General features: G+C 38.6%; 6 protein-coding genes across 6 annotated transcripts in view; 1 reads left to right on the top strand and 5 right to left on the bottom strand.

Moving 5' to 3' along the window:
• mmp25b (matrix metallopeptidase 25b) overlaps positions 1-12,168 on the top strand; it is a 12,234-nt gene extending 66 nt beyond the window's left edge. The window contains exons 2-11 of the mRNA XM_037690878.1: positions 58-143; positions 3,414-3,546; positions 3,665-3,803; positions 4,044-4,348; positions 4,454-4,633; positions 6,103-6,187; positions 6,499-6,590; positions 6,775-6,927; positions 9,023-9,316; positions 11,906-12,168. Coding sequence (XP_037546806.1) covers positions 58-143; positions 3,414-3,546; positions 3,665-3,803; positions 4,044-4,348; positions 4,454-4,633; positions 6,103-6,187; positions 6,499-6,590; positions 6,775-6,927; positions 9,023-9,316; positions 11,906-12,168 — 1,730 coding nt within the window. The remainder of the gene's footprint in view (positions 1-57; positions 144-3,413; positions 3,547-3,664; positions 3,804-4,043; positions 4,349-4,453; positions 4,634-6,102; positions 6,188-6,498; positions 6,591-6,774; positions 6,928-9,022; positions 9,317-11,905) is intronic.
• Positions 12,169-14,195: 2,027 nt separating this feature from the next.
• ca15b (carbonic anhydrase XVb) lies at positions 14,196-16,121 on the bottom strand. Its single transcript, XM_037690992.1, has 9 exons — positions 16,090-16,121; positions 15,863-15,938; positions 15,751-15,777; positions 15,504-15,674; positions 15,270-15,418; positions 15,088-15,183; positions 14,929-15,004; positions 14,688-14,851; positions 14,196-14,612 (listed from the first exon to the last, which is right to left on the bottom strand). Exons 2-9 carry the CDS (start codon positions 15,936-15,938, stop codon positions 14,427-14,429), a joined length of 945 nt encoding a protein of 314 aa, XP_037546920.1. The 5' UTR covers positions 16,090-16,121; the 3' UTR covers positions 14,196-14,426.
• A 2,992-nt stretch (positions 16,122-19,113) lies between these two features.
• Positions 19,114-28,937, bottom strand: LOC119423479 (putative carbonic anhydrase 5). Its single transcript, XM_037690877.1, has 7 exons — positions 28,874-28,937; positions 24,798-24,952; positions 24,592-24,709; positions 23,476-23,559; positions 23,216-23,379; positions 20,115-20,252; positions 19,114-19,302 (listed from the first exon to the last, which is right to left on the bottom strand). Exons 1-7 carry the CDS (start codon positions 28,935-28,937, stop codon positions 19,114-19,116), a joined length of 912 nt encoding a protein of 303 aa, XP_037546805.1.
• Positions 28,938-32,737: 3,800 nt separating this feature from the next.
• Positions 32,738-42,829, bottom strand: LOC119423478 (carbonic anhydrase-like). The gene is made up of 15 exons (XM_037690876.1): positions 42,775-42,829; positions 42,568-42,591; positions 42,293-42,469; positions 42,041-42,192; positions 41,862-41,951; positions 41,633-41,699; positions 40,809-40,978; positions 38,773-38,878; positions 38,363-38,392; positions 38,081-38,257; positions 37,786-37,940; positions 37,606-37,695; positions 37,045-37,168; positions 36,784-36,947; positions 32,738-32,899 (listed from the first exon to the last, which is right to left on the bottom strand). Exons 1-15 carry the CDS (start codon positions 42,827-42,829, stop codon positions 32,738-32,740), a joined length of 1,743 nt encoding a protein of 580 aa, XP_037546804.1.
• Positions 42,830-47,957: 5,128 nt separating this feature from the next.
• On the bottom strand, positions 47,958-52,537 carry LOC119423591 (sarcoplasmic reticulum histidine-rich calcium-binding protein). The gene is made up of 6 exons (XM_037690991.1): positions 51,651-52,537; positions 50,295-50,407; positions 50,139-50,210; positions 48,466-48,520; positions 48,339-48,375; positions 47,958-48,249 (listed from the first exon to the last, which is right to left on the bottom strand). The coding sequence occupies exons 1-6, from the start codon at positions 52,189-52,191 to the stop codon at positions 48,228-48,230; spliced, it is 840 nt and encodes a 279-aa protein (XP_037546919.1). The 5' UTR covers positions 52,192-52,537; the 3' UTR covers positions 47,958-48,227.
• Positions 52,538-57,991: 5,454 nt separating this feature from the next.
• LOC119423477 (transient receptor potential cation channel subfamily M member 5) overlaps positions 57,992-70,520 on the bottom strand; it is a 29,509-nt gene continuing 16,980 nt past the window's right edge. The window contains exons 19-26 of the mRNA XM_037690875.1: positions 66,133-66,265; positions 65,866-66,040; positions 65,273-65,438; positions 63,441-63,622; positions 62,010-62,142; positions 61,851-61,923; positions 59,438-59,531; positions 57,992-58,057 (exon numbers count right to left, since the gene is read on the bottom strand). Coding sequence (XP_037546803.1) covers positions 58,026-58,057; positions 59,438-59,531; positions 61,851-61,923; positions 62,010-62,142; positions 63,441-63,622; positions 65,273-65,438; positions 65,866-66,040; positions 66,133-66,265 — 988 coding nt within the window. The 3' untranslated portion in view covers positions 57,992-58,025. The remainder of the gene's footprint in view (positions 58,058-59,437; positions 59,532-61,850; positions 61,924-62,009; positions 62,143-63,440; positions 63,623-65,272; positions 65,439-65,865; positions 66,041-66,132; positions 66,266-70,520) is intronic.

Genomic DNA, 70,520 nt, shown 5'->3' with positions numbered 1-70,520 from the left:
ATGCTCTCGTTAAACCACAACGAATCCACGAGAAACAACAGGTCACTTTGTTTGCAGAGATGGAGCTGCTTCTTCTGCTGTGTTTGGTTGTGAACTTTATGGGACGAACGTCAGCCTCGGTGGATCAGTACAGCAGAGCCGTGGTGAGTGAGCAGCTGTTTGGGTTCATTTTATGGAGATAAATGCAAAGTTTGTCCCATAATTATTTTTAACATAACCATCTGTGCCAGTAAAACATTTATATCATTACATCAACTTATAATCTAATTACAGGGCAATAGTGGCAAGTTACACTTTGGTTGTTTGTAATTATAGGCACAAGTGTTGGTCTGAACATCACTAAGGCTTATAATGAAAACATATGGTGAAAAGTGGGGCTGCAGTGGGTATTAGACATATAGGAAATCATTAAAAACATGCAATACATCATCAATAAAAACATGCATGAAATGATTGTTGGTGAGCTTATTTTTGACAGGAAATAAAACCAGTATCCTGCACAATGAACAATAAATAAACAAAAAGTTCTGAGTCACTAAAGGAAATAAATCTCAAAGTTTCCTGTTTACATTTCAGTCAAGCGGTTCCTCAAATATGATCTCTATTCCTTCTTTTTGTGTCATCACTTGTACGAGCACTATTGTGTTGTTTGACTGTGGATAGGGGTTCTTCATTTGCTGTCGCCACAAACAAATCATTTTATTCAAACAATTAAAAATGGGCTTACTAAAATGAGAGTTTGTGCGTTGCTGAAAATTAAAAAAGGACCTGTTTTACAGGAGCTTAAGAAAAAAAATTCAACGACTTTGTATAAACGTTGTTGTGGTTAAAAAACCCACAGAAAGACAGTTGTTGGAGGGACCAACACCTTTTTCCTTTCAGCTGCATGGGGAAGTGCTGAAGAAGGGTGGAGGTCATGAAAAGACAGAGCGGGTTTCAGAATCTCTTTCAACAATAGACTTTGATGGTTTTACTGCAACATCAATGTCGTTTTACTGACTGCTCTCAAGCATTTACCCATCTTACACAAGGACAGGATATTGTAAAAACAATATGTGAAAGACTGCGAAGGACACAAAACTCAAAGCTGATCATTTACAGTCAAGAGTGAAGCAGCACCCCATGACATCAGATACAGGACTGCCCAAAAGTCTTAATTCATCCTTCCTCTCTACCGTACTTGCCGCCGTATAAGTTGCATCAGTCCAAATATGTCTAATAAAGTGAAAAAAAAAAAATGTGGCTTTGCCATATAAGTTGCATCTATTATGTGTCACCGCTGACGCGACGTGTTTTTTATGCATCACCGCTGACCACTCAAAAACGTGAGCCGGTGTTGTGCCAAAAATAAATTGGCTGCCAAATGGCGGCCACGGGAGCATGCATGGTAGGACTGTAACAAGAATTTAACTAGATTAACACTTAAAAACAATTATTTGTTTGCTCAAAATTATAGCAAATGTGTGTCTCATTTTAACTTTTCCTTAATAAATGCACTTTGATGGTCAAATCATCTGCATTTCACCTGGGCGGCGCGGCGACATGCAGCTGGTTTGACGTTTGTTCCAAGCGTTCCAAAGCGACACCAAGGTGGTTTGTATGGCAAGCCAAGTGTCACATTAATAGCCACTTTTACATATTAATGAGACACTTGGCTTGCCATAAGACTTGAGCGCCCTCTAGTGACTGAAAATGGTAGTGTTCAATATTTTCCATGTCAGAATGAATGAAATTGTCAGATCTCAGCCAAAAATTGGGTTATAAATATGGGTAAAAAAAACATAAATAAGTTGCTTCACTGCATAAGTTGCAGGGCTTGCTAATTTATGCAGAAAGGTGTGACTTATACAGCTAAAGGTATGGTATATATTTTGCTTCCAAGCAGTCACACTTTCTTTAAAAATTTCAAAATGGTCTTGATCAGCATTTTTCAGGTTTTTGCCTGTTAAATCTCTCAGCTTGATTTGAATCCTATGAATCTTCCAGGCATGAAAGGCTTATAACTCGGTGTTAGAACCAGTGTTGTGTAGAAACATAGGAGACAATTTAACAAAGAACCAATATTGAAACAGATCTTTAGGCTACAAAATCCATGCTCAATAATGCAGGTATAAAATCCAACATTTTTGTTGTGTGTTTCCTTGATTGATGAAGCCTTCCGGATCGAAGGCGAAATGTTTCAGCACAAAAAAAAGAAACTGTCCAGATGACCTGACTGAAATATGTTGGAGATCTTTAGGCTCTTTGTTACCAGAAGCTTGTCACAAAGAAATAATCTGCTCTGTCTTACTACGGCTGACTTTCATTCCTCTTCCTTAAAGTGCATACTTCCACCTCTCCAAGTTCTCTTCCACCTGTTCCCTGTTCTCACCACAGATCACAATGTCATCTGCAAACATTATAGTCCACGGGGATTCTTGCCTGACCTCATTTGTTAGTCGGTCCATCACCAGAGCGAACAAGAAGGGGCTCAGAGCCGATCCTTGATCCATTCCCACCTCCACCTTGAAGCTATATGTCGCTCCTACAGCACATCTCACCACTGTCCTGCTGTCCTCATACATGTCCTGTACCAGTCTAATACTTCTCTGCCACTCCAGACTTCCTCATGCAATACCACACCTCCTCCCTCGGCACCCTGTCATATGTTTTTCTAAATCCACAAAGACAGTGGAGTTCTTTCTTATCTCCATCAGCATTCTCAAAGAAAAGATGGCATCTGTGGTGTTCTTTATTGGCAGGAAACCATACTGCTGCTCATAAATAGTCACTTCTTGTCTAAGTCTTGCTTCCACATCTCTCTCCAAGATCTTCATTGTGTGACTCATCAACTTAATTCCCCTGTAGTTGCTACAACTCTGTACATCACCCTTGTTCTTAAAAATGGGCACCAGCACATTTCTTCTTCATTCCTCAGACATTTTCTCATCCTCAAATATGTCATTGAATATTTGAGTCAAAAACCTCACTTCCATCTCTCCAAGATATTTCCAAATCTCTACTGGTATGTCATCAGGTCCTACTGCCTTCCCCTTCTTCATTCTTTTCAGATTTTTCTGGACTTCACCCTCACCAATCTTTCCCACTTCATGGTCCACAGTTTCTATGACCTCTACTCTTCTTTCTCTTTCATTCTCTTCATTCATTAACTCTTCAAAGTGCTCTTTCCATCTTCTTGTCACACTCTCCTCACTTGTTAGAACATTATCATTCCTATCTTTAACCAGTCTAACCTGCTGCACGTCCTTTCCAGCCTGATCCCTTTGTCTCACCTATTGGTACAGGTCCTTCTTGTCGTCTTTATTGCCCAGCCTCCCATAAAACTTATACATAAAATATATATATATAAACATAAAAATAAAAAAGTTGCATAATTTCTTCTACTTTTTTGTTTGTTTGTTTGTTTCTTGTAGGACTGGCTGAGCAGGTATGGCTACCTTCCACCTCCTGACCCACGCACCAGCAAACTGCAGACCAGAGAGGGGATTGAGAAAGCTATCCGTGTCATGCAAAGATTTGGAGGGCTCCCTGAAACTGGGTTACTCGGTAACAACCAAAATAATTTAAGCCAATATATCGTGTGTATGTGGAGTCAGATGATGTCTGAAACTTCCCTCTTATATGTTTGATTTCATCACACAAATGTGATCAACTTCTCCTCAAGACAATGAAACATTCAAACTCATGTCCACACCACGATGCTCCCTTCCGGATATTGTTGGAGGTGAAGACATGAGGAGGAGGAGGAGGAAAAGATACGCCTTGTCAGGCCTGAAGTGGCAGAAGACAGACCTCACGTGGAGGTGAGTTTCCTGTCACAACACATTGTGGCTTTAACACACATGAATCATGAGCTTTATTTAATCATTGTCAAGGTTTCCTAAAACTTGCACCTCAACCAAACTATTTTAAACTATAATTTAAAAGAAAAAGATCATAGTTGCTAACAAAAATCTATTTTGTTATAGCAAAAGTCAGAAGTGTAGTTTAGAATGGTTAAACCTTAATTTTTCTTATAACAAAAGCTTTTTTCTTTTGTGTAGTGTCCACAGCTACCCTACACCCTCCATCTCCACCAACCTCCCCAAAGATCAAGTGGACACGCTCTTGTTTAATGCCTTCAAAGCCTGGAGTGATGTGACTCCCTTAAACTTCCGTCAGTTGCGTGGAGCCAACACGGGGGCCACAGCTGGAGGGGACATCAAAGTGTCATTTGCCAAATTGCTTCATGATGATGGGTACCCTTTCGACGGACAGGGCGGCACTCTGGCCCACGCCTTCTTCCCTGGTGATCAAGATGTATCTGGTGACACGCACTTTGATGATCACGAGACCTGGAGCTATGGAGGTATTTATTTCTCCAAGATGTTGCATTACAAATACAAAGGCCAGAAACATTTAAAGTGCATGTGTTTGTGTGAGCCAGTAACATTTTAGCTTCACAACTCCACAGGTGACAGCAGCACCACAGACTTGTTCACCGTAGCTGTGCATGAGTTCGGCCACGCTCTTGGCCTTTCTCACTCGTCCTCTGATCCCTCCATCATGAGACCGTACTACCAAGGATCAGTGGGAGATGTGTCCAGGTTCAGGCTGGCCTTGGACGACAGAATGGCCATCCAACAGCTTTACGGTCAGTGATGGTTTAGTTATTACAAATAACACCCCAAGTGTGTTGAGACTTCATGATAAGATCACATCTAAATTTTATTTAAAGGAACTCATTGCAAAGTATGAAATTAAATGTAAAAACGGTTAACTTGAACTATAAAAAATGGTGCAGTTTGAGTTTACTCCAGCAGTTTTCCAGAGATATGCAATTCTGAAATGCGGGTCCACACTCATTGTAAACAACACACTCTGCTGAATCCATTGAAAACCACGTGGAAGCTTCAGTTATGTTATTGACCTACATTAAGCTGGCCATAGTCTGTGTAGATAAATACATACGGCATGATCAGACAAGCAAAGAATTGAAGAGCTGACATTAGGCAGGAACTATAGGAGTTGCAAACAAAAAGAGAGAGAGGATGAAAAGTAACTGGCAAGAATAAATACTGGAGATCAAGCAGAGCAGTGAAGCTCCCTCAGTACATTGGTCAGCTTTCAAACTCACGCTGCTTTTGCTAATATTTCGCTAGACCGGTATGTTTATTTTTCCAACTCAACCTGTCTTTTTATCTGAAGTTTACTCAACAAATCTGAGCTTAAATGTGTGCAAATACAGTTAAAGGATTGAAAGAGACAACCCCATCCTGACATCACCATTGTTGACCAATTTTCAGTCGCTGTCCATTTTTAAATAAATGCACATGATAGTTTACATCTGGTTGAATATTTTGCTTGCATGTTTTATTTGACAGACTATTAATATGAAAAATTGCACATTATATTTTTTTACTTAATGATCATTTTTTTGGACTGGCATTCATGGCAACCATGAGTACCTTAAAACTCCAGAATGGGAGTAACACAGTTTAAATTAATGTTAAAATTAGTTCATATGCTTTCAGCATAGCATCATTGACAAAAAGTGCATCTACTCCTGAGTGATTCTGAAGATATCCCTGAAGAAAGTATTAGTTGCATGGTGGAGGTAAATACTAAAAAGTGTGGAGAGTCACAGACTATGCTGGGAGGACAACCCACCTGTACTTTAATGAGGACTTACATGTCCCAAGTGTGTTGTAGGTAGAATAATGGTGCAATACTGTACCAAAGTACTTCTGTTAACAGTCATTTTATTCTCTATTTGGTTAACATTGTTTGGTTTTAACCTTTCTTAAACAAAATCTTCTGGTCCATGAGAAAAACATCTCACTTGTTTTGTAAGTGATAAATTACACCACGAGCCTGTAAAAAGACAAAAGTGATCCTCTGATGATTTAGTTATAATAATTTAATTTGTTTAAAGATGCACTCATGCTAAAGGACTAATAAAAAAATTCCAATAAGATCATTAAAAACACAGGTTGCATACTGTTTGTCAACGCCCCCACCCCCCAGTTATTGAGAAGAATGGAGGTTCCTCCTACAGTTTTTTCATGCTGTCAGCATCTTTCAGTTCCTTTTTAATACGGTCTGCATGTCATAATGTTTCAGGCGTGAGAATCAATGGAAGGCCAGGTGTTGTTAATCCTCCCCCAACACTCCTGCCTCGTCCGCCTCCCCCAAGACCAACAAAAAGGTGAGTAGGACCAGAAGACCAGTCCAATAAGCCTTTTAATATTTGCTTTAATGTTCATTAAATTAACGTGTGCTCATATAATTTGAGGTTATTCAAAACATGATTGTGCTGAACGTTTCAGCACAAAAAAAGAAACTGTCCAGATGACCTGACTGAAAAATGTTTGATTTTATACCTGGATTATTGAGCATAGACTTTGTTGTTATTCAAAACAGTTTTCTACGTCCTTGTTGTGGTTTTAGCACCCTCTAGTGGCGATTTATCAAATGCAATAAATACAATTGTTCTGACTCGACTTTTTTCTGTCCCAGTTTTGATCCTTCACCTCAAGATCCTCAAGATCGGTGTCAAGGAGGCTTCGATGCAGTAGCAAATATCAGAGGAGAGGTCTTCTTTTTTAAAGGTGAGAAAAGAAAATGCAAAGAGAAAGATATGCAGAAAACAAAAGTGCACATGAACTCATAAAACAACAAGAACAATAAAAAACAAAAACAAGTATTTCTTTTTATCCTTTTCAACACATGAACTTTCTAATTTTATGGTTATATTTTATACCTGAATCTTAAAAATGCTCTTCTCTTTCAAAGGTTCACACTTCTGGAGAACTAAGCAAGACAGGTCTTTAGTGTCCCCACGGCCTGCACGAATCCAAAACTTTTGGATCGGGCTCCCTCCTGGAACAAATAAGATCGATGCTGTTTATGAGAGGAAGAGTGACAACAGGATCGTCTTCTTCATCGGTGGGAAACAAAAGCACTGTGTTGTTTTGGGTTGTGTCGTTTTGACAGCAGAAGGCGTGAAAATGGTTCACAAATTTGATGTTATTTCAATTATTATGGGGGTTATTCTATCCTGTGTAAAAGTCAGACTGAACGAATGGGTTTTTAACCTACGTTTAAAAGCAGAATCTCTTAAAGTTCTTGTTCTGCGATGTGGAACATCTAAACCATGGAACATCTAAACCAGAGGATCGGAGAGGAGATCCTGATTCATAAACCAAAACCCTCTCTCTGACATAGGTGCTTGGCTGTGAAGGGCCTTAAAAAACAATAAAATAAGTTATAAATGAACCCACTAAATTAACAGGCAGCCAGTGTAGGGACTTTAGAACAGGACTAATGTGAGCTCTGCCTCTTTGTCAGCGCGCTCGCTGCTGAATTCAGAATTAATCGGAGTTGATTTCTTGTGCTCTTTGGAAGAGCAGAAAGGAGGGTGTTGCAGTAGTCTACTCTGCCCAACGAGAGAAAAGGCCTCACCTTGAAAATGTTTTTGGACAATAAAAGGCTATTTTTGTTTCTGGCTGCATATGTGGTTTAAATTTAAAATCTGAGTCAAACATGGCACCTAGATTCCTTGCCTCTTACGATGACTGTAATCCATAGTCACTTATTGTAGAAGGTTTTGCAGCATCCACGATTTATTTATTTTTATTTAAGGTCATCTCATTAAGTCACTCGTTTTCAAGAGAGACCTGTTTGGGAGCAGGTGGTGTGGGTTAAGGGCCTTGCTCAAGGGCCCAGAGTGGGGCAAATGAAGGTGGAGGCAGGTGTGGACTCTGACGTCACGTGCACCGCAGAATGGTAGCACTGACGGAAGCTCCGCTTTGACTTGATCTTTTTTTTTTTGTTCCTGTTGTTTGTGCTTGAACTTTTTTTGCGCCTACACTGTACACCCACGAGTCTGACTGCGACACTTGTGGAGTTTTGTGTGTCGCTGTCTTGCCATCGAGCCATCCTGTCATTATAGTTCAGTTCCTGACCCCCCCCCCCCCCCCCAGCCTCGGGCTCGGGCTCAGGCTCCGGCCTGTCATGGCGGCCGTCTCCATGATCCTCCATCTGCCTGAATGGACCCATTTGGTTCCACTGGGAAACCTTGGATGTTCTCCGTCCGCCGGACTCGGTTCTGGAGGCAGTCTGGAAGGGCAGCTGCTGCGGTCATTATTACCATCAAGCTGCTGACGAGAACTGCTAACGCTGCTAAAAAGACCACACCACTAACCGAACCACACCGCTAACGTACCATGGTGCCAACGAGACCATGTTGCTAAAAGAAACCTCACTGCTAACGTAACCACATTGCTAATAATTCAATTCAATTCAGTTAATTTATATAGCGCCAAGTCACAACAGAAATCGTCTCACGACACTGAACAGAAACATTCATATATAAAAATTAATAAGTTAACAATATTTATCTGAGGGGCAGACTGCTTTGAATTAATTAATAGGACCGTGCTGATTTTTCACATTTGGTGCCTTGTTTTTTATATTTTTGCTGCATGCTTTGAAATTTCTTGTTGTTTTTTGACGAGTCGAGACGGTTCTCGTCCTGAGCATTTCATTGTATTGTTGACCTTGTGTTCATTTTACATATGACAAATAAACCAAACTCTGTGTGGGCGTTTCACCACATTCTCCAGCCACATTTTGATGCGGTCGAGCTGAGGAGTCGAATCGGTGACCTTTCGATCACAGGCCCACCTCTGCACCACTACTCCCACTATTTATATGCATGTTGTGGGTGCTTTGGTCTAAGTTAAAATAAACAAGGCCTTCGCGGAAATATGATCAGTGGAAGGGGAATTTATAGACTTTAAACTGTGAGAAAATACGTCATTCAGCAAAATGAGCACAGACTTGGTTGAAATCATGAGGTTGGGAGATGTTAAGAAAAAATGATCTTGATTGTATTTTTTTGGAAACCCTTGCACATCACATTCAGATCAGATGTGTACTGAGTAAATAAAGGAAAATCAAAGCTAAAGTTCCAGATTAACAACTACACTTTCTGTTAAGTTATTGGTTCAGTAATGTTTATCACTCTCCTTCTGTTTAGGTTCTCAGTACTGGGTCTTTGAAGCAACAGTGGCCATGAGTGGGTACCCTCGGCCCCTCTCTGACTGGGGCATACGCAGGAAAAATGGGGCTCTGGTGGACCGGGTGGACGCAGCCTTCAGCTGGGCCCATAATGGCAAGACCTACCTGTTCAGTAATGGGGAGTTCTGGAGGTTTGATGAGAGTCATAGGGGTGATCAGACGATCAAGCAGCCAGATGCAGACTACCCACGAGACAACAGCATCTGGGGAGGAGCACCAACCAACATGGACGACATCATCACCTGGGGAGAAGGTAACGTCCCACTGAGACACACATTATAACATTTTTGCCAGGCAAGATCAACTAAAACCATGAGGGAGGTTGATTTGTGGGCGATGACATTGTTTAGCTGGTATGCAGAAGTTAAGATTAAAAACAACATAATGGTATTAAGAGTCAAGAAAAGAAATTGATTTGTGATTTGATTAGTACTAAAGTAAACAGGGATTTGTAGCTACTTCTGCAAATATTTTAATTACCACTTCACTTAAATCATTTTTTACTGCTCTAAAGAGCCATTTAATAAAAAAATTAAAATAAATCTCTTATCAGCATTATAGATGAATTTGAACCAGTCTCTTCCTTTTTTATTAACAACTATAATATAATGCTCATTACATTTAGTTACAGAGGTGTCAGGTTATTTTCATTTTAAAAGTGCACTAAATTAAATCAAAATCTTGGGAGCGGTTGCTGAGGTGGGTGCATAATAGACACAAGTGAGTGTGATGTGAGTGGAGGTGTACAGTGATGTAATAGTAATTTGCACAAAAATACAGTTTTGTGAGAATAAGTTATGATTTTCAAAACGTGGCTTCATAAAAGGCAGCAGCACGGCTCGGAATTCAGTTTAACTGCAGCTAAAATTATGTTTCCTCACATTAACGAGTCAATACATAATTTATCATTTTCCACAGGAACATTTCCAGAAAATAGCAAATATAGTTTCTCTTTATAAGAATGGTGAGACATGTGTGTTCACTAATTACAGACCAATATCCTCGATGCTGCAATTTACAAAAATATTACAGAAATTATTTGTAACCAGATTAGATTGATTTATAGATAAACAGAATATTTTAAGCAATGGTAAGTATGGGTTTAGAGCAAATATTTCAACATCAATGGCTCTCATGGAACTAATACAAGAGATAACAACTGCTGATGATCAAAAACAATATTGTGTTAGCATTTTTGTTTATTTAAAAAAGGCCTTCAACACTATTGACCACACCATTCTCCTTTAAAAACTGAATAAATATGACATTAGAGAATTAGCACTACAGTTGGTAATAAAGTTATTTGAATAATAGAAGACAAATTGTACAGGTAAAAGATGTAAGATCTGAATTTTGTGTTAATGGATGTGGGATTCCTCAGGGCTGGGGTGTCATTATTGATAAGAAATTGACATGGAAATCTCATGTAAATTACTTAAGAATAAAAATAGCAAAATCAATTTCATTAGTGTAGAAAATAAAAGAGTTTTTGAATGACAAAGCTTTGTATATATTGTATAATGCAATGATTGTTCCATATTTAATCTATTATATTTAAGTTTGGGGAAAAGCATGCAAAACAATTACAAACCCTATTTTTATTTTACAAACAATAGCTATAAGAATCATTAGTAGGAAGTACTATGGTCACCCAACAAATATATTATTTCATCAGTAGAAATGATTAAAATGTTATGATTTGGTTGAATATAGTATTTTATAAGTCATGTATAAAGCTCATAAAAAATATTACCCCCAAATATTCAAAAAAAAAATTTTTAAGAGAGTCATTAAAACCTTAAGGGAATGGAAATGTTTGTAAAACCTCCATTTAGAACAGGGATGCCCAAACTTTTTCCCTGAAAGGACCAAATTTCAAATCTATCAGAGGACTCGGGCCAAATGCAATAGTATAATGCATGAAATGCAAAATACATCTTTAAGTAAAGTCCAATTATTTATTATACAGTTATTTAACCTTCCATTCTGTATAGAGCATTACAGAACCCAAAATTTAACAAGTTGTATATAAGAAATTAAAACAAATTCTGAAAATTTGACATTTCAGTATAATAAAATGTAGTGCAAAATGTCAAAAACTGCATGTCCAACAGCAACACAACTTAACAGCAACAATAATATGAACATAAATAAACAGTCTCATATATAAGGTAGTCAATGGGACGACTTTCCCATCTAATATTAAAGTAAATGGAATGACTGAGTGAAAATGCATTGATTCTTCAAAGGAAACTTTAATATAGTAATGAGGACTGCTTGGCGGGCCAACTTTGGCCGGCAGGCCCCACTTTGGTCACCTCTGAATTAGAACTAGTCTGAAGGAGCTGCGTTGTGATTCAGAGAATAGGATTATGGAATTGCCTTGACATCACCATAAAAATTTCTAAAACTATTTATATGTTTTAAAAGATGATTAAGTTAAAATTGTTGGGAAAGTATGGTGCCATGTGAAGAATGCCTGTTTGTTTTAACCTTGGGGATTGTTCAAGCCTGAGTTGTTGTTTGTTTTGTAATTATTTTATATATTTTTTAAATAAGGGGCAGATATAAGATTTTTTTTTTCTTCTTTCTGCACCCTTTTCATTCAGTGTTTTTTTTTTTTTTTGGATGAATTTGTTTAGTTTCTTTTTTTATTTTAAATGAATGAATAAATAAAAAAATAAATAAAAGCTAAGCCAACCAGTCTCCTAGAATTGTCCTGTGAGGTAAATCTTTAGGATTTATAGTAACAGGATGACAGAAAACCCAAATCAGTTTATCAGACATTTATTTTATATTATTTTTATAGTGTTGTCTCATGACTGCTGCTGTTGTTCTTTAGGAGATACCTATTTCTTCAAGGACAACTTCTACTGGGTATTTACAAAAGGAGGACTAAACCAGGAGTACGTTGCTCCAAAGTCCACTGGGGTGGACTGGCTCAGATGTCCAGCTCCTCCTCCAACGCCCAATCCTCCAGGTCCTCGAAACCCAACGGGATGCATCTGTCACTTTAACGGCTCGTCTCCATCGCTTAGAAGCAGCTTTCTACTCCTGATCTCTCTTTTACTCACGATGAATCAATTTGTTTTGATAATTATTTAACTGAAATTATATTTTTTATAAGAAATTGTTTCTGTACTCCACCCCTGCCTTCACAGGACTGAATTGGAGACTCTTACATCATCACCCAACATTACGAACAACATAAAGTCAGCTTTAAAACAGTTTTTTAACAGCCTTTCCTACTGTAAACACTTTGTCTTAAATAAAGCTTTTGTTGACCAACTAGAAAAGCAGCTTTTTACATCTGATCTCATCCTTCTAGAGTTTCACATGCTTGTGCTTTTAGAACAAGTCGTCTCCAAGGGAGCAAATGTAATTTAACACCTAGATACAGCCGGTGGGAAATTTCTTGAGCATAACAAAATCTAAAACTAACTCCTCATCTTTGGATAGTTGAAACTTATAGTATCAGCTTCATTATTTGAGTTTTTTTTTTAATTTATTCAGAATGTGCTTAAATGGATAAAGTACACACACAAAGATTTGGTTAAAAATTAACACGGTGCATTTTAGATGAAAGGCTGACCAAGAGCCACAGTTTTATTGGTGTGCTATTTTTATATTTTGGACCATGAGAAGTGGATTTTATGTCTTGGACAACAATAAGTTTTATTATTTGTTTTAACCTGCTGCTGTAAATTGCTGTTATGAATTGTAAAGATGTTCTATTTAAACTGAATGGGTTTGTGTGAATATTGACCAGTTAAAAAAAAAGATATGTGTCACTTTGATAGCAAGCTTGTTTCATTTTTCATTTTAAATGTTGAAATGAGTGAATTAAGAATTAAAATGCTTTATTTCCAGAAATCTCTCAGGTGTGTTACAAAATGCATGATTTACTGTAGCTGTTTTTAGTCACGAAATCAACAGAAAGGGTAGTTATTTTACAAGAAAACAGAATTTAAACGCTTTATTGTTCCCTCAAATTAGCTCATTAGTCCTATCAGAAATACTCTGATTCTCCAAACGGAAATTATTCAGAGATATCTACAACAGGTAAGATAATAACTGTTCCAAAGGACCCCACTTCTGAATGGCTAGAGTATGTCATTAAATTAATTTTGTTGTAAAATGTTCTGAGATGACTTTTGTTGTAGAAAAAAAATGTGTTGGCTGTTGCTTGATTGATAAACTGAAGAGAATTTGAAAAGAAGAAGTAATCTTTTAATCTCAGCAGCTGTTATCTGCAGCTGCATTCTACTTATCTGAAGTCTGGTTCATGCATGACCAGCACTGTTTAGAGTAAAAATGCTGATCATTCTCTATGGACAGACGGAATTTTCGCCAAGATTTCTCAGTTATGATTTAAAGAAAACGCCTCTCCCTCAGGGCATGACACATTTATCTTATAGAGACTAGACACAGGTGTTGTGTAGCCTGTAGACGCTACTGTTCTAAGCCCTGCCTATCATTTTTTATCTGATTTTATCAAAATAAAATTACCTAACTTTGGTGACACAGCAAGAAAGCAGGATGTTTTTAACTTTGACGTCGTAGTTTGATTTGAAGGAAATGTGCTATTTGTCCTTCAAAAGCTCTTAGGTGCACTTTAACTCAAATTTAACAAGCGTTTACTCTGTTGCTTAAATAAATTTCAAATACCACCGGTCGTTTGCTACATTGTTTCCACAGTGGAACAAATGAGTCCTCACTCACTTTGTCAAATATGTGAAGGCTTTATGAACCTAAGCTCTTAAAAGATCTAACATCTTTCCGTAAGTGCAATAAAAGGACCGAGTTAGTTGTTTTTGTTTGTTCTTCGCACATAAAATTTTCTTGTAAACTAAAGTCAGATTAAAAATTAACTTCAAACTGGACAAGTCATTGGAAAAACATGTATTTATTAAGACTCAGAGGTACGATTAATGTGCAAGGCATCATTTACAATGTCATAAAGAAAGAGAACAAAATGAAAGAGTGTACAATTAAAAATTGTGCTTATTTGTCCAAGTCACACTTTAAACCTTCATTACACAAACTCAAAGGCAAACCTTCAGTTTCAGTGTTCAGTTAAACAGCAGCAGTGCAAACATTAAAACAAAATAGTGCATATTTTTTCTGAGGCCTTTGGATAAAGTTTTGCTCTTGTCAGTAAATGTTCATGTATTTAATTGAAAAGTGACAAGCAACGTTAAAAGTAGCCTTCAAACTCCACATTTTTCACATCTCATGATGCCTCTATATCAGGAAAATATAGTTTTAGGCCATTAAGTCTCTATTTTTGAGCCATTTGATACAAGCTGGTTTAATAATCATTCGGGGTGACTGTTTAATCTGAACCAGCTCGAATTCTTGGTTTAAATCCATCGCAGAACAAGGCCAAGGACCACCAGAACTAGAGAGAAGCCCATTTTGGTGGAAGACTTGTTGCTGGCTTTGGGCTGAGTTGAGACCAGCTGTGCTGGCTGGATACTTCTAAAAGTGTTAACCATCAGAGATGATGAGCTGTCATTCACATGCAGCGTCGAGCTGAAGAGGTTTATCTGAGAGAGGGGATGGACACAGTTAATATTAGGAGGAAAAAAGGGAATTAAACACTCCACTGCATGCTCACTCACCAGATCTTTGCTGACTTTAACTGTATCCTTGAAGACAGTCCAAACCACCGCCTCATTACAGGAAGGGGTGGTCAAAGAGCCGAGGTAGCGGTAGTAGTTAGAGCGATTCACTCCAACCAGAAGATCGTCAAGAGAAATCCCAGCTTGCAGTGACACAGACTGTCCTGAGGATGGAAACATCAGCTGAAGACATGTATTAACGCTTCAAATGAATCGATTTCACAAGTTGTAGCTGTCTTACCAGCCAGTGAGATGTTGGATAAATAGTTGGTTAAGTTTTTCCAGGAAGCAGGCTGCCCAGTTGTGTTATTTAATTCCTTTGATAAAAAGAAAAAGACAGCATGAGGGTATGCTACAAGAGATACATGGAGTTATGACTGAAAAAGAAATATTTTCTCACCTCAATAAAGAAACCAAGCGCAGCCAGTCCTTTAGAGTCGCCCACAGCTAGAGTTGTGTTCCTGTTAAAAGATGACTTGCTGTTCACAATGTGCAGCTGGGGAGAGAAACAATAAGCTAAAGGATCAATTTTACTATGATAAATGCTAAAATATTACCTCACATGAAGAAAACTGTAAATACCTCCATGGGATAACGCTTCCCATCCACAGTGTGTTCAGAACCAGGGACAGAGGATCCATTTCCCCAGTGCAGGTGGAGCTGTAGGCTGTCATAGGTCTCAGACAGGTCACCCCCCGAAATCCTGACACCAGGGTTCAGGGTCACTTTGACTGAAAAATTAAATAAAATAAAGCAAAACTGCTGCATTATGAAGTAAAAGATGCTGAAGCTGCAGGGAAAGGATTCCTATTGCACCTGTCTTCCCCGTGTTCTGCATTAAAAGCATGGAGGTGGTGCTGCTGAAGCCCTCGAACGTGAACTCAGTCAGGTTGGCGTTAGCTGTGGCGGAGGCCGACACGATGTCGATGGGTGACTGGCGAGTCTTATTGCAGTACAAAGGGGCGATGGCTGCCCATTGGGAGTCATCTGCAGACAGGGGACAGGGGTATGAGTCACTGTGTGTGGGATAAAAGCGCCAAGATGAAAAGATGATTCTACTTACTGCAGCTTGGTTTGTGATAACACCACGCTGAAAGACGAGAGGGAGGAAAGTTAGTACTTCATTCCTCAGAAGCGCAATTTACTTTAATATGATTTAAAGAAGGAAAATGTACCAATAGTGGTTGAGTCACAGTGTGAATAGGGCACAAAGATGCACAGAACCACTGAAACAACTGCAAACAAGATCATCTGAAACAAACAAATGTGTTAATGCAAATATATAAAAATGACAATAAAGGCAATTTCAGACAAATATTTCTGGAACTAAATTATTGGATTACAAACACCATTTTGCCTCCTTTAAGAAGCACATGACTGCTGCAGGTAAAGTTTCTCTCACCTTCGCGTGCAGGTTTCTCCTCCTCTCTGCCAGCTATCAGCTGTCGGGCCTCATCTTCCCCTTTTATACAAGCTCAGCCCTTTCTGCAGGAATTCACATGGGTTGAACATGTTTTTTTTGTTTTTTGTTTTGTTTTTTAACCATTCTGAAGCACCACTCTGTCTGGTTTCATCCACATAAGGAAATATCCATATGGTCTTCACAGGAATAATGTGTTCTTTTTAACAAGAGTATGATATTTTTTACTGAGTATAATGTAACAGGACTTTCTGAATTCCTCAGTCTGACAACTTTCCTGTCAAAATCGTTCACAGGTTCTTGTGTTTATTTTGTTTTGCCTCTTTAAGAACACTTTCTGATTAATTGATTGCTGATATTCAGTTTCACCTATTAATTATTCTTTAGAGCAAATAAAATGAAAGAAATGTTAAGTAATGCTTGATTTTTATGGTTTTATTGTTAATTTGTTTTTGGTATTTCTTATTGTTTTTCTAAAATATGCAACCTGAAGTCTTTTTTTTTTTTCTTTTTGTTCAAGTGATGTCAGAACAGAACATTGGCTTATCTTACATCCAAATTAAAGTTGCTTGCAAAGTTTTGTAGTTCAGTTTTGTTTATTTGAATTTTTGTGTTTTACACATTTCTGAAGTTGACTTTAGAATAGGTGAACAAATTTTTCCACGTTTTGACGTTACTGGGTCAAATTTTTAATTTGTGCCCGGGTTGTATTTTGATAAGAGAGAGAGTTAAAAAAAAAAAAAGAAATAAACCAATTTTGCGTTTAAATTATTGGGAGAAAGGCATTTTAGGTTTTTTTTAATGGTGTGTCCAGGCCCCGAGTGGCTAATCGGGAGGACCTGTACATTTCACAGAAGGCCTAAATGGAGTTTGGAAAAATGTAAAAGATGAATAAAGGCTGGTAGCGGACCTCATGAGTAGCTGATTACAAAAGTTATAAACAGGAAGTAGCCTACCACATATTCATCTGTACGAAGGTAATTTCAGGTAAATACTCCATTTTTTTGCCATAATTACATTTAAATTAAAGGTTAATGCTTAAAGCTAGTTGTGCTTTGTTTTGTCTGTTTTATATGTAGATATATGTTTTGACTTATGGTTGCAAAAGTTTAGTCATTGTTAAAATTAAACTGATATTGTACAAAGTGTTTAATAGGTTGTGTAATGTAAAATGTACATTCTTTTACTGTGAAAACATCCACTGCAGAAGTTATTTTAAGTTATTAGTAGCTTAGATTTTATTATAATTTTTGTTATTATTATTATTAGCCTCACTTCTTTGCCTTATTGTTGAGTGAAGCAGAAATGTCTCACTAAATGCTTCAGGTAACGCTGTGAATCATTACCTCCACCATTACAGCTGTCTTGTTTGTTTGTCCGAGATTAGCTCTCCCAGGGTTACATTTCCTCGTGGGCGGAGCGATCACCGTTCACGTAAAATATTTATAAAGCCCTCGTGGCTCAATGGGACCAACATGTTTAAATAAAGGTTGAATTAATTTGATAATGTTCTTAATCATTCAATTTTTATTTATACAGGTTAATCCCATTGAGCCTTGCGACTCATTTACAAGAGAGGCCTGCTTTTAACAAAAAATGATGAGGACCAGAAAGACAACAATAGACAATCATAAATCATAAATGGATGCATACAAATTGAGAATAACAAGTGAAAATAAAATAGTAATAATAAAAAAAGTTAAAAAAAATAAAATAAAAATCCCAGCTAGGTTGTAAGGCGATTTAGAAAACTAAAAACAAGAACATGTCTGCATTGTTTTTTCCCATGAACTTAGTGAAACAATTCCTGAATGTTGTTCATACTGTTTTATTGCTACGTTTGTCTTTTGACCCTACAACTGGGTAACTGTACAGTAGACCTAGCCCACTAGGAATTTTATTTAGGTATTTTAAGCAACTAATAAACACGACATATAATGATCATATTGCTTTATGCTAGGCCATTAGGAGTTATTATTATTATCGTTTCATATAGGATAGTGATTTATTTTCCTAAAAGTTAACTTAGGCTACACTATGTTTCTTGGACTGTGGCTAGGATGCATGAGAGAAGCAGAGCGGGCTCTATTCACACAAGGAGAGCTGTTGGTCAGGATACTTCTTGTTGAGCCATTAACTAAAATAGTTATTGAATAGTTTAGTAGGTAAAAAATAGATGTTAAACAACCTGTTAAAATACACCAGCATGCAGGAAATGCCATTAAACTTTATTAAAAAATTTGTGGGGGAGGACTCCCCCACATTACAAATGCTTCTGACACCAATGGACACGGTGTTATTTAAGCCAAGAGCCATTGTCAACACTGGGGGCTAAGCACCCCTAAAGGGCATATTCTAGAATTGTCCCTGATGTAAGGTTACAATTACAGTAGCCCCTCGCTACTTCACGGTTCGACTTTTGTGGACTCACTCTTTTGCGTTTTTTTCAATGATTGTTAACTTTAATATGACTCACGTGATTGGGATGGTACGGGATAAAAATAATAATAAATAAAGTGCTATGTGTTGTCATCATTGTATTTTCACATACAAAGACGAAATTGGCTCTCTGCATTTAACCCATTGCGCCTGGGATACACCCAGGTGGAGCAGTGGGCAGCTATTGAAAGTGCCCGTGGAGCAATTTGGGATTGAGTGTCCTGCTCAGAGACACCACGAGATGTGCAATGACTGGGGATTGAACCAAGGACCTTCGGGTCCTGCGTCGGCTGCCCTGCCCCTACGACATCCTGGGCCCAAAAAAGTTAACGGAAAAAAACATCAACTTTGGACAGGCTCAGCCATTCTGTAGTTTTCTTTCGATAAGCCTATACTGTAACACCAGTCAAAAAGAACTGCACTACCCAGAAGCCAACAGTGCTTCTGGCTGCTGCTTTCTGATGAAATGAAGGGAAAGTTTAGCAATGCAAAGTCAGAAATAACTATCTATTAAGCTCACAGAACTGGCAAGAAAGTTGCAAATTATCCTGAAGATGAACTCATCCTTCAAGTTGTAGTAGTATCTTCACTGGTGAGTACATGGGCTGCTGTTGATCCAGACTCAGTGTGACATGGATCCTGGGGGCTGCAGGGAACAGAGGCAGAGGGGTTCAACCTGGTTCTGGTCGTGTGGTGCTGGTCCGGACCTGGGAGGTGGACTACATCCTGGGCAGCCTTGCACGTGGAGTGTCCTTCCTGGAGTGGAAGCACACACACATCAACCTGGACAGGGTGGTGGGCTTCATCATGCTGCAGGGTAGCCAAACCGGACCGGACCCGAGCTTCTGCAGAGCTGGTGAGTACCTACACATTTTTTTTTCTTTGTTGAAACATTTTGTCTTTTATCAAAAGGACTTCTTCAGACAAAATGTTTCAACAAAGAAGAATCCGTCCAGATGACCTGACTTCACCTTGTTAGACCTGGATTATTGAGCATGCATCAGGACAAAGCAAAAGCACAACTTATCACTATAGTATTTTTTCTTTATTTTTTCCCACATTCACCCCACTCTGGGCCCTTGAGCAAGGCCCTTAACCCCCATCATCTGCTCCTCCGTGTGTCCTAGATAGCAGCTCTCTGCTCCACACAGAGGGCTGTGGTAACTCGGTAGTCTGTGGTTGCGTCAGGAAGGACATCCGGTGTAAAAATAACTGCCAAGTCTTCGTGCGACTTAGTTCGCTGTGGCGACCCCCAACGCAGGGAGCAGCAGAAAGAAAAAAAAAAATCCTTTTTACTGGCCATGCAAACAACTCAATAAAACAAGAAAACAGTTTATATTTTAAACATTCATTGCAAGAAAAAAAAATCTATTTAATCTGCTACAGCCCAGAAAAAAAAAAAGTTTTCCAACTTTCAACAGCATTCTTGATTAGCTGAGTCAAAGGTTACAAAAATCAAAAAAGTGATCAACATAAAGGTAAATCTTGCACTGAAACTATGTTAACTTATTAATGACTATGGGATCAAAATATATTTCTTACAGTGTTTCTCCTCAGATACAAACTACTGGACAAATGCAAAGAGACATGCCAACAGAGGATCTTGGGGCCGTGGCTGCAGATGTGGAGTAGATTTTTCTGCCATTAACACTTTGTATGGGTCGATAAAAGTCTTCAAGGGTTGTGAATTTTGGGAACATTACCATCTGTAAAACATGAAAGTGAAGTTGGTTTAGAAATACTTCCTTTTCTTTTAATAAACTTTCATCTTAAGGAAAAAAACAACTGATGATTAAATTATGTCACTATTGGTATAAACCTTCTTGTTTGTTGAAAGTTATAAAGATAACAGGCACATGCAGTGCGTCACAAGTGATTTAAATGTGCGTAATGACGGTTACAGATGGTTAGATTGTGTTTGTCTGTACTGTTCTCTGTCATGTCTTTTTATCATCTTGCTGATAAGAACCCATGATCGGAGTTGATTTCACAGATTACTACATTTTAAATAAAGAAGGAAACGTTGTATAGAGAAATTACATTGAAGGGTTTGACCATGTGATCAAAGTATTTCTTTTTCTTAACAGAAACCTTTATACCACACCGCTTAATAGTACCATGGGGCCAACAGGACCATGTTGCTAAGAGAAGCCTCACTGCTAACCGAACTTCACTGCTAACAGTATCATGCTGCCAACTGGACCATGTTGCTAAGAGAACTTCACTGTCATCAGAACCACTCTGCCAATAGGACCATGCTGCTTTAGATTTATTTCTTTTTCACTTTTGGCACCTTGTTTCTGTATTTTTGTTGCAAGCTTTGTATAAATCCATTTTTATGTTAGTTTTGGGGTCGGCTCCGAGCCCAACTCCGCTCACAGTAAGCATGTAAATTATAGCCGAACCAAACCTTTGAGAATTGTGCTGCTATTGTTGGGTGTGTTGTTTTGCACTATTAGTGACTAGCGTATATCTTAGATCTTTTAGCGTACCGTTGGGCATTTGCTTAGCTTATATCTTAGTTGATATCTTAGATGCTCATTTACTGTTTCTTTTTACACTTTATATTTTTGCTATTGTTGGATGTAACTGGGACCCTGTGTGTACAATTTCGTTCCACCTCATGTACCGCATATGATGCGAATGACAATAAAGAACCTTGATTCCTTGAATCCTACACGTTTGGTTGAATCTTTCCTTCCTTTATCCATTTGCTGTTAAAAAGGCACCACATGATACTGCCACCACCATGCTTTACTGTAAGGCTCATTGAGCAGGCGTCATGCTGCGTGTGGCGCACATTGTTTGGACTTCTGCCTAAATAGTTTTACTTTAACTTATCAGATAAGAAATTTCCTCGTGCGCTCACATTTTAAAAAAATCAGATTAGCAGACTATTCAATTCAATTCAGTTCAGGTTATTTATATAGTGTCAAGACACAAAAGAAGTTGTCTCAGGACACTGAACAGAAACATTCACATGCATAAAAAGCCAATTAGTAAAAGTTCTCTATCTAAGAAAGACTGCAGACACATTGAATCTTCACTTTGACACAGTCTCCCATCCTGAGCAAGCACAAAAACAACAGTGGAAAGGAAAAGCTCCCTTTTAACAGGAAGAAGCCGCCAGCAGAACCAAGCTCAGGACAAGCGGTCATCTGCTTCGACCAGCTTGGGTGTGAGAGGACAGGAAGCAGAAATTGACACAGAATGGCAGGTTTGGGTGTACTTTCTATAGGAGGAACAAGGTGTAAGGACTGCAGTCAAACTCAAGTCTTTGAAAGTTTCTTCTGTGTTGTCCCATTACTGTCATTTGGTTTTTCTTTTCTGTTTGTACGTTTGTAAGTGACCTTTGTTCTTTTGCTCCGTTTAATTGTTTTAAACTTCCTATATTTAATAGTTTTTGTCTTCCTTTGAACAATTAAATTTAAACAAGATATTTAAACCTTATCCTGACAAACTCCTCATCACAGTTTTACGTCTACAAAGAGCTTACTGGACCACATGGTTTGTTTTTTGTAGAATGTGACAGAAGCACACTGTGACCAGTCGCCTCAGTTTCTAAACATCTAAACACATCAGTTGAATCTAGATGAAGATTTTAAATTTGGGTTTGGCATTTTTTCTTTTCTTTGCAAACACTCAGTAGATATAGGCTTGTAACATCTCTTTTCTCTTTATGACAGCTTCCGTCTTTAAGTGACATCACAAGCATGCACCACTACCTTCTGTAGAGAGTTATGGGAGAAGCTTGCTTGCCGAAGAACACCTGGACTGTGAGATGGACTTTAGAGTTTAATTTTCTAAGTCAAAGTTAACATTACGGGTTGTATGAACTCTGTTCTTTTCATGTATGATGAGAGAACAGTCGTTCAAATGGGCCTTGTAAGGTTGGTGAAGAGTGTGGCTAATAAAAGGACAAGAACTGTGGAATTGCCAGTATTGTGGTCATGAGTTTTTGACTGTCCCACCTCCTCTTGGCCACAAATTATAAATTCAGCTCACGTTACAAAATGGTGCCCAAACATCTTCTCTTGGACCTCAGTGTGCAGTAGACAGATGATGATTAAAACATTAACAAAGTAAGTAGCAGTGAAGTGAATGTCTGCCATACTTGGCAGGAGCAGAGCAGGCTGGCCAAGACGCAGGTGTTGAGAGGATCAAAGAGTCGCAGCGGCATTGGATGTTACCATACACAATGACAAAATTAGCTGTATTTAACATTGTTAAATTAACTGCCATCACACATGAAATGCACCCAGCACCTCATAGCGGGGAGCTATGCAAGCGTCCATGGAGAATACTTACGGTATTACATCTGTAACTTGAGCTATCTTAAAGAGACGCCACACAATTGCGAGTGTTAAAGGCTGCAGGGCAAATATTGACATTTTAAACACCAAAATGGGAGAGTTGTGGCCTTCTTGAATTGCTTGTATGTAGTTGACTAATTTAGTTACTTCACCTACATGTACTGTTACAGCTGTTTTATGTCAGTGTAAACACTGAAACAATGCTAAGAGCTTTAAGAAAGGTAATGTCTACAAAATTACAGCTTGAATGACTTTTCTTCTTTCACTCTAGTTCTCAATGTGCAATACTACTGAATAAAGCCATGGCAGATCACCTGCTTGATGCACCTCATGTGAGGACGATGAGTGATACATACCAGGTTCTCATCCACCTTGACCGTCTCTTTAAAGATTGTCCAAACCACAGCTTCGTTGCATGTAGGAGTAGTAAGGGAACCACTGTAGCGGTAATATGAATCACGGTTCACGCTGCCAAGCAAGTCATCGATAGAGATTTTATCTGTGACTTCAACTTTTGTACCTACGTAAGAGCAAAAAATGAAAAAAATGTCTTAACAAATGTTCAGTTGTGTGTCTTTTTTTGCTTTGGCATTCAATCAATCAAGTGTGTACTCACTAATGTTCTGGATAGCTGAGAAGTAATTGGTTAGTTTTTTCCAGGGTGTCATGTCTGTCGTCGTACTTGTGGTGGGCTGCAAATCTACTGAACTGCAGGCACTGCTTTTATTCGTCTGTGAAGCATGGAAACAGATATTTTGGAAATTAGGTTACCAAACTGACTCAAGCTGACTGCAGTTTCAATTTCCAAAATATAAAATACAGCATACAGATCCAAATTTTCATAATCTAACTCCAAATGTGGCTTAAAACTGACCAAGAATCAGATAACTGGTAGAATGGTATGTACTGTGTATACTGCAGGGCAGGGCTTAATTTGTAAACCAACTGATGCCAGAATGCAAATGGCAGACGGACCGGCTGGGGGTGGGTGTCCTGGGGAATGTGCATGCTCACAACACAAGAATCTGACAAATTGTCTGGCATAAAATATATTTTGTTAGCAAAGAATAGAGTCCTAACATTTATTAAACATAACTTCTGTATTTACAAAAAAAAAAAAAAAATTATATATACACATCTCGAAATTGTGCTTTGACAAACTCACCAATAATACTAAAAGATTTTGTCAACACAAAAGAGGTCAAAGGGGGCAGCTATCAATCTCGCTTTGAGTTTATACTCTTTGTTGCATGTGTGTGTTGTTATTTATTTATCATTTCATCAGCAAAGGGGAGCGACATGGTTTAAGCATGGCTCCCAAAACGAAAGGCAGTCATAATTGTTCATAACTTTATTATTAGTAAGACTCAGAGTTGCCGTATTCTAGTAAAGAGTTGCTGGAACGCACCTTGACAAAATTAGAAAGTTCCCAGATGTTGTTCCGGCAAGATCCGGGTTCATTTTAAGCACTGCTGTAGGGTTATTTAACTCTGGGTTTCTTACACACCTTTTCTTGTACAGTCAAATATCTACTGCAGATTATTTGTTGCATTTTGTCCTAATTGAGATTAAATCCTAAAATGTTGCACAACAACACATCAAACAGTTGAGTGACAGCATTGCAGGTACTATAGTCAGTCTGACTTTATCAAGCCATTCCTCCCCCACCATCCATTCTTTTTTATACTCTACATTTTAGCTAGAAGTTTGATTTGGCTCCTTTTTTGTTTACCAGACCAATTTAATGCTCCAGATGTTACCTCAATAAAGAATGCAAGCACTGCCATGCCATCAGAAGTCTGGAACGCCTCTTCCAAAGTCAAATCCTTCCTTTTGCTGACTATGTGCAGCTGGACAAAACAGGACATTGATGGTATTTAGCATAAGTAAGTCAAAGGCACAGTACTTTAAATATAGATGAGCAGTATATTTAACTACCTCCATTGGGTATCTTTGTGAATCCACAGTGTGCTCCGAGCCCAATGAGTTGGATGCTTCGGTGCCCCAGTGGAAGTGGAACTGAAGGGTTGAATAGACATAGTTCAAACCACCTCCAGACACCTCCACCAGGTTGTCTTGTAATACACACTCCACTAAAAGTTTAATGAGAAGACAAATTAAAACACATTACGCTCTAGTTGGTTTAAGGTGAGCTTGTTTAAATATTTTAAATGTGAAAATCTCTTAGAAAATGTGTAATAACCAAGCTCAGGACAAGCGGCCATCTGCTTCAACCGGCTGGGTTTGGTAAGAACAGATACACAATGGCAGGTCAAGAATCGCATGTTAAGATAGAAATAGTATTAAATAAAACTATTCAATTTTAGCAAATCATTTAATGAGGTCAGTTTGCCCTCCAGTAGTCTAAGAGCCTATGGCATAACAAGCCAACCCAAAGAATTTATCAAAAAGGAACGTCTTAGGTCGTTTTCACACTAGATAGTCCGGTAGACTCGGTTCGGTTCGGGACCAATATTCATGAGCTTTTGTTTAAATTTGAGCTGGTGAGTTTGCATTCACACTGCACTGTGCAGTCAGTCAACCTGTTGAACCAACCTGTTCCCCCGCTCGCCTGAGGGGGCGCTGCACCAAGAACTACTGAAAGAAAAGACACAAAAACCTTTGAAGACATGTCTTCTTCTTCTTCTGTAAATAAAAATAAAAACGAAGTGGCATCAAGTTTTAGCAGTTTTAGGAGTTATATTTTGTCATTTTTCAAAAATGGACTTAGCATGAGCAGAAGATGAGACAGAAGACCATGGAGAATATTGTTTTTCACACAAGGCAGCTGACGGCTCCATATAAGGTCAGAGAAATGCGCGTTTGTTTACCCTGCGGAGCGGGACCAGGTCTGTTTACATTCACACTGTACTCGAACCGCGCTGGAGTTTTCTTCTACCGGACCGAGACCTAGGTTTTAGCCCGGGCCAGAGTTCGCCTTTTTGTTCCGTGACAGAGTTCGATGGCGCGTTCACATCTCCATAAACGAGCAGGACTTTCAAGGAAAATGAGCTAGAGTTCAATTAAAGTGGACTAAACAGGGCTGGTGTGAATGCACCCTTAAGTCAAGTCTTAAAACTGGACAATGTGTCAGCCTTACTGTTACGACCCCAGTCGTAGGTTTAATGTGTGTGAGTGTGCAAAGCTCTAATTGTGCCAATTAGTGTCCAGGTGTGCGGCTGGAGAAAGACACTGCTGAACGGAGCTGTGATTGGCTGCCTGCCTGGAGGTGCTGCACACTAAGAGGAGCTGAGTTGGATGACAGCAGGTTTTTTTTCACCGGAAGAAGAAGCACGCAAAGAAGACGAAACGACGAGAGCAGCTGCGTTGAGGCTGGGTTTCAACCATGGGGTATCCTTCATCCCCAAGTCCCTGTTGGTGGGTGGAGAGGAAATCCTCACCTCTACTGAGGGCCCCTCCCTAGATCTAGTACTACTCCCATCCTGTGGGGTACCACTCCATCTAGACATGTCCAACTTAAATATCTCACCTTCTCCCATTCAGTTTTAATTGAATCCTCTTTTCCCGCCGTATCAACTTCTTCTGAAAGCAGAACATTTTAAGATTTCCATTGAAAGCTTTGTAGTTTTTCTCTCACTCGGTATGCCGCGTCTCGTTCCCAATCTTTCCCCCTCGCTCGCTGCCACCCCGCTGTCTCTAGTGGTCTGGTCTTTATAAAATTGACTACACCTACAATGTCAGTCATAACCTCACTTAATTCAGAGGACAGGTGCCTTGATGCCAGGGCTTCTCTGTGTATAACACAGTGTGTCCACTCAGCATTAGGTGAGGCCTTCTTGATGAGTGCCCGAAGTCCTTTTCTCATCCCTGCCATGGTCTGTTCACCATCACTGCAAACACTAATACAGTTCTCCCACTTTAGCCCATTCTCAGTCAGGAAGCAGTCCAGCATTTTGAATAGCTCTTCAGCTGTGGCTCTGTCTCTGACATATTTACAAAAAAAGTAGATCCTCACACAGGGAGTTTGTCATGTCAAAACGTACATAAGCAATAAACAGTCTTTGTTGCAGTCAGTTGCTTCATCGAACTGTAAGGCAAAACGTTTGTCTTTGAGCTGATCTACCAGCTGTTCTTTAAGATCATCAGCAATGTTGTTTATACGTCAGGCGACAGTGTCATTGGACAGAGGGATAGTTTTTATTTTTGCAGCACTTGCCTCATCCAGCATGACAGAGACTATGTCTAATGCTGCAGGCAGCTCCTTTGCTATGGTGTGGGGTTTTTTTTTTTGCACTGAGCAACTTGGTACGCCACCTTATATGATACTAACAGTGCTCGCTGGTTTACTGAAGTAGCATTCACAAAGCAGGACGATTGTTGGCAATATTCAGCACGTTTTCGTTGAAAAAACTCAAGTGGCTTATCAGCGTGATTCGGGTGTAATGTCTTTAAGTGATGCCTTAATTTACTTGGCTTCATGCTGTCCGCTGCCAACATTTTTAGACACAGTAAACATGGTCTTTCCTCATCTCCCACCGTAGTCACAGTGAAGCCAAGCGCTACATATTATTCGTCATATTTCCTCGTCTTGGCTTTCAGGAGACAGGTTTGTTTCTTTATCTACATCTCTTTCCGCCTTTCTTTTCATCCCTGTTAAATATTTTTCCATGGTGTCTCTTAAGGGTTTGTTATTTGCACTTCAGGTCTTACTTGTCAACTGCTTGATGTTGGAACGCAAAGAGCGGGCGAGCCGGCGGGGGGGAGGTCCCGGGGAACATGCTCACAAGAGAAGAACCTGACAAGTTGTTTAATGACATAAAATAAATTTTGTTAGCAAAGAATAGAGTCCTAACATTTATTAAACATTACTTCTGCATTTACAAAAAAAAAAAATTGTGCTTTGACAAACTTGATAAAACTAAAACATTTTGTTAGCATGAAAGAGGAAAGACTGGGCAGGTGTCGCTCTCGCGTTGAGTTTATACTCTTTATTGCATGCACTGTGTACAAGCGTCATAAAAAAAAGCAGCCGAGATGTCATGCGTCCTCTCAGCAGCAGAGGGGAGTGACTCGTTCCAGCAACGCTCCCAAAACGACAAGGTCATATTTGTTCATAACTTTATGATTAGTCATTCTGAGAGTTGCTGGATCCAAGGCAAACAGCTGCAGAATGCACTCTGTCAACATGAAAATGGTGAGGGAAAAAAAAAAAAGTACTCCCTGCTGCAAAAAAAAAAAAAGCATGTCCCCCAGTGCCACTTCCCCCCCCCCCCCACGGCATTGCTCCGGGTCCCCCCAGGGGGTGCGCCCCACTATTTGAGAAGGACTGGGTTAAGGTCAGGGGAGTTTTCTGGCCAATTAAGAACAGGGATACCATGGTCCTTAAACCAGATACTGGTAGCTTTTGGCACTGTGTGCAGGTGCCAAGTCCTGTTGAAAAATGAAATTTGCATCTCCATAAAGTTGGTCAGCAGCAGGAAGCATGACATGCTCTAAAACTTCCTGGTAGATGGCTGTGTTGACCTTGGACCTCAGAAAACACAGTGGACCAACACCAGCAGATGGTATGGCACCCCAAACCATCACTGACTGTGAAAACTTGACAGTGGACCTCAAGCAACATGTATTCTGTGCCTCTACTCTCTTCCTCCAGACTGAGACGTTGATTTCCAAAAGAAATGCAAAATTTACTTTCATCAGAGAATATAACTTTGGACCACTTAGCAGCAGTCCCAGGCAGGAAACTTCTGACGCTATCTCTTGTTCGAGTGGCTTGACACAAGGAATGAAACAGCTGAAACCCATGTCTTGCATATATCTGTGCATGGTGGTTCTTGAAGCACTGACTCCAGCTGCAGTCCACTCTTTGTGAATCTCCCCCATGTTTTGGAATAGGTTTTTTTTCACCATACTCTCCAGGGTGCAGTTATCCCTATTGCTTTTACCTTTTTTTCTACCACATCTTTTCATTCCTTTCACCTCTCTAATATTGTGCTTGGACACAGAGCTCTGTGAATGGCCAGCCTCTTTAGCAATGACCTTTTGTGTCTTGCCCTCCTTGAACAAGTTGTCAATGGCCGTCTTTAGGACAACTGTCAAGTCAGCAGTCTTCCCCATGATTGTGTAGCCTAAAGGACTAGACTGAAAGACCATTTAAAAGGCCTTTGCAAGTGTTTTGAATTAGTTGGCTGATTAGAGTGTGGCACCAGATGTCTTCAATACTGAACCTTATCACAATATTCTAATTTTCTGAGATACTGAATTCAGGGTTTTCATCAGTTGTCAGTTATAATCATCAACACTAAAAGAAATAAGCATGTGAAATGTGTCAGTCTGTGTGTAATGAATGAATATACAAGTTTCACTTTTTGAATTGAAATACTGAAAATAATCAACTTTTTCATGATATTGTGCAATATTGATCATTTTATGACCAGCCCTGTAGATATACTGTAGGTCTATAATTGGCTAGGATTCTTGAGTCAAGGTGATATTTTCCTTATTTCATTTTCATCTTTAAATCACTTCTTGGTCTGCTGCCTTCATACATCTCCTCCTCCATGTCTCTACATGAGTGCAGCTTCAGCGTGTGCTCGCAGGACATCATTACCTGCAGTGTTCCCTCATTGCGGACTGAACTTGGCAAAAGGGCCTTCTCCTACTCCGCTCCTGTTTCCTGGAATATCTTACAAGAAGAAAGACCTGAAGCTCTTGACCTTGACCTCTCCAATTAGCTTTAAGAATATTTTGGACTCCTGGCAGGGACCAATGCAGACTTTTTTTTTTTTTTTTTTTTAAACATTGTCTAGTTGTTTTTGTTACTTTTTTGCCATCTTATTTGTAAAATAAAATTGATAAAAAATCTGTATGCCTTTTTATAATGGTCTATTGTTGTCCATTGTTGTCATCACTCTTTGTTGAAATCAGGTCCGTCTTGTAAACGAGTCCTCGAGGTTCAATGGGATTAACCTGTATAAATAAAGGTTGAATGAATGTTTCTTAAGTAAAGGTTTAATTAAAGCAATCTTAAAGCTCTCTGGCACATAACCATTTATTAGAGACAAATTAAGCCGATCCAAGATGTGGTTATTAAGAGAAATGTATATTTAAATAACTTTGTTGGGATGGGATCTAGCAGACATATGGATGGTTTGGGTGAAGCTATTTTTGAAAATTCAGAGAACTCAGTAGGATTAAAAACAGTCCAAACATAAATCAGCTTCTAGTGACATTTTTTAAGTTGTTTCATCTGACACAGAATCAGAGGTGATACTAGGAATGTTGGTTTGATTTATTTATTTTTTTTACCCTAATTGAAACAATTTTATTTATAAATAATCTCATGAAGTCATCACCGCTTATAGCTGTAGGGATACATGAATCAAGAGAGACAGGATTTTTCATTAGACTAGCTATGGTACCGATAAGGATAATGGGGTCATTTTTATTCTCAACAATTAAAGATGAATAATATAAAGTTCTAGCTTTATGGAGAGATTTTTGGACGTTAGTAGGCTATCTCTCCAAGATAAGATTCCTCAAAGTAAGTGGAGCGCCACTGTGAATGCGTTTGTTTTTATGCTGTGCTGAGTAAAGGATCAGTCATTTACAGAAATTTGTTGTTTCATTTCAACAAAATGTTTACTCGTATTTGAAACCTGTTTTACTGGATAGCAGTGAGGACTGAAAGCAGCCTTTTTTCTGATGAGGACTTGCTTGTAGCCATAGTTCAGAACTAATTCAAAATGTCTTCTCAAAACATACAAATATTTTATGCTTGTCAAACAAAGTGCCTGACACTCGCAACAAATCTTTTAGATGTCAACAGATGGTGAAAAGATATAAAGTTTAAAGTATTTTGTTCACCTATGTATACCTAATTTGGTTCTGCTAGCAGAATCGCTGAACTTAACCGTAAAATAAATCTAAGTTTAGCAAATTGTTAAACTGAATAGTTGTCTGTGTCAAAATGTGTACTATACTTCTGGTGTCTTTGATTTAAATTTTTTTTTTTAAAGTACCAGTAGTTTGTTTTAATTTGAAGGCGTTACACAAATGAAGATGGTCTAAGTTGGGGTGTCAAAGGCAACTATCTTGCATGTTTTACCCATTTCCGTGCTTTAACACACCTGATTTAATGGCTGAATTGCATCGTATCGTTCTTCAAAAGCCTGTAAATCTCCCATTGATTAAAATCAAGTGTGTTGGAGCAGAGGGACTTCTAAAACATGCAGGATAAAATAGCGGTGCAGTATGTATAAGAGATGTGCGGTGATTAACAGGAACAATTAGCTGAAACACAGAGAAAAACAAGAAAACTAAAATATATTGAGCAACAAAGAACATAAATCAATAACTAAGGAAAGAACAACAGATGACCGTAACATGACTTATAAAACTAACTCAAAGTTTCTACATCACACCATCAAAGGCCACTTCTTGGCCATATTTTGGTCACAACTGCAACTTTATTAAGCACAATATTGTAAGTTTATTTAATCTGTCTTCACCAGTTTTCACTGAAAAAAAAAAAGAAAATCATGAAAACCCCAATTGTTCATTTTTCTAAGTTCGCACAATTAAAAGCAGGTGGAAATTGGAGTGAACCGCAACAAGAAACTTATAAAAGTTAATGCATGTTCAGTTTGGTTCCTTAAAACGACTCACGTTTATTACTTCCTTGTCTGTTCAAGCATTTTTAGTATTTCCCATTAATGACAGTTGGATCACAGAGCGTGTTCGCTGGCATAAGGGAAGTCTGAGGTTGTCATCATTGTATGCAAACAATGGAAAAATTGGTTCTCTGCATTTAACCCATCACATGTAAGATGCACCCAGGTGGAACAGTGGGCAGCTGCCCAGGGAGCAATTAGGGATTGGGTGTTTTGCTCAGAGACACCATGACATGTGGGAATGGCTGGGAGTCTAACCGCAGCTTTCTGGTCCCAGGTCGGCTGCCCTACCTCTACCCCATCTCAGCCTCAAATTACTTTGTTCCATAATGCTGGAAACAGTAAAAAAAAAAATAAGATTAATTTGCATTATTTGTTTTTAGTTGCCGTTTTCTTTCATTCTTTCACTTGTATTTGCTGTTACATTAGATCTATGAACTGTTTTTAACTTGAATAACTAGTAATTTACAGTCCGACTGGTTTTGTAAAACGACGCCCCCACTGTGATAAACTGCTCACCATTTTCAGAGTTCATCATCCATCAAACACAGGATTGTCTTCAATTCCCTGCTCATGCCATTTGATATCATTTGCACACACAAAACAAATCTAACAAGGTTAAGTCAGGTCAACTGGATGGATTCTTTGTTGAAACATTTAGTCTTTTATCCAAAAAAAACCTCTCGAGTCTCAGTCCCAGACTGAAGAAGTCTTTTGGATAAAAGATGAAACATTTTAACAAAGAAGAATTTGTCCAGATGACCTGACTTAACCTTGTTAGACCTGGATTATTGAGCATGCATGAGGACAAAACAAAAACAACTTATCACTATAGTATTTTTTTTTGTGTATGATCATGTCTGCAGTGTCTAATAATGAAGAGAAAGAAATAATACAAATAAGATCACAGTCAAACTGCAGAGAACTTTCACTCTGCTGTGATTAAATAAATCTCTGAAATATTGATAATATTACTACAACATATTTCTCATTTTTACTGACCATGCAAACAAATTAAAACAAGAAGAGTTTATATTTTGTACATCCATTGCAGAAACAAATCCAATCTGAAACAGCCCAGAAAAAAAAAAGTTTTCCAACTTAACAGCATTCTTTATTATCATTCAAAGATTTCACAATCAAAAAATATATATAATTCTATCATTGAAACTATGTTAACTTATTAATGAATATGGGATCAGTATACATTTCTTACAGTGTTTCTCCTCAGATCCAAACTACAAGTCAAGTACTACAGACCAGTGCAAAGAGACATGCCGACAGAGGATAAAGTAAGATGGATCTTGGGGCCCCGGCTGCAGATGTGGAGTAGATTTTTCTGCCATTAACACTTTGTATGGGTCGATAAATGTCTTCAAGGCTTGTGAATTTTGGGAACATTATCATCTGTAAGAAAGTAAAGTAAATTTAGTTTAGGACTAATAATTCATTTTCCTTCTTCAAGGAAGGAAACTTCAACCTTCTTGTTTGTGGAAAGTTATAAAGATGGCATGTACATGCAATGCGTCACACGTGGTTTAGATGTGTGTAATGACTGTTACAGATGGTTAGATTGTGTTTGGCTGCACTGTTCTCAGTCACATGTTTTTTTGTCATCGTGCTGATAAGAACCTGATTTGAGCCGATTTCACAAATTACCAAATTTAAACAAAGGAGACGTTTTGACCATGTGATCAAAGTTCTAAAGCTACATTTATGGGTTTTTTTCCATTTATTTTTTGCAAAGTTTTGTTCAATAAATTCTTATGAAACTTGGAGTTTAATCTTTCTTTAAGTGCACATCCTGCAAACTTTCATCAGAGTAGTTAAAGTAAAATCTCTCAAATTTGAGGAATATACACTGAGCGTTGTAAAGTTTAGGGTTAAACATGTGAAATTCATATTTTTTGCTGGACAACTCAAAACTTTTCAGTTTGCTTTAGGTTGTTTTTTAGAAACCCTTAGATATTTGGTTGAATCTATCCTTTATCTCTCTGCTGTTATAAAAGCACCACATGATACTGCCACCACCATGCTTTACTGCAAGGCTCATTGAGCAGGTGTCATACTACGTGTGGCACACATTGTTTGGACTTTTGCCAAAATAGTTTAACTTGGAACTTATCAGATGAGACATATCATGTGCTTGCATTTAGAAAAAAAAACTGATTAGCAGCCTATACAGTCAAACTCAAACAAGTCTTTAGAGTTTCTTCTGTGTTGTCCCTTTACATTAAAAGTTTCACCAGGTTTTACCATTTTGAGGAACACTAAAAATTTTTAGTGACCTTTTGTTCAAATTGTTGTAAACTTCCTATTTAAACAGTTTTTTTTTTCCTCCTTTGAATAATACTCACAACCTTTCCCTGACAAATTCCTCATCACAGTTTTACCTCTGATATGCAAAGAGTTTTTTGGAACGCATGATTTGATTTTTGTAGAATGTGACAGAAGCGCACTGTGACCAGTTTCTAAACATCATTCAATACAAACTAGATGAAAGTTTTAAGTTTGGTTTTGACTTTTGTTGCAAACACTCAGTATATATAGGCTTGTAACAGTTTTTTTTTTTTTTTTTAACAGCTTCAGTTACTGCTAAGTGATGTCACAAGTACGCGCCACTACCATTGGTAGAGTTATGGGAGAAAGCTTGCTTGCTGATGGACACGTGGATTGTGAGATGGACTTTAGAGTTTTGTATATGGACCTTTAATTACGAGTTGTATGAATTACGTTCATGTAAGATGAGAGCAGCCATTCAACTGGGCCTTGTAAGGTTGTTGAAGAGTGTGGTTAATAAAAAGGACAAGTATTATAAATTCCCTAGTATAACTGCATGTTCTGAGCAGGATCTGTTTAGTGCTGAAGTCCTTGTTTTTTACATTAGGCACCTTGTGGGGCAACTGGGGTTCTTGGGAATATATAGATTTTGTTCACTGAGATTCCTCTTTTTTTACGTTGATATCCGTCTGCGTTTGTGATAAAGGTGAGCTATAACAAGTTGTTAAGAACGGCTATATTCTTTTCATATTAAAATAAAACCGCAAATATGCAAATTAGGCGGCGAATTTCAGGAAAAGGGGTTCTCTGCAGACCAAAAATGGGCGTTTCTGGAGAATAGGAGTTTGTAGATGGCAAACGCTGATTGGCTAGCTGTATTTGTTGGCTCTTATATTACGTCAGCTCTTTTTTAAAACTGAAGGTTTCTAAGAAACAGCGTTATATCTGCTGTCAAACAAGAAGATTCTCTTTTGTTCTTGGGTTGCACCTGACACAGGTTGGCTTGAGTGTGGTCTGGGTACAATGAAATATGAAGCATCTGAAGTGAAACCTGCTCCCATTTGTCAAAAAGTCTGGTCTCAATTAAAGATCATGAGTCCTGTAACGAGAACGGCCCAAAACAAAAGCTAAAAACAAAATTTGTTCTTTAGAAGTTCTTCTATGAGATCTGATCTATGAAAGGAGCTGAAACATGGAGTAGTATTGACCCTTAAAATGTGAGACAGCTGAGGAAGTTAACCAGTAAACAGAAATACCTGCTCCAGTTGCAGAAATCTTACAGAAACTGACAATCACTCATCTGCAGTGACTGCTTTAAAAGTTGAACAAGAAAATGTGAAGTTAAAGGAAACCATCATTTGTCCCAAAGCCAGTTCAAGTATCATTATTATTTTGGCTACTTTATTTTTCTCTCTTTATGAATCAGTTGTAACTATTTTCACATTCTTCAACAACCAAAACAGATTTTGGGTTTTTTTATGTAATGGATATATATATATATATATATATATATATATAAAAAAAAAAATAACATTTAGCCCTCCTCACTACCCATTTATGTTGCTCTTATTTTGAAATGTAACCGCAAGTTCTGTGTTAAGAGAGGCGGAAAGAGAAGTTATGGAGACGCCGCTAATGTCGAACCGGTTAACATCATATACATAATATGTCTGTGATGAACACAAACTGCTTGTATTTTTCCTTCAGCCTTTTTTTTTTCTCCATCCAATCAGATGTGGCCCTCCAGACACACCCATTTTTCTATCGTCCAATCAGATGTGGCCTTCCAGATACCCTCCTGAATTTGTCTGCAGAGATACCTACTTGAATTTCAGTGCTAACATATGTTAGCATGTTAGCATCCCTTGTGTAGGAATGTCAGTTGGTGTTCTTCTGTTCTGACTTTTTAACAGTCGTAAGTTGAAGCTAAGCCTCAAGTTATTATGTGCTTGATTTAGTCATTTCAGTTATATTGTGTTTGTTTATTTCAGATACCAGACAGGGAGAATGTCATAAACAGGTTGTAGAGAAAAAGACAAACTACAAGTGACCCATGTACACCAAGATGTCTGGAAGTTGGAGTGTGCTCAATTAAATCTGAAGACTGTTGCACTGTGTCCCGCTCGCTCTCTGATCGGAGTGTCTGTGTGGATGAGGTGTTCCTGCGAATACCACTAAAATAACACAGTTCTAGCTATTCACCACAACAAGCACTGTGAAATTCCCAATATCGGTGTGGTCCAACTGAATATTTTTACCCCCTCCTCCCCACCACAAATTATAAATCCAACCCACATTATAAAATGGTGCCCAAACATCTTCTCTTGGACCGCAGTGTGCAGTATCTTCAAGCAGATGATGATTAAGACATTAACAATTTAGAAGTCAAGTGAATGTTTGCCATACTTCATGGGAGCAGAGCAGGCTGGCTACAGATGTCAGGAGGATCAGAGTCACGGTGGTGTGTATCCACAGCAAGCATGCTTCTCTCATAACTCTCTACAAAAGGTACTGGCACATACTTGTGGTATCACTTATCAGTAACTTGAGCTATCTTAAAGAGACGCAACACAATTACAATTGTTAAAGGCTGCAGGGCAAATATTGACATTTTAAACGCCAAAATGGGAAAGATGTGACATTCTTGAATTGCTTGTATGTAGATGGGTAATTTAGTTACTTCACCTACATGTACAGTTACAGCCATTTGATATCAGTGTAAACAATGAAACAATGCCAAGAGGTTTAAGAAAAGGTCACATGAAACAGAAATCAAAACAAGTGAAATGCAACAATGTGCGCATTATTTATGTGTAAATGTCAAAGTGTTGCATCGAAGATGTTCGACAAATGCCTTTCAATTCATTCTCAGCTGAAGATTGTTACAAAAATTGCACCTTGAATGACTTTTCTTCTTTCACTCTAGTTCTCAATGTGCAATACTGCTGAATAAAGCCATGGCAGATCACCTGCTTGATGCACCTCATGTGAGGATGATGAGTGATACATACCAGGTTCTCATCCACCTTGACCGTCTCTTTAAAGATTGTCCAAACCACAGCTTCTTTGCATATAGGCGTAGTAAGGGAACCACTGTAGCGGTAATATGAATCACGGTTCACGCTGCCAAGCAAGTCATCGATAGAGATTTTATCTGTGACTTCAACTTTTGTACCTACGCAAGAGCAAAAAATGAAAAAAAATGTTTTAACAAATGTTCAGTTGTGTGTCTTTTTTTGCTTTGGCATTCAATCAAACAAGTGTGTACTCACTAATGTTCTGGATAGCTGACAAGTAATTGGTTAGTTTTTTCCAGGGTGTCATGTCCGACGTTGAACTCGTGGTGGGCTGCGAATCTACTGAACTGCAGGCACTGCTTTTACTCATCTGTGAAGCCTGGAAACAGAAATTAGCTTAACAAGCTGACTGCAGTTTCAATTTCCAAACTATAAAATACAGCAAACAGATCCAAATCTTCATAATCTAACTCCAAATGTGGCTTAAAACTGACCAAGAATCAGATAACTGGTAGAATGGTATGTACTATGTACTGTGTATACTGGAGGGTTATTTAACTCTGGGTTTCTTACACACCTTTTCTTGTACAGTCAAATCTCTACTGCAGAATATTTGTTGAATTTAGTCCTGATCGAGATTAAACCCTAAATTTTTGCACAACACCACATCAAAACAGTTGCGTTGCAATGCAAGTAGACAGTCTGACCCTGTCAAGTCATCCCCCAAAACTTTTTATACTGTACATTTTAGCTAAAAGTAAAACGTTTTTTGCTCAATTTTTGTTTGCCAGACCAATTTAATGCTCCAGATGTTACCTCAATAAAGAATGAAAGCACTGCCATGCCATCAGAAGTCTGTAACGCCTCTTCCAAAGTCAAATCCTTCCTTTTGCCGACTATGTGCAACTGAACAAAAACAGGACATTGATGATATTTAGCATAAGTAAGTCAAAAGGCACAGTACTTTAAATATAGATGAGCAGTACATGCAACTACCTCCATTGGGTACCTTTGTGAATCCACAGTGTGCTCCGAGCCCAATGAGTTGGATGCTTCGGTGCCCCAGTGGAAGTGGAACTGAAGGGTTGAGTAGACGTAGTTCAAACCACCTCCAGACACCTCCACCAGGTTGTCTTGTAATACACACTTCACTAAAAATTTAATAAGACAAATAACACATTAAGCTCTAGTTGGTTTTAAGGTGAATTCATTTTAGTATTTTACATGTGAACATAATTTGGAAAATGTGTAATAAGGTAATCGTTGATCACATTTGACCAACTTAGACAACCTGTGTGGCCGTTGTTGGTGATGTATTTGATAGCGGACTGGTCATCAAAATTTTTAAATTGGAAAGAACCAAGAGCATCAGTCATCATGACCTGTTGAGTGTCAATGTTGATGGGGGACTGATTTTTGCCGTTGCAGTGAGAATCAGGCAGAAGGTACCAAAGAGACGGATTGTAATCTGTAGAAAAAAGGTACCGGTTTCCATGACAATTCTTTCCATCACTATCACAGTAAAACTCTCAAGTTAACAACTTTAAATGTGAAGAAGTTAAAGAATACGCACCACAGTGACTATCATAGCACCAGTGATATTCTAAAAATGAGACAAGTGTTTAATGTGTTAATCCATATTTAAAACTTTAGGTTCATACACATTTACAGTTGGATGTTTCTATGCATTTGTCAGACATAATATACAATATACACAATTTAGTTTTATGCATTTTTAAATGTGTTTTATCAGGCACATTGATAACAAAATTCATGATTAATGAATACACTGCTCACCATTTAAAATGGATAAATCCAATTTTTTTGCCTGTTACTAAAAAGATAATAAGCTTGCCTTTTTACCTTAAAGAGCAGCTCAAAACTATTTTTTCTTGTTTGGTCTGTTTTGACATCCATGTCACCGACTTGTATTTGTAAACTTCTGAACAGAAAAATAAATGTCTGCATGTTTTTCCAACTCACTGGGAGGTAGAGGAGTTTCAGGAGAGGCAGTGACCCGACGTCCATTGAGTGGTTCTACAGGTCGATAGTTGTTCATGAGGTTTGTGGCCATAGGGAAAAGATAAACCTGAGAACAAAACAAAAGTTTCCTGCATCACTCCTGATCAATCCTGATTTTATTTCAACATCTACTGCTCTTCGGTGAGGGGTACCGCATGGATCCATCCTCAGACCTCTTTTCTTTATACCTGCTGCCACTAGGTACTATTTTTTGTAAACACGGCATGCCCTTTCATTTTTACGCCAATGACTATCAAATTTACTTCCCACTGAATCACACTAGTGCACGGTCTATCCAACCTCTTCTTGACTGCCTGGTTGACATCAAGGGGGGCTTTAAATTTCTTAAACTTTAATGAGAAGAAGACAGAAGTCATGTTTCTACCTAATGGCACAATAAAGAACTATTGTATCGACTTTACCTCTCTAGCCTGGTTAGAGAAATAAGTTGTCACTAATCTGGGATTAAAAATGGACCTTTCCATGAAACTAAACAGCCATGTAAACATGATTGGGGAAAAAAAAAAAAAAAAAACAGGATTTAACAATCGAGGAGACTGTCTAAAGTCAAGCCCATACTGTCCAGAAGTAACCTTGAGACAGTAAAACATGCTTTCATAACATCCAGGCTTGATGACTGCAATGCAATTCTTTTTGGAATCAGTCAGAGCTCTATTACACATTTACAACTGGTTCAAAATGCAGCAACCTGATTTTTAACTGGTACAGGAAAAATATCTTATTACTCCAGTTCTGGCCTCCTTTCACTGGCTCACGGTCCACTTTAGAATTCATTGTAAAATACTTCTGTATGTTTTTTTTTTATTTATGAACAGTTCTGTCCCCTCATATATTGCTGATCAGCTGCAGCCATTTGTCCCACAGCACTCTGAGGTCAACAGACCAGATGCTTTTATTGGTTCTAGGCACTGGTTTTAAGCTCAGAGGTGACAGGTCCTTCTCTGTTGCAGGTCCAAAACTGTGGAATGATTTACTACTGCGTGTCAGGCAGGCTCCCTCGCTTACAGTTTTAAAGTCACGTTTAAAACTCATTTTTATTCCCCGACTTTTGATACAGAGTTGATTTTAACTTATTTGTATTCTATATTGTTAATAATTGTTCTTTTCTTTACATTTTTGGATCCATGTATTTTTTGCTATGCCTTTTGCTTGTTTCTTTTTGCTGCACAACACCTTGGTTGGCCTTGTTGCTGTTTTTAAGTGCTTTATAAATAAAGTGGTATGGTATATCAACAAAACCATAATGGTTACATGTATTGATAGGTTTAAAGGACCAGCCCGCACCAATGACAGTAAAGTAATTCAATGCCCTCTGTAGGTGCATATTTCTTCATCAGATCAGAACAAAAGTAATCTGGGAACATGAATAATCCTCTTCAAAGAAAATGCACACTTGTTCTTGAAGAGTTCAACATACTTAGACATGTACCTGCTGAGCAGCAAAACAGCCATGAAAACTGCCATGTGCACTGACTCATGTGCAACTCGTAAGCCACAGACAGCCCTGTTGTTTTGCAAATAGATAAGACCAAAAAGAGTTATTCTGCAAAATCAAAATGTCTATAATTTTCAGGGCTGCAAGTGACTTGTTTGACAAGTTTGCATGTTGGTACGGTTAACAGAAGGTAAAATAAGTCTGAAGCACAAATATCAAAGCAGATTAGCAGGTACCAGTATTTCTGCTTGTATGACAGGTCTGTAGTATTTGATGACACTTACCTGAATGTAGCAAACTGGATAAAGGAGATTGTGCTCACATTACTGCTTCAGTTGCTTGGAATGACAAAGAGAGGCTAAAATACAGACGTGATGGACTGACTGCAGTTTCCTGTTTAACATTTCGTCACTAATCTTAATCTAGCTGATTAACTTTGAAAATATTTCCAATGCATTCACTCCAAGTTGTGATATATTGACTCTCATGTGCTACATGTTGACTCACCACCACCTTACCTTTTGCTTTACTGTACACTCACCAGATCTTTGTGGACTTGGATTGGCTCATGAAAGAGTGTCCACACAACAGCTTCCTTACAGTCAGGGGTTGTTAGTGAGCCGTAGTGGCGATAGAACTTTGTCCGGTCTACGTTTCTAATCAAGTCATTGATAGAGAAGTTGAAGTTCACTGCAACATTACCGCCACTCTCTGGAAAATAAATTCAATAAAATCAAATGAGTGAAATGATGACCAGGAGACACAAAGGTTTGATTGAGGACTTGGTTTATCAAGCACTTGGATTGAAAATTTGACTTGTCCAACTGACTCTAGTCTTTACTGTGGCCTATTTCTTTGGGGACAATTCACTTTAAATTGCTCAAAACAGATTAATTGGAGAAGACAGAAAATTTAAATATTAACAGACAGAGAGTAAAAGAATACCAGGTGTCAATATCCAAATCTTTTTTGTTAACCTGCGAGTCTTAGTTTCTCCCAGTTTCTCCCAGTTTGTCTAACAACTAAAACAGTCCATGACCTGCCCATGAACAAATCATTACGTACAATATACAGTAAAATAGAAAAGTTCCTAAAGTTGCAGGAAGCTGATCACACCAGTCTGTGCACAGATGTAAAAATCTGACAAGTGATTTTCAAAAACTGCTGTCGCTAAATGTCCCTTGTAGCATGAGATTTATTTAACTTTTTATTTATTTGACTCAAGTGTTACAAGTTTCAAAAGTCATAAATCTTTCAAGGGTTTTGAAGAAAAAAGGTAGAGCGATTGACATTTGGCATCAGCATAAATAAAAACTTTCACTTTTCCCTAACACGTTGGTTAATAAAATAAATAAATAAATTTACCCGAGATGTTTTTTAGGTTCGACGTGAGCGTGTGCCACGGTCCTGACAAATCTCCATCTTCTGTTGCCTTGAAGAATATAAAAAACACATGAGAATTATTTGTTTCTTACATCAATAAAGACCCTTTCAGGAAACATTTTAAATAAAGCCCAACACTTCTAACGTAGCACTTCTCAATTTAAAAAAAAAAAAAAAAAAAAGAACATTTAGGTAAAAGTTCACCATGTACGTTTATGAAAAATCCAAGAACAGCAAATCCCTCAGACTGGGTTTTGGCCTCCTCTGCAGCAACACCTTTCTTTAAAGTGACAATGTGCATCTGTAAAAGATTACATAAAAAAGCAAAGACCATTTTAAGGCACATTTAGAACTAAAACAGCCATGTTAAGTGATGTCACAGTGGTTTACCTCCATTTGATATCTGTGGCCATCAACAGTGTGCTCTGAACCTGGATGATATTCTTTATCACCCCAGTGAAAGTGAAACTGCACTGCAGAGTATGTTCCATTTAGACCCCCTCCACTCACTTCAACTTCATTGTCCATCAGTGTGCATTGCACTATAAAATGCAAGTAATAGCAAAAAATCTACATAAACACATGTTTGTTTAAGAAAAAGACAATCTTTTGTTGTCAGGATTTTTGCTGCAGATCATGTACCTGAATGTCCGTTGTTTGTGATCCACTTGATGGCGTGCTGAGAGGAGAAGTTGACGAAGGTGAAATTATTCAGCATCGAGTCAGTTTTAACACTGCTGGTGTCAATATCAATGGGAGACTGGTGTTGTCCTCCACAGCTGGATCCAGACACATCTTTCCAATGGGATGGGGTTTCCTCTGTGAGAAACAAAGAGGTTATCAGTGTGGAAAATCTGTATTTATAAGAATTAATATTATCCAGATTTTCTCATCAGTGTCTGGCATCCTTTACTTACTGCAGCCTGTGTAGCACCAGTTAGCTGGAAGAAAAATATTGTAAATATAAACAGAATTATTTTTATTACCATAAATAAAATGCTTTTGAAAGTGGAATCAACATGACATTCTGGATGTCTTTATATAATTACAGTGCATGCCTGTCTAATAAAAGAAGGAAGCATGAACAAATACAGAATAATCATAAAACAGCCATATTTACTCACAGCATTTTACCAAAGACACCAAACTCAGAAATCGTGCCAGCAAGAGGAGATACATCTGCAAGAAGAGGAAAAAAAAACTTAATCCCTAAAGTTTGAACAGGGATATCATGAGTCTTTTATAATAATTAATAATAATTAAATCATCATTAATCATTTGGGGATTTCTATGTTTTTGCTTTACCCACCTTAATGTCCAAGTCTTAAATCATCAAGGCTTCAAGAATAAATTGTTAAATTCTGGCGTCACCTTGAAAACAAATGTTCATTTCCAGATGTAGGAGTAAAAGAGGTGCCCCAGTTTATTTCATGGTGGTTTTATATCTTCAGAGGGTTCTGCTCTGGGTGGAGCCCCCTCTGTGTATACATCAACAAAACAACGATGGAGGAGACACGTCAAATTGTCATCTAAATAGAGGCATTAAAAGCAAAAGCAATCCAGATTTAATTGATCATAATGTCAAAACTATGGAGCGTCTTTCTGGAGATTTGAATTGAAGGTATTTGAAGTTCTTTTTCAAATCTTGAAGAAACTTTGATTCTCATTCAAAGAGGTAAATGGATTCCCCAGACCTTCTTGTACTATTTTATAGTTTTGAGCTTGTGTTCTAGACTTTCTGAACATTTTTTTATTTTACTGAACCTTGTCTTTTTATTGACAATTTTTTTTGTACTAGTTCCTTTGTCCAATCCTTGCACCTGACCACAACATTGTATTTGTGCAGTATATGCTTAATTAAATAAAGAGTGTAAACAAGTGGATGATATAAAAAAAGATGCCAAGCCTAAAACCCATATCTACAGGTTTAAAAAAAAAAAAAAAAAAACAGAACCTGAAGGATGCATCATCATCAGCTGACCAGTTTTCAGCTGAAACCTCTTTGGGATTCATTTTGTTGTCACCAAAATACAATTTTATGTATTAAACTATTAGCTATTATAGATTGAATAAAGAACAGGAATAAACTGTTTCCTTCTCACAGACTGTTATCAAAGTGCCTGAAGATCTCATTTAAATTTGGTCATTTGTTCATTTTGTTTAAAATACTGATTTGCCCACTGGGTTTAGAAGCCTTATATGCCTGAACGGTTCACAGGTGGCCTTACAAATGAACATTCTTCTGAAAATGGCCAGCTACTGGAATGAAAATTTGTCAAAAATCAGCTAACATTTAAGAAAACGTTTGAAAGACTTTTAGATAGCCTGGGCCTAGTTCAAAAGATTACAAGATAATCTGTCTTTTCAATTACATTGAACAAAAACACAATACCTTTGCTTTTGGTCTCGTTTTTCATGCGCTGATCTCAGATCTGATTTATTCTATGCACACAAAAAGCTCTTTTCTCTTGAATATCTATCACAATTTTGTGTAAATCTGTTTTACTGAGTACTTCTTTGCTGAGATCATCCATCCACCTCACAGGTGTGGCAGATCAAGATGCTGATTAGACAGCATGATATATGCACAGGTGTGCCTTTGGCTGACCACAATAAAATGCCACTCTAAAAAATAACGTGCAGTTTTATCACACAGCACAATGCCACAGATGTTGCAAATTTTGAGGGAGTGTGCAGTTGGCATGCTGATTGCAGGAATGTCCACCAGAGCTCTTGGCTTTGAACTGAATATTAACTTCTCTCACAGTGCTTCCCAACCCTGGTCCTAGAGGAACACTATCCTGCATGTTTTTTTTTTTGTTTTTTTTTGCTTTGACACATCTAATTTGAATGAATGGGTGATTAACAGGCTTCCATAGCACTTAAAGTCATTAAATCACTGAATCGAGTATGTTTGAGCAGAAAAAACTAGAACATGCAGGATAGTTTTCCTCAAGGATCAGGGTTGGGAACCACTTTTCTACCATAAGCCATCTCCAAAGATGTTTCAGACAATTTGGCAATACATCCAACTGGCTTCACAATTGCAGACCATGTACTTTGTATAACACCAGCCCAGGACTTTTCCATCCAGCATCTTCACCTCCAAAATTATCTGAGCCCAGCCACTCGGACAGCTGCTGCAGCAATCAGTTTGCATAACCAAAATATTTCTGTGCAAACTGTCAGAAACTATGTCAGGGACGCTCACCTGCATGCTTGTTGTCCTCACTGGGGTCTCCACCTGACTGCAGTTTGTTGTCGTCATTGGGCAAATGCTCACATTTGATGGTGTATGACATGTTGAGGGGGCGTTCGCTTCATGGATGAATCCTGGTTTTCACTGTACGGGGCAGATGGCAGACTGCATGTATGGCGTTGTGTGGGCGAGCGGTTTGTTGACGTCAAAGTTGTGAATCGAGTGACCCATGATGGCAGCGGTTCTGGTATGGGCAGGTGTTATGAACAACAAACAAGAGCACATTTTATGGATGGCATTTTGAATGCTGATGAATTGTCTTGGCAATGGAGAAGAGCTCACTAACAGATTTACACAAATTTCTGAACAACAGAGAGGAAAAAGGCCTTTTGTGTGCACAGAAAAAGTCCAAGATCTTTGAGTTCAGCTCAGGAAAAACTGTAGCAACAACAAAAACGTTGGGTTTATACAGTTGTTCAGTACATGTATGCACACGTGTGTGGCACAGGGTTGTATGCCAAAAGAATTGAACATTCCTCTGTGCTACATCTTGGAAAATGGAGCAGTGGATGTGTCCTGCATCTCATTCTGCCCTGATGATGACAAATTAATTCAGAATGTGGAAGCAAGCCCAGCAAATATTGGCACTTTATCAGAATGACATACTGTAACTTTCTGCACGACAGGAACGTCTCGACTGAACTTTTGAACCCTGAGAATAAAAAATAAACCATTGTTGTTTTATATTTCCTTTCTTGTTGCCCTCAAAGGGATCAAGTTTTTCTCACGAACACCCTATGGCTAAACGACATAAATACCAAAAGCATGTGGTTGCAAACAACACATGATAGGTCTAAAACCCAAACCTTTGGCACAGCCAGTCTAAGACTTTAATCTTAATCTTAATAGCCCCAGCATGATTATTACCTGGTTTTGTTTAATGTAATTGTTCTTTTGTTTGTAGAGACATCAGTGTCTAATGAACCGGTTCTTTCTGTCCTCGTGTCGTCATCACACCTCATTGGTCTTTGTTGTGTTTGTCCTTTGCTAAATAAAGGCAATAAAAACCAAAATCTTGAACTAGCATACAGGTCAGAAAGGAACAGATAGGAGACATTAAGAAAAGGGAACGCATGCTGGATGTTATAAAATTGCATTTTATTAATTTTGGAGAGGCACCTCAGCAAACACCCTCTAACATAAATATTTTTCTCGCTCTGAATTTCACCCGTCTTGTCTGGTTTTCCGTCACACTGACCTGACTCTGTTGTGTGTTGAGTCACGGACACGCTCGGATGATTTCATCTTTTCGTTTTTCTCTCAAGTCGCAAACAACAAAAACAACTTTGTTGTTCCTTGACACAAAACACTGATTTCCACGAGCTTTGCTCTGATGAAGGTTCCCGTTAAAAGTTGTTATTTTCCGACCTACTGCAGAATCTCTGAGATCACAGAAACATTTAGGGGTTTGTTTTGAAAATATATTAAGGTTTTACCCTTGTTTTGTAAAATTTTATGATATTACGTATAGTAGTTAAGTAGAATTGGATGGGGTGGGGGTGGGGGTGGGGGGAGACTTCAGGACCTCTTATTGTTTTTATCATTAACAGCAGCTAAACTGCAAATACAAAGTATTTCTATTTAGAAATATTTTCCCAAACTACCACTGAAGCTATCAGGCTTTGAATAAGTTATTAAAAGAAGGAGCTGTTCAGATCAGTGGTTCCCACACTGGGGTCCCCAGACCCCCGGGGGTCTGTGAGCCAGTGCTTGGGTGGGGTCTTTAAAAATTAAATAAATTAATAAATAAAAATTTTAATGGGTTTTTTTTTATCTTTCCTTTTACAGGCACTTAGATGTTTAACAACCCATTAAAATATACCAAAATGCAGGAAATCACATCTACTTTATTCAAAATTTTCTGGGGGAGGACTCCCAGACCCTCCGCTTGCTATTTGCATTCTGGCATCGATCGGTTCACAAATGAAGCCTTGTTACTTGTGACTGCTGCTGTTGTGATTCTGTTCAGTTTTATGTAAAATGTTTTATGTAATAATTTAAAGAAGTGGTAATACATTTATTATGTTCATTATGTGAAAAGGTAAAGTTTTAAAGTGGTTTTTGATGCTGTTAATTTTCTCAAAACTGTAATTTTTGGAAGTTGAAATTAAAATTTTTGTTAATTAAGTATCTTGAATGACAAATACTCCATGTTTAAAAGTATAAAAATTGTATTAACCCTGTTAAAGAACAAGTCTTAAGTATTTATGTTACACAAATATTTCCACTGCATTAAAGAGACAAATTGAAGAAATTATTTAATAAACATGAGGGTTATGAGGGGGTCCCTGAAACGTGTTCTCCCCTGTAGGGGGTCCCTGAACCCAAAAAGTTTGAGAACCCCTAGTTTAGATTATACTAAATTAGCCTAATTTTGAAATAGCATGTTGCCCTTTTTTATTTTGTGTTTTTTTTCCACAAATTTGGGCCCACAGTGTCACTGGAACTTTTACTACTGAGCAAAACAATTAGAGAAAATGTCGGAGACACAATTAGCTGATTAAAAAAAAAAAAAAAAAGATTAAAAGACAATTAAATCAAAATATAATGCAGTTATATGCATTTAGTGTTAACACATTTATAAACATTGTGCCTAACGGTAATACTTGAACTTGAAGTATTACTGTCATTACTCTTGAAGTTCAAAACATGACTAGTTAAATTGTTGGTATTATTTTCTGCTGTGCATCCTCATCTACCTTCATTGAACAAATCCAATGACTGCAAATGTTTCCTTTAGTTTCTCTAATACCTTTTACACAGTTGTTCTGTTACATGAGAAACTTAAAAAATGTTACTAGATGCTTCAACAAGTTACTGATTTAGAAAACAGACCCCATCATTTATTACAGCAAGTCTGCATCCTATCAGCTGAAAGGTTTGATTTTAATTTCTGCTCGTCACATGCAGATCTACAATCTTACACATTTTTAGAAATGATCACATTTATTTTCAGATCAAAGCCTGTTATTATTGTGTACAGCGTTAATGTGACTTTGTACTCTAAATTTAGCATAATCAGAGATGCTGCATGACATTTTGGACATTTGCTTAAATCGTCTTCAATCTTTCTGACTCATCAATTCAAATTCTTGCTACATTAAAGTAATTATTGTAGCTGTTTACAATGAAACTCATAAAATTATATTAAACCCTGCAAAACTGACATCTGAGGATAAATAAGTATTAATGAGACAATTCTTAAAACACAAGAAATGACTCAGGGCGAGGTCTCGTCAATGTGAAGTCCTTGTGCTGCTGACCTGAGAGCAGCTTCATATTTTATCATTTAGCGTAAAGTGACAATTCCCAGCGGGCTCAGAGTAAAGAAGCAACAGTTCTGCAAAACAAGACAAAAACATGGCATTAAATCATAATGTTATATGAGCTCTTGAAAGTTACATTTGTTGTGTTGTAGGGAAATCTCACTGAAATAGGGATCTTGTTATTTCATCTACAAGGCCACCTGAGGAAAGGTTAAAACAGATATTTATAATAAAACAGCAAACAAGATTACATGCACAGTAACTGTTGTCATCATATGCAGTAACAATACCTGGTGTGCAAACTGTATCACACAGTATGGGGCAAATGTAACATGATGAGCAGCTCTGAAAAAAAAAAAAACATTAAAATGGTTGTTGTTAAATAAATATCACTCCAATATTTGCCGTCTGTCAAAATTTCAAGACAAATGTGTTGTTGCTTGTGTCTGTATATGTATGAGTATGAGTTTTGGAGTCACTTTAAATAAAAATGACCATTACAGCTAATGTACATTAGCCAACACAAAAATGTGCCAGTCCATTTAATTTAGGAGATATTAATATTTCATTACGCATACTCCGAGTTTGGCATCTCATGAGATCAGTCGTAGGCAAAAGTCATTTTCAAAGTTTGAGCAAAACAGCTACAACTCCATAATTTTTCAAAATAAGATGATTATAATTTAAACCTTAGCCATGAAAGGCAGCGGGTGATATGCATTCCTTCAATGAATGCTAGTCCTTCATTGTGTGACAGTATTGTGATCCATTTTTCTTCCATACGTTTTTATGCATCTTTCTCGTACAACAATTTTTAAGCTATTTCAACAAATCATATCAAAATGTTCAGCTTTTTTCAGGACAACCCTGCTATGACTTTTGGTATTGGTGCAACTTTAGCTTTTTGGAATATTTAGAGTTTCCTGACATTTTTTTTTTCTCATGGAAAATTAATTGAACTCATTTTCCATCCTTCAAATCTTTAGATCTGTTCACAAACTTTTACTGCTCTTTTCACATTTTGTTCCGGTTTAGCTTCTTTCAGCTTCCTTGTGCAAATTGAAACTTTTTTCTGCTAATTTCAGCTTTTTGTGCTCTTTTCAGCTTATTTATGCAAGTTTCATCTTTTTCTGCTATTTCAGCTACTATTTAGCTGTTTTATTCTAATTTCAGATTTTTCATCTAATTCCACATTTTTTGCACTCATTTAAACTTTTTTCAGCCTAATTCAGTAAAAATGTGCTCTCTCTACTTCCTTCTGGTTCTTTCTGCTTTTAAGCTACTTTTCAGCTGTTTTTTTTTTTTTTTTCTAATTTCCTTTTTTTCAGATAATTGCCACTTTTTATGCTCTTTCAGGCTAATTGGGCAAAAATGTTTTTTCTACTTTCTTATGGTAATTTAGACTTGTTCTACTTTTTCAGCTACCTTCTTAGCCAATTTTAGCTGTTTTCAGAAAAATTCTAGTTTTTCATGGTAATCTGCTACTTTCTGACTAACTTCTTTCTGCTAAGGTCAGCTTATTGTGCTCCTTTCAGCTTATTTCTGCAAGTTTCAGATATTTCAGCTACTATTTAGCTATTTTTTGTTAATTTTAGCTTTTTCATTAAATCCCACATTTTTTTAAGCTTATTTCAGTTATTTCTGCTTCCTGCTGGTAGTTTAAGCTTCTTTCTGCCTTTCAGCTATTTTTCAGCTATATTTAGCTAATTTCAGCTTTCTTTAGCTAATTTCCTAATTGTTATGCTTATTTCTGCTTATTTAAACCTAATTCAGCAAATACGTTCTTTCTGCTTTATTCTGCTAATTTTGGCTTGTTCTTCCATTTCAGCCACTTTTCAGCATGTTTTTAGCTCATTTCAGCTGTTTTCAGAAAGTTTTTCTGCAGTAAGCATTCACCTTGTATTTTCACAGGAAATGTAATTTCTCTAATTATAACTGCGTTTTAGAGGATGAAGAAACTTACCTCACAGTGCTCACAGTGGTCCAACTCATCTCCGTCCTCACAGGGACATTTAGCACAGTTTTCAGAGCAATGCTAGAAGTAAAACACTTCAGATTAATGCTTCATTTGCTATCAGACTGATTGCAACACTTTGGAACATTGAAATCATGCTTGTACCTCACATATGGAGCAAACGCTACACAAGGAGCCCGAGTGGAATTGCTGCATGTCTGTAGTTTCCTCCTCTTCATGTTTGTCAGCTAGGTGTTCTGGTTTGTTGTCAACTTCATCTAAAGCCAAGAAAATGGAAAAATGTATTCACTGTTTCAAGATGGATGACATTATGTTGCACTTATCTGCATTAAGCATGTCCAGGCATTGTAGTTAAATTGTTTGTGATTAGTTCACTAGTAGCTAAAAATCTGCTAAGCTTGTGGAAAAGTGGATGGATGGCCTGGTTGGTAAGACGAGCAGAAGGTCGCAACTCAGCTAAAGCAGCAAAATGAGTAAAACACTGGTTTTTGTTTACAAAAACAATATTTAGGGTTGAAATACCAGCAGTTTTAATTTCAGCATCAGATTTTTGGCAGCATGTTTCTAAGAGGCTTGTCATGCTCCACATGAAGGCCTGCTCCCCACTGGATGGACAGAAAATCAACAGATGAAGCTTTACTGCCTTAGACAGGATGATTTTCATTATCTACAGTTCAGCTTTTAACAGAAATATGAACATACTTTATGAAAATGAGAAGGACCTGGACTTTGCCTCTTCCACCTGCACTTGGATCAAGAATATCCTCAGACTGCCCACAAGCAGAAGGTGGGCTCTCTGGGCTCCACCACCCTGAGCTCTCTCAAGGGCTGCTGTCCTTTCCTGTATGAACTGTACACCTGTGACTGCATTCCCAGTAACATCACCAACACATTTGTGGATAAAACCACAGTTATGAGGCATATTACAGGAGAGTCAGCACACAGGGAGAAGGTCCAGGGGCTGGCAGAGAGGTGGTCTGAAGGCAATCAAGGATAAAGCTGTGGATGAAGGGACAAAAGTGATCCTGCACCACTTTACATAAACAGTGATTGTGTGAAATGGGTGCAATGGAAGCTGCTGGTCTACTACCTTCTGCCCCAGGAGGGAAAAATATCACATTTTGTCACGGTGACAAAAACCTGAATGTATTAACTTTTGCATGACTGTCATTGTTATTATTATATCTGTTTAAATTCTGACTTCAGACACTTTAATGGCAGGACCTGTTGAGCATCTTATAAGTTACGTTGGCTGAACAAAGATTCATTTAGATCTTATTTGTGCCACACAGATAAGCTGCTCTATTTCTGAACTGAAATGTGTGACGGTGTTCCTAAAGTAGCTCTCGTGAGTCAAACTGTCAGCGAGGGCTGCTGGACATTTTAGATCCATTAAAATGACCAACGATCAGGAGTTTCTCATCACTGTTTACAGTAAACGAATGCCTGATTCAGCACTTTAATATTTCTAAAGCACAATTGTTTAAATATTAAATTCACCTTCTTCTTCGTCAGCAGGGTGATCTTCTGCCTCCTCTTCCTCCTCATTGTTTGTTATGGACTCTTCTTCAGAATCCTCATTCTCCTCCTCCTCAGCATCATCACCAGCCTCTTCCTTCTCATCATCAGAAGCCGCCTCTTCCTCACCAGCCTCCTCTTCCTCTGCAGCCCCATCCTCTTCCTCAGTGTCACCATCATCAGCTGTGTCTTCTGTAGCTTCATTATCTTCCTCCTCATCATCAAAATCCTCATCTTCCTCTGCTTCCTCTTCTTCTTGAACATCAGAAACCTCTTGGTCCTCCTCTTCTTTATCGTCCTCTTCATCATTTTCTGCTTCACTTTCCTCCTCCTCTACTATATCTTCCTCTTCCTCTGTGTCTTCAACACCCTCATCATCTTCAGCCTCTCCAGCGTGTCTGGCGTGGAGGTCTTCGCCTGCTTCGGTCACATCCTGGGCGCTCACCACAGCCGAAGGTGAAACCTGCGGTGGGCAGAGGAGCACCAGCAGGAGCGCCACCACCCAGCCTCTCACAGCGGCCATCCTGAAAGACCTGAACAAGCAAATAGCAAAAACTTCCAACCGTTTTATCTTTTAAATTTTTTTTTTTTTTTTTAAGAAATTGCTGATTGGTTCAACGTGTTTAAAATCTATGAAAATCCCCAGGAAAAAATAAAAAGCTACAAGTTGTTGAGTGTTAGCTGTTCAGGTCCAGACTGCAGCAGCCACACAGAGAGAGCAGTGCCAGAGTTCAGAACACAGTGGAAAAGTTGTGTGTGTGCGTGTGTGCGTGCTTTAGTTGTGGAGCTGTATGTGCATGAGTGACAGAGGCACATGTCTGGGAAGAATACTCCTGAAGTCCTGAGTATCAGTGTGTGTGTGTGTGGGGGGGGGGGGGGGGGGGGGGGGGGGGGGGGGGGGGGGAACCTGTAGGAGGTTGTGGTAAAGACAGTCAAGCATGGAAATGAGAGGGAATGGAAATGGGAAAGGTTTAATTCATTCAACCTTCATTTATACAGGTTAGTTCCCATTGAGCCTTGAGGACTCATTTACAAGAGAGACCTGTTACAGACAGACATACAAAGTAGATGAGGAAAAGAGAAAACGAGAGGGTGGAGTAAAAAAAAAAATCATATCTCACACCATGTCCTGGCCAGGGCACAGTATGAAAGTTGCAAAAAAAAAAAAAAGACCTTGCAACATAAACAGCAACATACAATGACATCATAATGTAGAGAACTAAGCCTCAGGTCAAAACCTGGACCTTCCTGGGACAGAAACTGTTATTTCATTGATTTGAGTCCAGAAATACAAATTAAGCTCATCCAGAGACTTTCTAAGTGTGTCCTGCTCTGATCAATTGAAAGAACACTCTCTTTTCATTATCATTACTATTTTACAATATCTTGATAATCAAAGTGTGTTTAGTTCAAATCATTTTTAAATGTTGAAGTGAACTACTCATTTTAAATCAACTGTGAAACAGTATAAATGATTTTTAATCCTCATTCAAAGTAGAAATCAAGTTAAAATGCCTGTCACAAAGTAATGATGCATTTTTGATCTTCTGTCTGAAATGAGAAGTTGTGATGTCGGTCAAAAGTCGGAGACAGTCGCAAACAAGTTTATTGGAACGAACTGTCATGTTTTTAAAACCTCTCAGACAGAAACAGAGGAGCTGGCACCTGCTTTCTGTCACTTCGCCTAAACATTTCTGTTTGTTCCTAAAACATCTTCGCTGTTTTTCTGACTTGTAGTAACCCCTTACGTCACTAAAACCACACCCCTGTTGGTTCTTTCAACCAATCAGGAAGTTCTCAGAGGAACCGGAAGTGACCTCTTTAAAAGGGTCGACACTTCCTAGTTCCAAGCAGAACAAGAGTTCCAAGCAGTTCAAAGTTCTGAGACATGAACCAAAGTTCTGAGAGCAGAACCGAACGAAAGTTCTGAAGTGCTGGAGTTAGTTGGGAGTTCTTTCGAGTCTCGTGGGGATTATGGAATCTTCCACATCTGAGTGGAACTCTGACGGGCTCACAGCTCATGTGAGTCCACCCGGGAGGTGAGCGTGCTGTTGAACGAAGTACCGTCACTACTCCGGACGGTTCTCTGCTATCCTACGGAGACGCTGAAATGGTAACGCTGAAAGAGAACTCTACACCGAAGCTGAGATATCTTCTGCAAGGTACAGAGTCGATTTCCACTACCGAAGTGTACCGAGGTAGAGCTGGGTTCGAATGGAGGGTGTCGTTCTTCGTCAACACATTTTCCCTCACACATCTTTTCTCTCCATTTAAACTCCTTCATTCCTCATCTTTAAAACTCTTCTATCTGCCAGTAATTAATCCAGATATTTTCAGAAATGTCTGTTGGTTTCAAAAGCTGCAAGTGAGAAAATCATGGCCGTATGATTTTCTCAGTGCAAAGCTCATTAATTAAGCTGTGTTATTGTAATCAATCTGCCAATTAATGTAAATGTGTGATATGTTTTAAATCGTTTTTAATTAAACGACTCACTGTTGTGGTGGGTCAAAAATTAAAACACGTTTCCGTCCACATTTAATCATTCAAGGCATGATAGTACTCAGTCCAGAAAAATGAAAGAATCCGTTTAAATTATGGATAATATCAGACGCATATTATCTCTCATTACAATAATACATTTATGCATGAGGAGGTCAACAAAGGCGGTGAGTTGTCCGTGGACACTGCCAGAAAGTTCCATAGTTCCCTGAAGGGACATTTGTGTGCCATGCTTCTAGTTCCCAGACTCAGATGCTCTGTGAGCTTTCTGAGAATCGCAGGCCGCTTGCGGCTTCTGGAACTCGCTGACATGAAGGATTCAACCTTGGGGAAGGCTACAAGCATGGTCCGGCAGAATGACCACAAAATTTAGCTGTTCTGATTCGCCATTGAGAAGTACCAGCAGAACTTTTGAAGGTAGACATGAAATAAATCAAGCAGAGTCGGCCTGTCCCAAAACAATTGTTATCAAATCTGGCTTCCCCGCTTGGTCTTGAATAGGCCAGCTATCTCAAATTTCTCCCATAAGTTATATGAATAATGACACTTTGCTGCTCCTCTCCCGAGGACATCTGTGGGCCTTATCAGAATTGAGCCGCTGATGGACACTGTACCATCTTATCAGAATTAGGGCTCTCCTTCACCCCGTCTTCTCGTCGAGAACATTTTTTTAGAGACCAGCTGACCAAATCCATGATTTACAATTCAGAAGATATGTAGAGAGAGGCTCTGAAAAAGATTCACAGGACAAGAGAGCAAAATACAGAAGGGAGGCAGGAGCGGGTGAAGCGACCGTCTTCACTGAGAGCAAGCAGGAAGTAATTAATAACACACATTTTGATTTGATTTACTTTGAGGTAACGAGTAACTTTTGTAGCCATGATTAGTGCATTAGGAAGGGGGGAAGAAAATGATATATTTTTTTAAAGGAGGGATCAAAAGCAGTAAAAATAAATTATCTATACCAAGTGTATACGCGTCATCAAGTCTGGTCCAGTTGTGGTTGTTTTATGTTCCATTTGCAGTGTAGTCCAATTTTATGCTCCACATTTTTAGTTTTCCTTAAAGCTATAAACAAATGGCGTAAATATGCACAAATACGTACAAACGAAATCCTGTTTAATGAGATTATTTTTAAAAACTGCTATTGCAGCTCGTTTTAAGTCTTGCTAACCTTGAATGCAACAACAAGAAATAAACTTGATAAAATATATCGATTCAATTAACAATTGGATAAATGTGTTCTAAAAACAAACAAACAAAAAAACACCATTTTAAAATTTAAGTTGTTGGTAAAACAAGTTTTAAGGTTATTGATCAAGTGCATCAAATAAAAAAATATCAAAACTAAAATTAATTACCTCTTAGAGCAATTAATTCAATCTAATGTGAATAAAAACCAGAATGACGTGTGAGACAAATCAAAGTGAAAGAACGTTTAGTTGTAAACTGATCTCAGGCCAGACGTAATCTTCTCAAACAAAAGCAGATGAGAGCCTGTCATGATGTTGAACAAAGATATAAATAGCAGTGACGAAGATGGTTACGCAGCACATTCCACAGATTTTTATTTATTTAGAATCTTTTCTTGTCAGATTCAGTCTTTGAAACAATGACGTCAGTGAACAGAGATAAATATTTAGATCCACTGACCCCATGGTTATGTGCTTGCAGGGAGGGTGTCTGCAGCCGACAGGTGGCCTGGCAAACTATTTCTAGTAAAGGCTCCTTCAGTGTTTGCTCCACTATGTGACCTTCATGTAGTCATGTCACAGTGAAACCCAGCACCGTGCACCTTTTGCATGATCTGCTACACTTCTCTGCTGACTAGATAAATGCAGCTCACTTCCTTGTTTTAAATTTAACAACAACAAAAAAAAACTAATTGAATTTAAAAAACTACTTTAATCTTACTGAACCGGCTTCGTTTCAAGTGGTCGGTCCATGAGGGCAGGCGGGGTGAAGTATTAGTCCTCCAAATAATGTGGCAATAACGTTGTGTGTTGTTTTGTTCCATGTATTTTCCAACTATTTTGACATTTTTAAGTGGAATTAAAAATTACTTTTGGCAATTCATCCTCAGTTTATTAGTTATTTACCTTTATGTGGCAGTACCGTTCAACGACCCGCGTTCATCAAGCGGATCTGAACGTGCAGGTCCAATAGTTTCATTTAGTGCGTCTGATTTTATGCCCTTCAGACACATTCGGCTGGTTGTAGCGCATTAATACTGCATGACCTCCAACACTTGACCTGATGTGAGCTCAAACGCAGTAACAGCTGCAGCGAAACCCGTGTTGTGGAGATGTTCTGTTTTTAAATCCATTTGGAGCAGACAGAGAGGACAAGAACAGAAAACTGAGGAAAAACAAAAGAAAGTCAAAAAACAGGAAATTTCCACCAACATGGTGGGACCTTATTTAAACAGTTCTGTGGCTTGGGTGTGTGTGGTCTCCATTTATCTGACTTATTAGTCAATTGTCAGTAATTATTGACGTTCTTCCGATTATCATCGGACACAACCTCGACCTGATGGAGGGAGAAACGAGGCGAAACACACACAATTCAATATTAAGCTTCCATCCACCATCTTTTACCCATTTCTTCCATTTCAGGTCACGGGGGTCACTGGTGTTCATATCCAGCAGTGTGTGAGGCGGGGGACACCTGGACAGGTCTCCAGTCCATCACAGGGACAGATAGAGACAAACATTCACATTCTAACTCACAGTTTAGAGTTACCAATCAGCCTTTACGACGAGAACATGCAAACTCCACCCAGAAAGGTCCCGGGCCAGGATTTGAACCAGCGATCTTCTCGCTGAGAGGCAACAGCTCTACCAACTGAGTAACCGTGCCGCCCCAATATTAAGCATATATCCATTTATTTATTTATGAAGAAAATGTAACAATTTATACAACCTTGTGCAGCTGGTGATGCAGGAAATTGTCCGTCCCACTAATGTTTTTGCTCATGAGCGCCCACTGTTCATTTATCTTTTAAAGATCAGCATCCTTCTTTCTCAGGCTTAGTCTTCTTATTACCATTTGGTGAGTGTCAAAATCAATTTACATCTTCTGCATTCTTGTTTGGCATCCATCTAAATGTAAGGTATGTTTCAAAAGAAACTAGCACACAATAAAGAAGCAGTCTTGTGTTCACTAATTTGCCTTTACATCAGAAGTTAAATTAAAGAAGTACTTTGTAGATAAACATTTAACTTGGCTAACCATAAAGAAAAAAAAAACAAGCTCATTTTAATAAACTCATTTAAAGTTTAATGTGTCATTGTCAAAAGTTTATTTTAAAGTAATTTACAGTTAAAATTGACCAGAAACAAGATAGGAGAGTCAAGTTAAAGAGTTTGTGACAATTAGCAATCAAATTTGTGTAAAAAACTTTGCACCAATTTTTATTCTCTTTAGAATAATAACAAATATAGATATATTCTCTTAGGCTTTACTAAACAGAAGCAGCATAATGTACATTTAATGTACCAGAATGTAAACAACTAGTTTGCAAGAATATAAATTAACTATACAAAAAGATGTACCACATTGTAAAGAATATTAATTCATTTTTAATGTATTTAATATTTTCAAGTACTCATTTTAAAACTACAGCACTAAAATACAGTGAACTGGCACCTGAATTACAAAAGTTTTATACAGCAGTTGCTTTTTGTTGCATCTGAACAAGGTTCCTTTTACAAAATACTGTCAGAGTTTTCAAAGTGACTGAACATTAGTTCTGAATTAAGACTTGGTTGTAAACTTCAAAACTAGAAACCAGTATGACCTGTTGGTGGGTTCTAGAAAAGCTGGGGATGTGCCTCAATATTAACCCAAAGGCATCATCAAGATGAACTGGAAGGTGTGGAGAGGACATCTGTGTGGAAAGGAACGGAGAAACAAAGATTACGGTGTGATTAGGGATTTTTGCTGGAGAAACACCTCAAAGCATTTAGTAACTGGTAGAGATGCACCGAACCAATATCAGTATTAGTATTGGTACTGATATCGGGGGGAAATTCTTGATCAGGTATCCGTAGAGATGCACCGATATGATATTGGTATCGGTACAGATATCGGCAAAAATTCTTGATTGAGTATCGGTGACAATGTACAACGGAGCTTTAGGGCCAGTCTTAGGAAAAAAACTAATTAAAAGCCATAAAATTACGAGAATAAAGTCATAGTATTATGAGAATAAAGTTGAATAAAGTCTTAATATTGCAAGAATAAAGTCGTAGGAGTCTTTTGCAGCTCTCGTGTTTGTTTGTTTTTCCCACGAGTTGGATCCACAACGCAACCTATCAATGAACCCAGTAGGCGTGTCAGCAAATGACCAATCCAAAGCTAAATGAGTCGTAATATTATCTGAACTCAGACACATAAAGCAGGGTTTACCGCATTTTAACTGTTGTAAAATGAAGAATGTTGAGCATCTTGTTAAGTTATACTTTGGTATTGGTTTTACAAATAAGGAGATAGTTCATCTGTTAGCACATCAGCGTCAAGGTGCAGCTCTCTGCAAGCAAGGAGCATTTAGCTTCGGATTGGTTATTATCGTAATATTGATTTTATTCGACTTTATTCTCACAATTTTATGGCTTCAATTTTTTTGTTTTTGTTGTTCTTAGCGTGGCCCTAAAGCTCCGTCGTAACCATGTGACCAATCCATAAGGACAGAAGCTGATTGCTGTTTATTTTAAATACCTGTCAACCAAGCTAGTGAAGCTTTATTTATTATTTATTTATTATTAAGTTTATTTCTCTTATTTCAGCTCCTTTATTATTTATTCTACATTATATTTAGAATTCCTGAACCATTTGAAAGATTTGAAGTTTATTTTTTCATGTTTGACCAAAGTTGTCCACCTATTGTTTTTGTCAGTTTCAGTATCTTTATTATTATTATTTATTTTACATTTGATGTTATACTCATAATTGCAGTGACTGAACAAATTAAAGTTGTGTTGTTTTTCCATGTTTGACTAAGCTTGTGAATCTTTTGATGTGTTCAAATGTGCTGTACGGTGCAGTTTTCAATAAATTTGTAATTCAATACATTTATGTCTGCGTTTACAAAAATTAAGTAAATTCAGCACTGTTTTTCTGTATCAGATCGGTATTGAATCGATATCGACCAATACGAAACCTCAGATATCGGTATCAGAAGTGAAAAAAGTAGATCGGTGCATCCCTATAGTTACAGGACAAACAAGGTCATTTACTGCATCGTGCAGTCATAGCCATAGAAGTTTACCTTTTGATGCAGGTGGAGGTCGGGGAGGTTTCATTGTGCTGCTTTGTGCTAAAGTGTCCACAATCCATCTGAGTGCATTTGAACTGTACTCCATCTAAGAGAAATAAAAGAAGGTTTGATGCAAATCAAGTAACTTTTTTCCCCATACATCATCATGAAACGCAACTTATCAGGTTTTGATCAACATATACAAAACCTGTCTTTAACTATCAATAAAATAAAATAAAATAAATACATTTCAGGATGTCAGGGCCTTAGGATGAACTGTCATCTGTCTTTAACAAAGTTTTTACATAAAGCTTGTTAACCATTACATGGTCTCCCTCTGCTGGCGACTGATAATATCGTTTTATGTTCCCTACTCAGGTGAATTTGGTTTGTTCTGATTACAGAAATCAGTGATAATCTTCCCATGATGCCTCTTCCTCATTCGCACGCTGCTAAAATAACCTAAGCTAACTTTCTTCTAGAGTAATTTTCTAATAGATGTTTTGAGCATGTTCTTTTAGTTGTTGCTCTCACACTTCACACCAATCTCCTCTGCTCAGCTGACTAAACTTGTCTGGTATCAAAACTACCACCTGCTCTTTGGATCCCATTCTCTCTCCTCTCATCAAAAGTTGTCTCCCCATTGTCTCTTTTCTGATTACAAAAATCAACTCCTCACTTATTTCTGGATCTGTTCCACAGTCTCTCAAGTTGGCAGACATCACCCCAATACTAAAAAAAAACATGGTCTTGACCCTGAAAACTTCATAAATTTCCGGCCTATATCCAATCTTCCCTTTCTGTCTAAAATTTTAAAGCGAGTCATAGCTGATCAACTTCAGACCCACCTCAAATCCAATAGCTTGTTTGAACCATTCCAGTCCAGTTTACATCCAAAACACAGTGCCAAAACAGCTCTTCTCAAAGTTACCAACAATCTTTTCCTTTCCTCTGATTCTGGCCAGCTCAGTATCCTCAACCTTCTGGACCTCACTGCAGCTTTTGACACCGTTAGTCCTTCCGTCTTCCTGTCCCGTCTCAAGTCCAACCTGAACATCACTGGCTCCGCTCTGTCCTGGTTTCAGTCCTACCTCACAGACCGGCAACAGTTTCTTCACATCAACTGCTGCTCCTCCTCCATAACCCCTCTATCCCAGGGTGTTCCCCAAGGTTCAGTGCTTGGTCCTCTCCTTTTCATCCTTTACATCCTCCCCCTTGGTGATATCATCCACCGTCATGGCCTCCATTGTCACTGCTATGCTGATGACATACAGATTTACATTTCTACTACATCCATAAACCCCAACATCCACTCCGCCCTCACCCATTGCTTTACTGACACCAAAATCTGGATGAAGCACAATTTTCTCAAATTAAATACTGACAAAACTGATACTCGTCATTGGTCCAAACACTGTTACAAAGTCCACTCAAAACTTCTGCCTCAACTTTGACAACATCGCTCTCACTCCATCACCACTCATTCGTAATCTTGGTATTCTTCTCGACTCCACTCTTTTATTCGAAACACGTCAGAGAACTCGAACTGCATTCTTCCATCTCAAAAACATAGCACGACTTCGCCCATCACTCACTTTCTCCACTGCTGAAATCCTAATCCATGCCTTTGTCACATCCAGAATCAACTATTGCAGTAGCAATCTGTATGGTACACCATCCAATACTCTCAACAAACTGCAATATATTCAAAACTCTGCTGCCCGCCTTCTCACCCACATCCGCTCCCGTGAACATCACTCCTGTCCTGCAGAAACTCCATTGGCTCCCCATCCCTCAGCGCATCCATTTCAAGATCCTCCTCATCACATTCAAAGCCCTCCATAACCTGGCCCCTCCATACCTGACCCACCTACTCCATCACTATCACTACACTACTTCTCGTTCCCTCCGCTCCTCTGATGCCAACCTTCTGTCTCTCCCCTGTAGGACCAAGCTCTGAACCTGGGGAGACAGAGCCTTCTCCATCGCTGCCCCCACCCTCTGGAACTCACTGTCCCAAAAGCTTCGTGTCTGCTCCGATATCTCCACTTTTAAGAAAGAACTCGAAACCCACCTGTTTAAAATTGCTTTTAATGTTTAAGTTTGCCCTTTTTAAATGTTTTACTGTGTTTTTATGTGGTATGCATTGTTGATTTTATTTTTTATTTTTTACTCATGTAAAGCGTCTGAGTATTTAGAAAAGCGCTATACAAATAAAATGTATTATTATTATTATTTATGTTTAGAATATTACACACACAAAATGTGAGTTTAATTTAAAAATATATCTGCAATAGATTTTGTATTGTCAAATCAAAGCATTGAAACTTCCCTAAAGTTTCAAGAACATTGGGTGGCACGCGTAAAGAGTGAGGTTGACACATTTCAGATTACTAGTCCTCATCATGGCATACTTAATGTTTACCTCATTCTCCAGAGCTTTAAGCCTGTGGTCAAACTCTTTGATTTCAGACAACTGTTTCATAACACCATTTAACCTGGGAAAAAAGGGGATAGCAGACATTTATTCCTCTTTTTTCCTCATGAAGATTCCAGCTGCTGTGGTATAACTTGGAGAGCTCACTTGTCAGACATCCGTTTGAGTTTTTCAGAGTCGCTGCTTTTTTGGATTTTGTTTTGAGCAGTCAGGAAGTCCTCTTTCTGGATGGTTTCCCACGTCGTTAATCTGTTCGCTTCTTTCCCTCTCAAATGCAAAACTAATAAAAAAAAAAAAATCAATAATATTGTCCAACTCTTAAGTGTTAGCTGAACAACACAAAACAAAACACCCTGATGCATGCTCAATAATCCAGGTAGAAAAATCTAAAAAAGTTAAATCTGGTCCTCTGGACATTCAAACAAAACAAAACAAAGCAAAACAACAAAAAAATGTAGAAACGTTTCGTCTCTCATCCGAGAGACTTCCTCAGTCTGAGGAGATGTATTCAGCTCAGTCTCTTAAATAGCACCGTCTCAGAGTGGATCAACCAGTTTTGCTGCTGACAACCAAAACCAGCTGATCACATGCTCAAGAAGGACCATCAGCCTAACAATGGATCATTAGCACACTGATGGCTGTTTACTGTTCACAGAGGGCTGAGTGATACTAGCAATCACAGCATTGTAAGAGGGGGACAGTTGAACCCGGAGGCCTCCACCCCTGTTTAACGATGGACGGTTTCTTTTCACAAAGATGGCCTCCTTTACTCCTCTCTCAAACCATCGTTCCTCTCTGTCCAGGATGTGAACATCTTCATCCCTGAAAGAGTGACCGCTGGCCTGGAGATGAGTGTAGACCGCAGAGTCCTGGCCTGATGATGTTGATCTTCTGTGCTGGGCCATCCTTTTGGCCAGTGGCTGTTTAGTTTCCCCGATGTAAGACTGATCACCCTCCTGACACTGAACAGCATACACAACATTACTCTGTTTGTGCCGGGGGACTGGATTTTTGGGATGAACCAGTCTTTGCCGTAATGTATTTTGGGGTTTAAAAGCCACTGGGATGTTATGTTTAGAAAATAAACGTCTCAGTTTCTCTGATACTCCCTCAACGTATGGAATGACCACTGGTCTGGGTCTGGGTTCCTCCTTTTCACCTGTTGGCTGACTGGAGTCCTGTTTGGGTTTCTTCTCTGCTTTCAGGAAGGCCCAGTTAGGATATCCACATTGCTCTAGAGCCTGTCTTGTGTGGGATTTCTCCTTCTGCCTGGCTCCTCAGCACCTCAGACTGAGGAAGTCTCTCGGATGAGAGACAAAACGTTTCTACATTTTTTTGTTATTTTTGCTTTGTTTGTTTTTTTGTATGTCCAGAGGACCAGGTTTAACTTTTTAAGACAAAACAAAACAGTAGAACTGGGAACAAAAAGGACAGGGAGATGGTGAGCATCAAGTCTATTCTGTTAGTTACTTGTAGTACTTGGGGGAGCCAGTAAGCACCCAACAAGAAGACTTGATCATTATATACAGTATAACTTTACAATTACTTTTGAAATAAACCTTTAGTCCAAATACTAACCAAACTGGTGGACCTTGACAGAGGGAACCTTGCGGATGATCCTCTTGATAAATAAGTTGATGTGAGAGATGATGATGAAGGGAGGAGCCAGTGAGGGCCGGGAGTGATACTGGACAATGAGGTTGTAGCGCTGGAACTTCCAGTAGATGTCACTGTTAGCCTGCACTTCAGTGAAGGTGTAGCTAGTGGACACAAAGATCATTAAATCTAAAGAATTGAGTCATTAAACATACAGGTGCTGGTCATAAAATTGGAATATCATGAAAAAGTTGATTTATTTCAGTAATTCCGTTCAAAAAGTGAAACTTGTATATTATATTCATTCATTACACACGGACTGATATATTTCAAATGTTTATTTCTTTTAATGTTGATGATTATAACTGACAACTAATGAAAACCCCAAATTCAGTATCTCAGAAAATTAGAATATTACTTAAGACCAAAATAAAAAAAGGATTTCTAGAAATGTTGGCCAACTGAAAAGTATGAACATGAAAAGTATGAGCATGTGCAGCATCAATACTTAGTTGTTGTTCCTTTTGCCTGGATTACTGCAGCAATGTGGTGTGGCATGGAGTCTATCAGTCTGTGGCACTGCTCAGGTGTTATGAGCCCAGGTTGCTCTGATAGTGGCCTTCAGCTCTTCTGAATTGTTGGGTCTGGCATATCACATCTTCCTTGTCACAATACCCCATAAATGTTCTGGCCAATTAAGAACAGGGATACCATGGTCCATAAACCAGGTACTGGTAGCTTTGACGCTGTGTGCAGGTGCCAAGTCCTGTTGGAAAATGAAATCTGCATCTCCATAAAGTTGGTCAGTAGCAGGAAGCATGAAGTGCTTTAAAACTTCCAGGTAGACGACTGTGTTGACCGTGGACCTCAGAAAACAGTGGACCAACACCAGCATGGCCCCCCAAACCATCACTGACTGTGGAAACTTGACACTGGAGCTCAAGCAACATGGGTTCTGTGCCTCTCCTCTCTTCCTCCAGACTCTGGGACATTGATTCCCAAAGGAAAGGCAAAACTTGCTTTCATCAGAGAAGATAACTTTGGACCACTCCGCAGCAGTCCAGTACTTTTTGTTTTTCGCTCAGTTGAGACACTTTTGACACTGTCTCTTGTTCAAGAGTGGCTTGACACAAGGAACACGACAGTTGAAACCCAAGTCTTTCATATGTCTGTGCGTGGTGGTTCTTGAAGCACTGACTCCAGCTGCAGTCCACTTTTTGTGAATCTCCCCCACATTTTGAAATGGGTTTTGTTTCACAATCCTCTCCAGGGTGCGGTTATCTCTATTGCTTGTGCACTTTTTTCTACCACATCGTATCCTTCCCTTCACCTCTTTATTAATGTGCTTGGACACAGAGCTCTGTGAACAGCCAGCCTCTTTAGCAATGACCTTTTGCATCTTTCCCTCCTTGTGCAAGGTGTTAATGGTCGTCTTTTGGACAACTGTCAAGTCAGCAGTCTTCCCCATGATCGTGTAGCCTGAACTAGACTGAGAGACCATTTAAAGGCCTTTGCAAGTGTTTTGAGTTAATTAGATGATTAGAGTGTGGCACCAAGTGTCATCAATATTGAACCTTCTCACAATATTCTAATTTTCTGAGATACTGAATTTGGGGTTTTCATTAGTTGTCACTTATAATCATCAATGTTAAAAGAAATAAACATTTTAAATATATTCGTCTGTGTGTAATGAAAGAATATAATACACAAGTTTCACTTTTTGAATGGAATTACTGAAATAAATCAAATTTTTCATGAAATTCTTATTTTATGACCAGCACCTGTAAGTGCATTGCTCTGCTGACCCCACCTACCTAAACATGGCAATGAGCAGGTTGATGAGGAGGATGTTTGTAACCAGGAGATAAATGACCAACAGAATGACCACTAGCCAGTTATTGTTCAGAGACCTGCATGGCTCTGCACCGTCTTCAATCAACGTTATGTTGTCTGTGCAGGTTAGATCCCACACTTTATCAACTGGAATTGGAAAAAAAGAGGCTAAATTAAAGACAAGTAATAATGTTTTCCATATTTAAATAAACAAGCAAATAATTAATGTATTATTTATTTATTAACCTTTATTTAACCAAAAAAATCCCATTGAGATAACAGTTCTCCTTTGCAAAAGAAGCTTGGACCTGAAGACAGTCTAATGTGCACATTTTTGTACTGTGGGAGGAAACCTGAGTACCCGGAGAAAACCCACGAATGCACGGAGAGAACATGCAAACTCCATACAGAAAGACCCCAGGCCAGAGCAGGATGAACCAAATATCTTCTTGTTGTGAGGCAACAGTGCTACCCACAGAGCCACTGTGCTGCCTTAATTAATGAGGTAATCTTTAAAATGTTGCAATGAATGTGCTGGATGTAAATAAAAGAAAGACAAAAAAAAGACTCATACCATCAACTTCCTCCACAGGAATCTGTCCATAGATGTGTAGGTAAGGTCTGTAGAAAACTCTGCGAAAAATGCGACTGAAGTTAGGATCGTAGGAGTAAAGCAAAGCCTGATTTGCTACTCCGTACGCCATGAGCCACACTCCCAGGAAGAAGAGGAAGAAGAAAACATCCTTTACCTGAACAGAAGAATTTATTTTCTCGTCATTTTGTTGTTAAAAAAAAAAGAAGGTACAATTAGAAAATAAAGTCAATATTTAAAATTTCTCACCATCTTGCCAACAATGATAATCTTTGGTCCCAGCTGTTTGTGAATAGCAAAAATGTGAAGGAGACGAAGTGTGAAGACCATGTAGTCCACACATAGAACATCACGTCCGAATTCATAAGACACCTTGAACATCCTAAAAGCACATTTAAGGTTAAATCAAATATATATTCAAACAATAGTGCCTAATAATCTCCTCGAAGATATATGCATGTTATTTTTTTGTTACACATATATATGCTTATAAAAAGATTCTGCACAACTGTCGCTGCTAAAAAGAAAAATTTACCTTTTTCAATGTTTGCCTAAAAATGATCAAAAACAACCTAAACTTTTTTTTATTGGAGAGGTTTGAGGACCTCCATGATCCTTGGGGCTCTGTTGATCAATGTAAGCTCATGATAGTCTTCTTTGGCAAATCAGTGCTGTGCTACTGTTAAAGTGGAAGCGCTGTGCTCGAGGTGGACAGTTGGACACAGATGCATGCTTCTGGAGCAACTCGTAAACACTGTTCACCTTTTCTCTGCCCAGCAGAGTCCTGGTGGTGGCTAACCAGCAGGTCAACAAAACAAGTAGATTTGAACCTTGAACCTCAGATGCCAAATTTCTAACTTCACTTGCTTCAATTCCGCCTCGTCTATGAAGAAAGTCTCATCCAGCGCCATTAATCCTTTATTATCATACACTACAGATTTAGTATATTTACCAAATGCAGCATTATGCAAAGAAAGGTGGAAAAAAAGAAAGAGCTACAACAGACTGCTTGCAGAAGCAGTGCTCTGCTCTCCTGGATCAAACCAGCAGCAGCTAGAGGATGAGAAAGATGATGAAGAAAGGTCAGAGTCATATTAAGAGACAAACAGTCTGTAAAAAGATATTTCAGACTCAGATTTGATTTGAATTTTTTTGTAATAATAACAATAATAATAAAATTTATCTGTAGAAAACATAGCTATGAGGTAGGGTGTTGGACTTTGACCGTGACAGGCAGTTACAATCTGGTGGGTCTTAATGTTGTAATGCTTTGCACTGACTCATCACCAAGCAGTCTTACTCAAATAAACATATTCTACATATATGGTTGGTTTTGTAAGCAGCTACAGAAACAGTGCTCTCTGATTTTCAAAATGAGGGAGGTGGAAGGAGGACCCTCCATAGAACAATAACAAAATGTTAATTGCTATGTATACAATTTGTTGATTTTAAATGCTTATTTTATAGACACTAAAGCATATACAATGTGGTATTACTATTCTTTGTTCTGTTGCTGCCTATTTGCTACAGAAACCAACCTGCTGAGTGCTGAATATTAAACATCTGCATCAGACAGCATATGGCTATTGATTTGAACTAGATAAAGATGCACAATGTTCAAGATGTGCATGTAATAAATCTCACACTACTAAGGCAGCCAGTGGTTCCATGCACCGGCACAATACCTAATAATAACAAAATAGAAGATCATCCCAAGGGATAGAAGTAACCAAAAACTTTGTGTGAGGTTGAGCAATGGCATCAAGACATAGACAGACTCGTATTTACTCATAGATTTTAGTCTGAAATCAAACTCCTGGAGAGGGGATAAACTTCCTCACCCTCTAAAATTGTACAGAGGGGAGGCATGTTGAGCCTTGTTTGAGCACAGGTGCCAAGCCACCTTGGACTAAATGTGATTAATTTTGTCGTGTCATCAAGTTTTGGGCGTTCCGATTTGGACACTCAGGTGAAGAGCAGAGGTGTCAGCTAACCACAGCATGGTACCCATCTTTAGATCTGGTAAAAGAGAAGAATGTCAGAAAGACCTGGTAGGAGAGGAATGAGAATGTCCAGAAGAGGGCTCTACACTTGACTTCTTCAGCTCATACCTGCAGGAGTTTTCTTGAAACCCAGGGAAGTGTGGGACAAAGTCTTAATGGGCCCTGCTCAGAATTTCTATCAGTGTTTGTTGGGGCGATTACCAGATGACCAGCTGGTGCACACCAAAGGTAAGGAAAGCTATCAAGGTGAAGGAGGAAGCTTTTAAGTTTTCTATTCTAGGAGTCTCCTCATGCTTCTCCACATTAAAATCAGTGAGCTGAAGTGTTTTATTAGGATGCCTCCCAATTGCCTCCTTTTAAAGTTTTCCATGCATGTTTTACAGGGAGGAAACCTGAACTGATAAGGAACACCTAGGAATACTCCAGAAGTAGCTGAAGAGCATTACAGAGGGAAAAAATAAATAAAAAATTCTACACTTGTTCTTGCAGAAGGCAGATGCCTTTTCTCTCCTTCCAGTTCTCCTCTTCCTACTGCTTTTTTGCCCTCTGTGTCTCGGAGCTCCTGTTACACACATTCCGAACGTCACCACTTGCTCTTGCTGAGGTCGGATGCTTTTCCCTACCCTCCCTCTCCGCTTTGCTTTGCTGCTCTGTCCGTCTGTCTGTGAAACTGCTTCTGAGCCTCTCTTGCATATCTTCCGAACCATAATTATAGACTTGTTTTGATCAGTTGGTCCCTCAACACAATTGATAACATTTCTTCAAAGAGAAGACAGGCTTTAGGTGAGCCGATTTGCCCTGTTGGCATGCACACAGCTGGATATCTCATCGACTTGAAGACTTGATGATGTGTCTATCTCTGCTGCCATTTGTGGATTTTAAGGACGCATATTTAATTAGATTTACGATAACTGGTTCCTGCTTTTTGGATTTGGCTGGTTGCTGATTTGATGTACAATCAAGGAAGTCATCGGTAGCAAATTTGGACCTAATCAGGCTGCTTGCCTTTATGATGGATTGGTTCATGTACCCTCGTGTACCTCGAGTACCCAGACTCAAATGCTTTGGGCAGAATGGATCAGATCTCTGGGATCTTACACAGGCACGTTCTATCGGTGTGGCCATGTAATTTGGACATTTCTGAACCGTTTGGACCAACACAGACTCAAGGTAGATGTCATTAAGTTCTGCCTGTCCTCAAAACAACTGTGTATTTATCTGTATTTAACGTTGTCCCTGGCCATGCCGCGACATTCCTCAAGAATGTTTACGGATCTCACCTGAGGGAACTGGTTGATTATTACATCCTTATCCAAACTCTTACAGTGTCCTCGAGTGCATCCTTGAACATTGTTCATCGCTCGCGTCATCTCCCCACTCCCCTCTGCGGAATATCTACGTCACTATGTGTTTGTATGTGCAAGGTGTTTTTTTAATATTCGAGTTTTTCTTCTCAGCCAAGAAGAAAAATTTAATAGGAATTTTTTTTGCCTCCAATTCCTACGTGTTCCAGTTTCACTACTTTTTGTCTGTCTACGCAGATCTCACTTGTAAATGAGTCTTCGAGGCTCAATGTGATTTATCTGTCTAAATAAAGGTTGAAAGAATTAATGAATGAAAAATACTATTATGGCTCTGGTGAGCTGGACTTTCAGCGCAATCGACAAAATCTTTTCAACAAAGCAACAGGGTCCTGGAGAGCCCGCATGTCCTGCTGAGGCTCAAGCTGCAGGACACGTCATGGATATGGGAGCTGATGTGTCTTTCCGTTTTGTCTCAGGAGGATGTCGAAGACATATAATTGGATTTATGATTAACAGGTTTCCTGCTTTTTGGAATCGGCTGGTTCCTGGTTTATCAACATACAAAGAAGATGGCTGCAGCTAATTTGGCACTTGTCAGGCTGCCTGCCTTGAAGGTTTGGCTTGTGCTGCGAGTACTCAAAATCAGCTGATTTATGAGCTAAACCGTAAGGTGGAAGAGATTTGTGAGAATCGCAGGCCACCTGCGGCTTCTAGAACTCGCCAGCATGTTGGAAACGACCTCGATGGAGGCTCATAGCACACTTCAGTGAAATGTCCACAAATCTGGCCATTTTGGATCAAAAGTACCAGCAGGACTCAAGACTGACAAGAAAAAAAGTCTGCCTAAAGAAACTCAACAATTATGGCTTATCTGAATCTGACTTGCTTGTTTTTGATAGTTGGTCTGCCTAGAAAGCAGGCCAACTATCAAATTTCTCCTGTGACATGGGTAAACTATGGAAAAGCTTTGTCTATCGCCTTTTCCCCTTTTCTATCTAAAAAGTATTCTGATAAAGAATAAGAGGCCGCGATCTTGTAGCAGCAGTAATGTGCACTCTGCCCATCTTTCGGACGACTGTATGAACATAACTGCACTGTATCTCGGTACAATGATAATAAAGCTTATTCTGATTCCGAATATTCAAGTTTTGCCCCAGGACTTGTTGCCTCCACCATCACGTATAGGGAAGCAAACAAAAGCAAACATGACAGATTATTCAAATTTTGATAAACGGAAAGTGTTGGTATGATTTTTCTTACAACTTATCTGTTTTATGTTTGTGTTCCATGTGTTTTAGTAAGTTTTGTTTACATATAGTCACTGAGAATA

Source organism: Nematolebias whitei, chromosome 17 (assembly GCF_014905685.2).
Source record: "Nematolebias whitei isolate Nwh7 chromosome 17, NemWhi1, whole genome shotgun sequence".
Lineage (NCBI taxonomy): Eukaryota > Metazoa > Chordata > Actinopteri > Cyprinodontiformes > Rivulidae > Nematolebias > Nematolebias whitei.
Note: the sequence above shows the minus strand (reverse complement) of the source record. Positions and strands in the feature narration are given on the sequence as shown.

Coding starts and splice junctions, on each gene's coding strand:
- LOC119423478 (XM_037690876.1), bottom strand. CDS start 42,829: ATGTATCTCCTCTTGCTGGCACGATTTCTGAGTTTGGTGTCTTTGGTA. Junction 42,592..42,774: donor GGTGTCTTTGGTAAAATGCT/GTGAGTAAATAT, acceptor TTTTTCTTCCAG/CTAACTGGTGCTACACAGGC. Junction 38,258..38,362: donor GTGCTATGATAGTCACTGTG/GTGCGTATTCTT, acceptor TTTTTTCTACAG/ATTACAATCCGTCTCTTTGG.
- LOC119423591 (XM_037690991.1), bottom strand. CDS start 52,191: ATGGCCGCTGTGAGAGGCTGGGTGGTGGCGCTCCTGCTGGTGCTCCTC. Junction 48,376..48,465: donor TGATACAGTTTGCACACCAG/GTATTGTTACTG, acceptor ACCTTTCCTCAG/GTGGCCTTGTAGATGAAATA. Junction 48,250..48,338: donor ATAACAAGATCCCTATTTCA/GTGAGATTTCCC, acceptor CTTGTTTTGCAG/AACTGTTGCTTCTTTACTCT.
- ca15b (XM_037690992.1), bottom strand. CDS start 15,938: ATGATCTTGTTTGCAGTTGTTTCAGTGGTTCTGTGCATCTTTGTGCCC. Junction 15,778..15,862: donor CTGTGACTCAACCACTATTG/GTACATTTTCCT, acceptor CTCGTCTTTCAG/CGTGGTGTTATCACAAACCA. Junction 15,675..15,750: donor TTATCACAAACCAAGCTGCA/GTAAGTAGAATC, acceptor CCCTGTCTGCAG/ATGACTCCCAATGGGCAGCC.
- LOC119423479 (XM_037690877.1), bottom strand. CDS start 28,937: ATGGGGAAGACTGCTGACTTGACAGTTGTCCTAAAGACGGCCATTGAC. Junction 23,380..23,475: donor CTCAGCTATCCAGAACATTA/GTGAGTACACAC, acceptor GCTCTTACGTAG/GTACAAAAGTTGAAGTCACA. Junction 20,253..23,215: donor TCAAGGTGGATGAGAACCTG/GTATGTATCACT, acceptor CATGTTTTACAG/ATGGTAATGTTCCCAAAATT.